General features: G+C 31.4%; 6 protein-coding genes across 6 annotated transcripts in view; 1 reads left to right on the top strand and 5 right to left on the bottom strand.

Annotated features, from left to right (window-relative positions):
• The window catches only part of LOC112092413, a 2,698-nt gene extending 2,388 nt beyond the window's left edge, over positions 1-310 (bottom strand). The window contains exon 1 of the mRNA XM_024168509.1: positions 68-310. Within this exon, the coding sequence (XP_024024277.1) occupies positions 68-310 (243 nt within the window). The remainder of the gene's footprint in view (positions 1-67) is intronic.
• Positions 311-10,933: 10,623 nt separating this feature from the next.
• Positions 10,934-11,663, top strand: LOC21392986 (protein GLUTAMINE DUMPER 6). Its single transcript, XM_010102593.2, has one exon. The coding sequence runs from the start codon at positions 11,025-11,027 to the stop codon at positions 11,478-11,480; it is 456 nt and encodes a 151-aa protein (XP_010100895.1). The 5' UTR covers positions 10,934-11,024; the 3' UTR covers positions 11,481-11,663.
• A 12,249-nt stretch (positions 11,664-23,912) lies between these two features.
• LOC21392983 (6-phosphogluconate dehydrogenase, decarboxylating 3) lies at positions 23,913-27,288 on the bottom strand. Its single transcript, XM_010102590.2, has 2 exons — positions 27,078-27,288; positions 23,913-25,710 (listed from the first exon to the last, which is right to left on the bottom strand). Exon 2 carries the CDS (start codon positions 25,690-25,692, stop codon positions 24,226-24,228), a length of 1,467 nt encoding a protein of 488 aa, XP_010100892.1. The 5' UTR covers positions 25,693-25,710; positions 27,078-27,288; the 3' UTR covers positions 23,913-24,225.
• A 3,299-nt stretch (positions 27,289-30,587) lies between these two features.
• Positions 30,588-33,186, bottom strand: LOC21392982 (probable galacturonosyltransferase 9). Its single transcript, XM_024168513.1, has 3 exons — positions 32,882-33,186; positions 31,458-32,696; positions 30,588-31,218 (listed from the first exon to the last, which is right to left on the bottom strand). Exons 1-3 carry the CDS (start codon positions 33,056-33,058, stop codon positions 30,943-30,945), a joined length of 1,692 nt encoding a protein of 563 aa, XP_024024281.1. The 5' UTR covers positions 33,059-33,186; the 3' UTR covers positions 30,588-30,942.
• A 7,807-nt stretch (positions 33,187-40,993) lies between these two features.
• LOC21392981 (basic leucine zipper 43) lies at positions 40,994-41,653 on the bottom strand. Its single transcript, XM_010102588.1, has one exon. It carries the CDS (start codon positions 41,651-41,653, stop codon positions 40,994-40,996), a length of 660 nt encoding a protein of 219 aa, XP_010100890.1.
• A 19,172-nt stretch (positions 41,654-60,825) lies between these two features.
• LOC21392980 (E3 ubiquitin-protein ligase Praja-2) lies at positions 60,826-62,402 on the bottom strand. Its single transcript, XM_010102587.2, has one exon. It carries the CDS (start codon positions 62,280-62,282, stop codon positions 61,104-61,106), a length of 1,179 nt encoding a protein of 392 aa, XP_010100889.1. The 5' UTR covers positions 62,283-62,402; the 3' UTR covers positions 60,826-61,103.
• Between the last annotated feature and the right edge of the window lie 2,995 nt (positions 62,403-65,397).

Here is a 65,397-nt window from a genome sequence, read left to right as displayed (position 1 = left end):
GAGCCGTCGGTGACTCGGCTCCCCGCGGCGGTTGGCCGTGATGGGAGAGACGTTGCTCCGTGGTCACCATGTGTTGCTCCAGTAAGGCCGAAAACTTCCCTAGCTGGTCGTCGGAGTATTGCTTGAAACTCGTCTCCATCGCCTTCATTAACTCCGTAATCTCTTCGTTCCTCATCCTCTCAATGAAAGCACCAGTGATGCAATTGGTAAAAATTGTATTGATGAGCACTCTTCGAGTCAGTGCGAAACTCCAAATTAACCAAAGGTTCTTCTTCTTACATAATCCTCCCCAAACAAAGGGAATTCCCATTTATACGAATCACTCCCAACGAGGATTCTTCCAGCACAACAAATTGGAAATAACAAAAAAAAAAAAATAGAAATAGCAAGATTCAGTTAGGAAGATCCGCTTTTCTCGCAACAGAATCACACCCTCACAAAGTCGTTGAACTTGCTGGGCACCTTGCGAACTCTAACCTCACGCGAATGGCTCTCATCAGTTCCCAGATGCTTTGATGCTTCTCCTTCCTCTTTGCTAGTGCTCCCCTCTACACGACTTGTCGTTTCAGTTGGAAGTCCTTCCCCGTCGGCCTTAGTGTCAGCCCACCTCCTCAACTGCTTTTGAACCCGAGGCCCATCAAGTACCAGGCCAGCCCAGCTATCATCCTTCAACTCAAACCAAGTGTACAATTTTCGGCATTAATTCTAGTTCTGAAATCGACTTCTCTTCTTCCTTAAAACCAAAAACTTTTTGAAACCCTAATCAGATTAGCCATGAATAATAATATTTTCAAAGACCCGTGTGGAAGATCACAACCTTGAAGAACAAGATAAGGGAAGAGGAAGCGAAGCAGATTCTTCAAAATGTCGCCAAACTGGTCCAACCCATTATGAGCAAGCACAATTGGCATGTCAACCTTCTCTCCGAATTTTGCCCTAATGATCCCTCCATTCATGGAGTGAACGAAGGAGGAGAAAGCCTCGAGGTGAAGCTCCGTCTTCGGCAGCCGAACAGCCAGGTGGATTTCTTCCCCTTCGATCAAATCCTCGACAAGATGCTCCACGAGCTTTGCCACTTCGATCACGGCTCTCATGATGAAGATTTCTACAACCTTTTGGATCAACTCAGAAAGGAGTTAATTATCGCAAACCAGCTTTCTTTTCTTTGATACCATCCAGGCGTAAGCATCTTGGTGGAAATAGAACTGTCAAGAAGAGCCTTAGGCCGGGAGAAGCCACCGCCATGGCGGTGGAAAAAAGATTGCTAGTTGATCTTTGGTGTGGTACTAATTTTGCGTCCGGTAAATCGGGGCAATATTCTCCTAATGGTACGATCACTTGGAAAGTTATTTTCAGTTATGAAGGTTTTGGTTTGGGTAGTGTTGATTCACCTCTTGTGTCAATCGTACAAATATTTATTTTGGTGAAGATGTTTGTATTTTATTTTTATCTATTTGGGATTATAGGAGCATCAACTTTTTTTTTTTGGAGCAATATGGGAGCATCAATTTGTAATTGGTTATATTTATTTTGATACGTAACGGAAAATTGATAAATTAATCCTCGTCTAAACAGCTCCACATATTTGTTTTAAATGAATTTTACAAGAAAAAAAGAAATTTTTATGTGGTCGTCGACCTATGATATACATTGATTGATGATCGTGTTCCTTTATAATTAATTCCTTGTATCACTACAAAAAAAAAAAAAAAAACAAAGCTTTTAGTACTCACAAAATTGGGACTAAAAGTGTAAAATGTTGGGACTAAAAGTATTAATCATAACATTTTGTTGTGACTATGTTGTCACTAAAGGCGCGTTTCTAAAACCATAAAGAAATATAATGGGAAACGTAATGTGATTGAAAAAAAAAATAAAGAAATAAGTATTTACTTGACTATTATATGGTATAACGGGAAACAATCTCATGCCCTTTCTTATGTTTACTATAATTAGAAATAACAATGTTATCAATATGATCACTAAAATGCCCTTTTACACAATTTGATAATTATTAATTATATGGTAATTCGTACATTCCCTTTGACAAGGAATCAATATTAAAGGAGTGTAAGGATTGACATTCTCTTTTCTCATTCTCTATATTGTGTGGAGCCCACTAAATCTTTATTACTAATTTTGTAAGTAAACACATTTAGATGGGAAAGAAAATCACTCCTCACTTTCTCTTTTCCTTTTATGCAAAATAAACATGCCCTAAGAGTGAAGTTAAGTACATTGTCAAATTATATACTACATCGCCATTAGAAAATAGTTTTCATTAAATAAAAAAGCATAATAATTCTGAAATTCATATGAAAGTTCCAATATCATAAAACAATAAATCTCAATTTTATAAATACTTTATTTACAAAGTAACAAATAATTATCCATCTATATACAATATGTAAAAGCAACTGTTTATATCCTGTCTAAACAATGGTACTACAGCTACTACTACACAACCAAAATAAGAGACTAATCACTAAACATTCATTATCCTCAACTTGATAAATTAAACAGGAAAAAAGGGCTAAAGACGTACGTGAAGAACACTAGCAATCCATTAGATCTTTCACAATCTTGAATCCTCTTGGAATCCCATATTGTTGAACCGTTTTGAATATTGCCTCGTTTCGATAGACTTGTTGAAGAGTCATCACAAGGAAAGTGTAGTTTGATCAATGAGAACCGTATACACGAGCAATCTCCTTCCTGAACCCAAACAAAATGCATGTTATTTTATACCTATCTATCATCAACAAAGATTGTGCTCTCTAACCATACAATTAGTAACATCCAACTATAATCTTGCCAAAACATTAATGACTACACAAATCCACATAGGGCAACGTAGATAAGTACACTTGGTGTTGCTGCTGTTTCTTCACTTTAACAGTCATAATACCAGTAAATTAAGAAACCCTTCTTGATGGCTTTTATACCATTGTGATGGTTGTCCTTTTCTCTTAAGACTCCTTAAAGAAGGCTACACACAAATCCACATAGGTATATCTTTGCATTAATGGTGTAAAATTTTGTCTACCAGCGGACACACACTGAAAAGATCAAGTATTGTTACTATGAAGCGTACCTTCAAAAGCAGGATATTCAATGACATGATTCCTTGTTCTCCACACCAGAACTGTCTTGAAAGCTGTCCAATATTTTTTACAAAAAAAAAAAAAAGCATCTTCATATTAGAAAAATATTGAACCACTGTGTTTTTTTAAGGCAGGAAGGGTTTTGCAAAGATCAACCTTTGATCTATTTGATATAACCAGAAACAAAGAAAGAGAGAAAAAAGGAAAAAAAAGATCAGAACAAGAAAAAAAACAGTTCATGCACAGACTAATTTTCAAAAGTTGGGGAATAGAGTGACAAAGAGACTAAAATTAAGGAGCAAATATAGAAATTTGATGATGTGGTTAGGTTTTCATCCGTTGTTACCATCAAATATATAAATTTGATGATGTGGTATGATAAGAATGCAATTTCATTAATTGTCAGTTGGATCAATATCTTACGGTTAAAATAACAAATCGATGAGTAAATAATGTGTAACCATTAAGGCTTTATTTGGCTGGAGGGATGTAGAGTAGGAAGGATGGAGGGAGTTAAATTTTTAGTAATTCTGATTTATTGGTGGGAATTTTATGAGAGAAAAAATTTTTAAATTCAAATTTTTTGTAAGATGAAAAAATACTATAGCAGAATCAGAATCATGAGTTTAAGTATATGTACCAAACAGACCATAAACCACACCTTATATATATATATATATATATATATACACACACACACACAGCGATCTACTAATAAAACGTAATAAGCCAACTAGGTTTGACAGCAGATCAATGTTCATTGGATTTATACCAAGACGTGGCGTCTCGGACATGTAAACATCTGATGAAAACTGTTACTGTTAGTGGGAGACCCAGAAAATATTATGGTCTCTTTGGTGTGGAATGAACAAACCAGGAAGCAACCAAAAGGTGGTGGTTTCTTAAATTTCTTGGCGACATTCATGGCTAATTAATTAGTCTAAAGCTAGGCAAGTGCATTTCCACGTCATTTTCCTTAGTGGGAGACATATGACATTGTTGTTTATTTGTTTCCATTTGGGTCTTTTTTTATGTATTTGTTTTCACATTTTTCTCGAGTTTGTCATTGGATCTAATGGTAGAAGTTGACCATATTATTTTTGGATGATCGGTGGTGCTTGGACAGCGCCCGCAATCTATTAATACTATATCAATATAGAGTGGTTATGCGAAGATTACCTTTTCCTTTTAATTTAATATTCAAACTCTATACATGGTGGAGTCAGTTATAAAATTACTGTTAAATTATTCCCACAATCACTTTATACGCTATCTAATTCTACATATCCATCTGTAACTTCACAAGGCTTTTCTTAATCCTCTCCTTATATATTATAGAGGGTAATATCTACAATTAAATTTATATAAGGCTAATGACCGAATCCGGATTAATCAGAGGGTTAGTATCGCGTAGCAGATAATAAAAACGGGAAAAAATAAATAAGTCCACTGTAGGGTCTTCGGCGCACTTCCACTATAATTGATAAAACTTACAATGCTTGTAGAGAGAAAAGCGGGAAGAGAAAAGAGGGGAATTTGAGAGAATATTAGAGAAAACAAGAGAAAAAAAAGCCTAGAACTCCGTTAAATATGCTCCAAGGTGCCTTGGAATGCGTGTAGGCAACTCAGAATGCAGTTTGGAGGCTAGGGCTTCAGTTTAAGCATGGAGGATCCCCTGTGAACGTGAATGAGGCCTCTATTTATAGGCTTGGTGGCTGAATCTTTATAGGATAATTTCTTCTATTTGAATTTTGTAGATAAGCCTGAAGTTTGAATATTTGAATTAGGATTGAGATAATCCCTTTTTTAGAAGAGATATCATGGTTTAAATGAGATTTTCTAAGATTTAGAGAGATAATCGCGTGCATAATTTGATCCTTATCTGGTAATTTGGGGGCCAAGCCACCCAAATAATTCGAGTAGCTTGCCAGACAAGCTGTCGGTCCGTCAGGTCGTGACCTATGAGCTGTCCGAAGCTTGCGGCTCGATTCTGATGTGCCGGAGTCGTTCTTTTTGGCCATTCCTTGATATGAAAACTCATGGACTCGATAAATGGCTTGTCATCCGCTGGAGACTAGTCTGAAGACCTGTTGGGCCGGCGAGCTATCAGAAGCTCCCGGCTGATTATATAAGTCGATTCTATGATAAAGCCTCATTTTCTGAGGAACACAATGACACATGTATGATGAGAAATGAAGTACAAAATTTGACCTCAAGCTGCGTATCATTTGTATGTATTTTACTTGAAACTACCAGACGTGTCTCTTTAAGGAAAAAAAAAATGTCTCAGTTGTTATCAGAATATGTGTGTATATATATTTGTGTGTGTGCATATATATGGAAAGAAGAATAAGGGTAAATCTTATTAACCTAGAACAATGAGAAATAAAATAATGTGTCTACTTAAAATGTACTTGTTACCAAACGTGTTCAAAATTCAAAATGTAGGGCCTTATAACATGAGTGTGGATGCATGAAATGAGGGTGAGAGCGGGAGGACCAATATTTGTTATGATATATATATATATATGTGTGTATGTATATATCGCATGTGAATATTTATATGGATCTAGTCTCTGCTGAAGTAATCACGCAGTTGTGACAGTGAGAATGCTGGTATAGGCTGAAAATAATTAGTCCAAAACAAAGGAACGTTTCAATTTTCACTTCTTTAGTAGGAGACAAATACATAAATATTTGTATAAAGTGGGAGACATATATTTATATGCAATATTGCTCTACATTTCTATATGCTTGTTTTCTTACACAGATTTCCTTGCTAGTAATTCTCTCTCTTTCTTAATTTCCGAGTTAATTTGATAATTCTCTGGTATTCTGTTATTAATCTTGGAGCCAGAGACCATCAATCATGTCAATATTAGCAAGTAATACTTTAAAAAATCATGAGAATGGCTGAATTAGCTAATACTTAAGCGGCTGGTAATTAATTACTTAATTATATGTATTGTATATGATCATATATCACATTCATTTGACGCATTATGCTTCTGAAGGTTTTGATGAAAGGATATAATGATAGGGATCACAAGTTATTTATTATATATATATATATATTTTTTACCAAGTGATAGGACAAAGTGAATTGTCATTATCTCCTATTTAGTGAATTTATCTATAAACAAAATTACTAACAACTTCATTTATTATGTCACTTGATGGGAAAGAAAAAAAAAAAGAGCTTAATTGACAAATTTGGGATACCCAGCATATTTTCCTTTCCTCAATGGATTAATAGTCTCCATATTAAAGATTTTTTTTGGATCATTTCTCGATTTGTGCACACAACTCCTTGTGTACTGACTGCACTAGTCTTCTCTATATCGTTCCAATTGCAAAAGACTACTTGGAAAATTGAAGGTTTCCCTTGAAAAAGTTGGGGAATTCGGTGATGATCAATTCCCATGTTCATTTCAAAATTTCACTCAAGATCATGAAACAGTTTTCTGATAAGTTTATTGATCAAGCAACAGTTTTCTGGTTGTTGGCAAGTGCGTTGTTTTCCACAAAAGGGGTTCTAATTATATGAACCTGTTTCCAATGGGCTTGACTTTAAAAGTGCCGCAGCAACCGGAAGCTGCAAAACTTGCGTAGCATTCTTATCCAAAAATCTCTTTTGACTTAAACGTCAATATTTTTTGGTAGCAAATATTTCCTTTTTCCTTTTTTTGTTTTCTTTGGCATTTAAATTCAAATGTGAAACCCTTTAAATTGGTCCATAATAATTATGAGATCCCCTTTTTGACAAATATGGACGATGCATATAGACGCGGCTGCTCGGAAACGTAACAGAGAATATTTCATATAATTAATGTAATAAGTATTAGAATGCTTGTAAAAGGTTGTACTGGAAAACAATGGGTATGCAAATATTCTTCTCTGCTCCTAAAATTATTCGTCCACGGGTTAGTAAAATAAAACAGTAATTTGGCACTATATGGGATTCATGTTGTTATTGGGAGGGTGAAAAGCTTTGTGAACAAGATTTATCTATTATAAGTGGAAGAGTCACTAATTAAGGCAAAGGAAAAATAATAAGAAAGAAAAAATTCAAGTTTTAGTCAATCACGGTTTATATATATATATATATATATATATATATATGTTGTAGAGGTTAATTAGTCCATATAGGAAGCAGTTCAACGTCATTTTCATAGCAGGGAGCAAGGATAGAAAGTAGATTCCATATATTTTACTCCATATATGTTTTTTAAGGTATTTTAAATTGAAGACTTAATTTATGTTAAAAATGACCATAATTTCTTAACAAAAAAATGAAATATTTTCCGTTTTATATATGTATAATATATTCCTCGAAATTAATATTCTTAACTAAATTCTAAATACCAGTACTTTCATAAATATTGATGTTCTTATCCATAGTGTAAGGGAGCTATAATTTAGCAAATCTGTCCACGTACATGATTTCGTAGAATGGGTGATATTTCAGGTTATAAATAAACAACTTTTCACTGGTACGTGTAGAGTCTCAATTCTATAATTAAATTTGTTTAGAAAGTCAATGGCCATTTTTAAGTGTCGATCGAGATGACGGATTGTTTAGCCTCAAGTCAACCGTAAGTTAAAATGAGAATGAAAAAGAGTAGAAAAGTAAATTTAAAAAAAGAAAAAAAAAAAAAGAAGTTGCCATACGAATTGTGGTTCATATTGAGACAGGAGAAGGAGATTTAGTGAGAGAATTTAAAGAGAGAATATGAGGTGAATTGCGGAGTCTAATATGTGGTATCACTATCCTATTTATAGGAGAGAATTTAACACTCTTAAATTGCATTTTTCTCAAGATGGAGTTGACTGACAGAATAGGAAGTTTCTCTTTTTTAATTCAGTTGACTTTTCTTATTGTTTGTTGTCTTCTTTAAGCTTGATTTCATTCTTACCTTTGGTTCCAGACTCAAATAATTTTGGTCTTCTTGGACTTTAAGGATGTCTCTTACTCAAGCTTGAGTTCATTCTTTGAGGATAAATGGATATATATGTGTAAGGTGAGAGATGAAATACAAATTTTCCCTCTAACACTGTGTATCTCGTTATAAAAATCATGAAATTTATTTCTCACTTGTCGAAACCTTTCAGATCCAGAAGCTAATGTTTATCTTATTAATTAGACGAGCTGGTTAACTAACAAAAACAAATAAAAAAATTGTACAAGGTGGTTGGTTAAAGAAATAGACAATACGGTGTTTTATAAATATAAGCGATAAGCGATTATGATTTATGGCAGATAGGCTGAAATAAGTGTCAGGGTCAGCAGGATGGATTGTACCCTATTGGCAGAAAAACATACAAATCTTATCCGTACTTTTGATTTTGTCCCATCATGCAATGCATGCTGCTGGCATCATCCTAATACTTCTTTTTCTTTACCTTTTTTTTTTTCAAAAGACTATTTTTTGGTAGAAAAAAGCGATTTTAATAAATTAGGTTGTTAATAAAAAAATTAATGAGATTAGATTCATATCACGTCATGTCATTAAATGTTTATATTTAATTGGTAACTATTATAGAATTACGTAACCGTTGAAAACTCATCCATATATATTAATTATCATTAATTTTTTAGTTAATTATCCAATTAATTACACAAATATAGAAATATATAGATTAATATACACCTTCAGATTAAATTTCTATATTTAACGGGTAACCACTATAAAATTAGGTGACTATTAAAAACTCGTCTATATATATTAATTATCATTAATTTTTTAGTTAATTATTCAATTAGTTACACCGTTAAATTATTACAAACTAAAATAATGATACTCATTAATAGATAATATTATATTAACTATTAAAACCACACTCACATATATATATATATATATACACACGAAATGTCTTGGTTCGTTCTCAATGTTATACATTGCCTTTTAGAGCATGTAAAAAAACATTAATTTTTTATGCAGTCTCTTTTTTTTTCTTTTTTTTTTCTTTTTGGAACAAGTGATACTTGTAGTCGTGAACCGCTAATAATTTGTATCTCAAAGAAAATCTGTACTGTTTATCACTAACCAAAGTTAAACGGGCCAATAATTTATACAAGGAGGAAAAAAAAAATTAAACGGTCCACAAGATCCAAAATTTACTCACTTTTTTAAATGAAAATAGGACTAATTAGAAAAAGAAACAGATAGAAAGTTATAGCGCAACTAGCAATAATTATCGTCTATCTGACGACTCGAAAAATATTCAAGATTTGATAGATATATCCGAAGCAATTCAAATATTCACATAAATTTGCGTATTTAGTATTCCTCACTTGTAGAATATTCACGTGAACATCCCAATTCGCAAATTTCAGTACGAAAAAGTTGGAATCAATTATATCCACCAGTAGAGTCGGCCAGTCGGGGCCTATATAAACTTAAATTGGTTAGGTCCTCCAAAACGAAAAAGATAAAAACCAATTTGAATTATTAATTAAAATAAAGATCAATATATGAAAGAATTAAAACGAACTTTTAATAATTACGTTTCTTGACATATATATATATATATATATACTGACATCAACATCTAACATTTACTTCCATATATAGTAAATTTTAAAAAAAAATCGTGAAAATATAATAATTTAAGGGCTGAGATTATTATTAAGAAATAAAAAAAAAAACATGTAGAGAAATTTTATTCAATAATTATATCGATACAGATTCTATATAACCGTAAATGACCATTAAATACAAGGTATTTGATAAAAAAAAAATGAAAAAGGGAAAAAAAAAAAAACCGACAAGATCATCGGGTTAAAGTATAGCTTGAGTCGTGACATTATCAATGGAAAGCTTTGATGGCAAGAAAGCACTTTAAGGAGAAACTTTAAGTCTAATTGGGGCCACGTGATGTGCATATTAAACCACAAAATTGTCTCCTTTTTTAAAAAAAAAAAAAAAAAAAAAAAAAAAAAAAAAAAAAAGGAGAGGAAGGCCGTCTAAACTGTGACGGCAAATCGTTGACCAATATTACACTTTTCTTGTGGACGTTAAGGGTAACAATAATAATGGTACACAGGTGTTTTCAGATGTAATACATACAACTAAAATGCCTAATACAAGAGAATTAATATCCCTTCTTTGGAGAGTATAATGGTGTGATTGGAACTACCCTAGCTAATTGGGTAAATTCGACGACTCATTTCTGATCTTTCTAGAGGATGAGAGACCATAAAATAGACAAATAAATATGTTTTGGATAAGCCTAAAAGAGTAATTACCGTAAGGATTTCCTTCTTTTTAAAGAGGCAACAGAAAGTACTTGGTCATATGTACACATTATGGGCGGAAAAAGTAAGGGAGTTTTTTTAATAGAATTAAAAAAAATAAATTATTGATAGTTTTTTTTTTATTTTTTAATTGTTAAATTTGTATAATAAATTATCTGTTTTATATATTTTTTAATCTGATTTAATTTTAACTTGATCTAATGATCAGAAATTGATGCTATCGATAAGGTAGAGAAACTCACAAAAACTAAAAGAAAAAGAAAAATATATTATGTTGAAAGAAAATCATCGAGAAAATTTTGGCACTGAATTATTATCCAAATAGTGACTTCGTGATCATCATATGCTACAGAAGAGCACTTTCCAAAACAATTCTACCCAAGTGACTACTTTTGAGTTTTGACATAGGGGCATCCCAGAAAGCAACAAAGAAGAATATTCCTCTTGAACACATCAAGGGCATTATAGTCATTTCACAAAGATTGTCCAAATCAGACGGCGCATTACTTCCCCCCTATAAAATCACCGCTCAACCAAACCCTTCCGTTTCATCCGAATATCTCATTATCAAAAATTAGTACTTCAGAAAAAAATAAAATAAAATTAGAATTAGTACAAAAATCATACAGCAAGTCATATAATTTCTTCTGATCATCAGAATGAGAGAATTGACGGCAACACTGAGCGCCACGTCATCACCATCACCGGCTATTAGAAACAGTGCCGCAGCCAATAAGCATCTATGGAAATCTCCCATTCCGTACCTCTTCGGAAGCCTAGCCGCGATGTTCTTGCTCATCTCCTTGGCCTTGGTCCTGCTCATCTGCTCCTACCATAAACGCCCTTACGGTGGACGTGATCCTGATCACGAAGATGATCATGATCAGAAGTCCCAAAAGCGGATCAACGCCGTCGATCTTCATGCAGACGAGCCCAGGATAGTGGTCATCATGGCCGGAGACGACAACCCCACGTACTTGGCCACGCCTGTGGAAGTCGTCATAACCTGCGCCAGTAGTACTAATACTACTTCGAATGTTGTTATTTGTTCTGCGATTTCTGATGATAACGATCATGATCATGGTGATCACGATCGAGATCAGCCAGATGTTTGACAAGACGCCGTAGCGGCAAAGTTTTGGCTCCTGTTAGAGAGTGAAAGATTTGGTAGTACTTACTTAGGTTTCTCTCTCTCTTAACGTTTTCTTTTTTTTGCTTATTATTCTTATTCTTCTCTTTTTGTACTCTCTGCGGGAATATTTTAGTGTAAATTTATGAGTAGAATTGTTCTGAGTTACTGGCTGAAAACAATCGCCCTCTCTCTCTCTCTCTCTCTCTCTCTCTCTCTCTCTCTCTCTCTCTCATATTTCCACATGCTCCGAACACATATACACAGATTGTGTGTGTATATATATGTATATACATATGTATACACACAAACACACACACACACATATATATATATATATATATGTGTATCTATTAATCTCTGGCTTCTGTTTATACCGAACTGATCAGAGTTTTTACCATTCTTAGGAAATATGTATAATCGGCGACGCAGTGAGAGCACAACTGTTAATTACCTTATTTAACTTTGTCTTTCTTTTTTTAAAAAAAATTTTCATGGGTTATTTTTAAATTAAGATGAGCCTTTTTTAGGTATATATATCTTAAATATGACAACAAATCACCCATGACGTGTTACCCAGACTTAATGGATTGAATTGTGAGTTGGACACAATAAATGTTTGGGTTAGTATTTTGCGAAAGTGAGAAACCAAACAACTCATATATATCTGACGTTACAATGTTGTCATGACATAACAATAACACTTATGGTTGGCTAATATATTTACCTATAAGTGACTATTATTATTTTAATCGTGTGATATTGATCTGACAAGTATAATAAATTAGATAGTTAATAAAAATAATATTTATGATAATTAATAAAATTTGATTTTTTTCGCTCTACATCAAATTTCTATATTTGAATTCTCATCCATATAAATAAATTAAAATTAGATTGAATGTCACGGCGAAAAATTGTCACATTGCAATATAGAATTTCTACATAGGGTATTTGTTCTGTCATTTTATGTTTAAGAATTAAGATAGAGAAGAAAGTCCTACATACAATTTCTTATAGGCGTCTTTGTAAAAATGTGGCGACCTGACACAGTGGTATATTGTCATATTGACAAATTATATTTGGTGAAAATGACATTAATATATTTGGGCATTAGTATGTCATATATATTTGACAAATCATTTGGCGTTTTGCACATGATCTTCCCATATAATTACAAGATATAGATATTCTCATCTCATATCCATAACCATTCAAAATTATATATACTCTACTATATTTGGTAATAACTGGTTTAAGCAATAGAATAATTAGCAAAGATGCCTCTCATATTTTAAACCTAGGCGTGACAACATATCTTATCTTGCTTTACAAGCAAAAAAAACCTTATAGAATATATTAATTAAGCTTATTATTCTTATTCCACTTAGGCGTATCTCATATTGATGTACATGGACAGCAAATGGATGAAAATTAAGGAGTGTACTGTATAATCAAACATCATTTCAATTTTAAAACTTTGGTAAATCAAACTTAATTTCATTGGACAACATAGGGCATCTTTGGGGACATGTGAATACTCATCTGTTTGCCATTGATTCGACCTATATATATATATATATACTAACACCACTTTTTCTAGGAAATTACCAAACGGCAGCTTCATATTAGCCACCGGCTGTTTCTAATTAGCTTTCAGTCCTAATCAAAAGCGCTTATCTTTTGTGCACTAAGCAGTTTTTTGTAATTGAATACAGTGCATGTTCATTGGTACTAGGCGGCGGCTCGAAAATGCAAATGTGGGATATATATGATTGTACATTTGAATAACTTTACATAAAAGGCATCTTCTCTTCCGGGCACTGTGAGTAATGGGTGCGCATTTGGGAACGCTTATTTTCAAAACCCTCTCGGATATTTTACAATATCCTAAGGATATTCCAAGTGTTATGGAATGTTTGTTTGAAGGGTTCCTTCTTGATTTTGAATCATGATTTTGATTTTTTACAGTATTTTTTTCTCATAAAAAATTTAAATTTTAAAAATTAAAATCATAAATCATGGTTGTGAACCCATGAACTAAAAATCTCATTATAGTTTCAACTTCAACTCTTTCTTCTTAAATAAATAAATAAACCTTCAACTCTGAAACATTGGTGGGAGTGGTCTCAGTTAAAGATTATGTATGGTAAATACAAGATCATTCACATTCTTTTGTAGTATTTGTATTATAGTATTGTTATAGATGATATTTCCTTTCCAAAAAAAAAAAAAGAAACATGGTGCCATGGACCATTAGTTGCCCCAAGGTCATAATGGGTCCATTGTACTTTGAAGCTTTTTTATTTCTATTTTTATGAGAGTTTACAATTAAGATATGAAAAAAGATTGGGGACAATGGAGCTAAAAAAATCCTAAAATATCTATTTTAACACTGTTTTTAATACTATGGAGTATATTTGCTGCTAATTTATTGTTAACTAGTGGCAAAATATAACTCATTAGTGTGAAGGGCAATGTTGCTCACACACCTATTTTTACTCTCCATATCCTCTTTTAAATTAAAATTCCTTATGATAAAAAGACCCCTCACATAAAATGAGAAAAAAGACAATAAAAATGACTTAATGACTTGATTAAATTTTATTATAAAAGAGAACTACTTAAATATTTTTTTCTTTCAACACAACCCACATATTATCTCTTAAATTTTATGTCTTTTTAATTATCATAATGTTTTTTTAATGGATGATCATTTCATTTTGGTCTTTTGTTTTTTATAATGTTGGATTTTCTTTTAATGTTTCATTCTCTCTTTTTTTATATACTCTTTAGAATTCGCTTTTATTTTCCTATTTTATCTTTTTGATCAATATCAATTGATGACAATTATGTTTTTGTTATGCTTATATTTTTGTGTTTTCTTTTTCTAAAAAAGATGTAATAGTAAAGTTTCGGAAACAGAGGAGAAGAAGAGAATGGAAATGAATCTTTCATTCATCAGAAAAATAATGTTATACAAACTTAGCTTTATATATAGACTAAGTAATAAGCTTGTTGAGTAAGTTTAACAAAGTAACAAATTTGCTGAGTAAGTTTAGCAGACTAATTAGTCTAACAAATTAACTGTATCCCGTTCATTTCACCGATTTGAGTTTAGAATTCGAGTTTTATTACGGTAAAAAGCTCTCAGAAACCGTCACATCTAACTTTTTTACTACAGTAAAAAGCTCTCACATAAAGTCACATCTCAAACTCGAATCAGCGAACTAAACGGGCCCTAACTCCCCCTCAAGATGGACTGTGAATGTTTTTAACAGCCATCTTGGATAACAAAGGGAATAATAACGTTGAAGGTAAAACTTTGGTGAACATGTTAGCTAATTGGTGCCATAGCATATAGATTTGCTCTGATACCATATTACGGAAACAGAGGAGAATAAGAGAATGGAAAAGAATCTTTCATTCATTAAAAAAATAATGTTACACAAACTTAGCTTTATATATAGACTAAGTAACAAGTTTCCTGAGTAAATTTAACAAAGTAACAAACTTCTTGAGTAAGTTTAACAGACTAACTAGTCTAATAAATTAACTAACTTTAAAACTTTATGTACGAGAAAAGACTTCATGTCTGCAACTTCAAAAAAATTAGGGAAATAAAGAAATGATAATATTGAAAATAACAAATTAAAATAAAATGGTGGGTGTGAAAAATCAAAATAAAGTGTTCAAGAATTAATAATCTTGTGGAAATGTTAGGGTAGTCTTGCAATAATGGGAATGTGTAAAAGTAAATTTAATCTTTTTAAAATTAATTTTAAATGAGATGCGTATTGTTAGAAGGTAGGTGTGCAGAATAAAAAAAAAAAGAAGTGTAAATAAAACCACCCTTTAATTAATCAATCATGTCACATAATAGTTTAAGGACCATTGTTATTTACACTCTACTAGTAGAAGGGCTATACTAGCACTTTTTAGAGTGATTATTCTTACACAAAGTGCAGACTTTAGGGGGCTCCAAATGATTTTAATATATATATATATATATATATTATGGTTTTCGTTATAATTTTTCCCTTGCGGCTCTACATGAGTTCTAGCTAGAGACCTAGATCAGTGGTTTTGTCGTCATCATCTTCAAGTACAAGAACTCAATACCAAGTGTTCAGTGAACCAATTTCACCTTATCCCACAATGATTCAAGTACTTAAAAGGGAGTGAAATCTCTAGTTATTTTTCTTGACAGAAGTGGTGACTCTTTTTGGTTGGACAAATTCTTTTTGGTTAGGTAAAACTCATAATATAAATATATAAGGATATCCCACGAACCATTTAGTGGCAGATCAAATTCAACTAGACAGGGAAGAAGTTGGGCATTAAACGTCGAAAATAATGCGTCAAAAAGTATTCTAGAAGGTTAAAGCACGAATGTGTTCTAAGAGGAAGAATGTAGTAAGTAGTAAATTTATAAAATTAAATTAAGTAAATAGCATATTTTAAAATTATTTGAAATAAATAACATTTTATTAGAAAAATGGTTTATTTACGACTAGTAAAAATATTTTTTTTCACGTAAATTTTCTTTTTACGATTGGTGAAAAGATTTTTTTCCACTTAAATAAAGATTTTTTTATCACATAAATTATTTTGTATCAATTATAAATAAAACTATTTATACGGTAAAATGTTATTTATTTTAAATAATTTTAAATTAGTTTTCAATATCTCTATTCTAAAGAATGGTTTTCCCTGGCCCATGCCCCTTTCTTTCGGATCAGTGCCTGAAAAAGAGGCGTAGTTGACCAACTCAGCTATGTCGACATCTTACAAATTGGACTGCATTTGGAAAATGTAACATATTTATCATTTTTTTTCTTTTTTTCATTTTTACTATTTTTCAAATGCTAGGAAGAACGAAGATGAAATTGGTTTGTAAAACTAACCGAGGAAACAAGAAAGGGAATTTTAGCTCGCAGCAAATGGGCTTAATTTGAAACCGGATTTGAAGCTTGGACTTAACTTGGGCTAGAGATCCATCATTAGTCAATCCAATAACAAATGCCCAAAGTTTTGGACGGCAATGACAATATAGCATTTTGATTTTTAACCTCTTTTTTTTTTGGATAACTTATGATAGTATTCTAGGGTCCCCCTTTAATAACTTTCTACACTGAGAATGAGTTTGTTAATTATGATAAATTGTGCAGATGTGACCGTTGAAAACTTAATTTAACAACAAAATATGGTGTTTTACAGGTGATTTTTTTAAGGGGTCTTATTGTAGAGTTCCCAATAAAATAACTCGCTTGACGTTCATTTTAAGAAGATAGAATAGGCTTTCTCTATGGTGAGATCCTTAAAAAAAATCCACTGGTGGAACACCTTGTTTTGACCGTTTGATTACTTTTTCAACGGTCAGATCTACAGAAAGAGTAGTTCTGTGCGGCGCGTTGTAAATTTTTAATAGGACTTGCATAAATCTGATTGTTGAAAACTTAATTCAACGGTAAAATAAAATGTTTCACCGGTGAGTTTTTTTAAGGGGTCTTACTATAGAGACTCCTGATAAAATAACTAGCTTGATGTTTTGTTTCGGATTATTTTTTTGTCTAGTTGGGATTATAAACATTTAAAAGCGTAAAGTTATTGAATGGAATCTAATCTTGTAAAAAACAGTTATGGGTTTTGAGTATTTTTCTCAATTTTTTTTTCCGTGTTCCATGAGTTAGAAGGGTGAAGTAGAAATAAAAATGTTAAATCTAAATGGTTTGATGAAAGTTTTCAAGAATAAAAGGTGATTTTTTTTTTTAAATACAGGGACTAATTCTATAATAATCCCTTTTCTAGTTTTCTTTTATTTGATCTTCAATTAATTTACCTACTTTTTAAAATCAAGTAAGTTTGTGACTTACCTGATTTTGTAATACATAAATTAAAAGGAAAAAAAAAAAAACGATACTTTGAAAACATAAATAAAGTATCAAAAAAACCCCTTTTTCCAATAGATGATTGTTGCCAAAAAAAAAAACAAAAAACAAAAAACAAAAAACAAAAAATAAAAAACAAAAAACAAAAAATAAAAAAACAAAAACAAAAGGGTGAACATATGCAATAACGGAATCCAACCTTTGTGCTTTGACAAATAAGTTGTATTTTATACAAACAAATGTCATTTTACACAAACGAATGTCATACATACATATATATATATATATATATATATATATATATTTTTTTTTTTTTTTTCCTTCCATACATTGTGTGTTTCTTGTTTAATCGGACACCAATGGAGTACGTTTTTAGGAGTCTGTTAGATTAGAATTTAGATTTGAAAAGACGTTGCTGTTTCAATACTATTCTTTTAAGCTTTGGTATAAGATTAAAACGTGAATTCTATTTTTGATTTTTTTTTTTCATTTGAGGAATTGCGATTTTTCTTTCCCCGATTGGAAAAGGTGGAAGCTGCATTCGCAGCAAGAAGAAGGTTCCATTCGGCGCCGCTGAGGATTCCCTGCGTGGCGGAGCAGTCGAGAATGAGCCGATTCCGGACAACAACAAGCCGAACGACATCGTAGAGAGATTCCACGGCGGGAAGTTGTCGGCCAAGGCGTTGGAACCAACTAGAAACTTTTTCTGAGGTCTTTAATGATATTGAGGCCTTGTTCATTTCACCGATTTGAGTTTTCAGTTTTAGGTTTCTATAATAAAAAACTCTCAGAAAATGTCACATCTAACTTTTTCTGCTACAGTGAAAAATTCTCAGAAAATGTCACATCTCAATTCGAATTGAAAACTCAAATCTACGAAGTGAACGAGACCTGAAACAGTCTCATTCAATTACAACCTTACGACAAATTCTTTAAGATAGCTAACGCTACAGCTTGCAACATGGCAAAAGGGTTCTAAACATCCAACGGTACAATTAAGAACATCCAACCGCCACTCCTTAGTGACACCGATTCCAAAGTTCCCCCACTCAATTTGAACTCCGGGAAGAGGCATTAGAGTGCAAAAAATCGGAAGTATATTGAAAATACTAATGTTCATTTCATGATTTAAGTCATATTGTTATAATATTTTTTTATAAAAATTTAAATTTAATTTTTTGTTACAGTATTTTTCTCTCACATATACAACTCAAGTCATAATTAAGTCGGCCTTCAAACTTTGACCCAAAATGTATTCTCATCAACTTGCAGCATCCAACTCAGTTTGTGAGTGGCGGGGCCTGGTTGTCGCGGGGGTTGGGTTGCCATCGGCAATGGTTGCGTCAAGCGAGTGGGAGTGATCATGGGAGGAGCGGCCGGTAACTTAAGCCCCGTTCATTTTATCGATTCGAGTTTAGAATTTGAGTTTTGTTACAGTAAAAAGCTCTCAGAAACAGTTACATTTAACTTTTTTGTTACAGTAAAAAGCTCTCTCATAAAGTCACATCTCAACTTAAATCAGCGAACTAAACGGCATTTAATTTAGGGCTTTTTTCATTTTTTTTTTCCGTGAGATGAAAGAAGATTTTAAATGGATGGTTGGGATTTGGTTTCTATTGATCAATGACTAATATTTGAAGGCTATTGTACATGTGGATTCATTGTATGCATAATAAGTCCTCACCTCAAACCAATAAACTACCTAATCAAACTACCATCTTACATGCTCCACCAGTGCCCCAAATTGTGGGTCGCACAGTTAGAAAAGCTTTTTCAAAAGAAAATTTCATTTGAAATTTAAAAGTTACCTACTAAAAAATAGAGACAAGTGGCATACATTATGTGTTTCTTTTACTTGCAACTAAATAAATAAAAGGATTTTTCACTTTTAAAAGAAGAAAGGAGAAAAATACATATGAAAAGTAATATAAGTGTGTTCCATAATTGTAGTAATTAACGCACAATCAAATCAGTAATTCTCATACAGCTCATTTCCAACCTAAAGATTATAATAAACATCACTAATAACGTGTCAGATGCAATTTTCACATAGATCCGGTTGGGATAGCAAAGTCAAGATTATGTGATTAAATAAAATAAAAACAAAACAAAACAAAACAAAAGGTTTTGGTAGAATATTGCAACAAAATAAGGAAATAATGGTAGTCAGAGAAGGGAGATTTGAGTGGGGAACAACTCTAATGTGGTGGGCAATTGAGGTTATTTCCTCCATTTCACTTTCTTTGATTATTTTTTAGGGAAAAAAATTGAAGATTAGCAACCTTCTCATGGTCTCAGAATTATTGTCCATTACTCCATTTACATTTGTGAAGAGAGAAAAAGGAAAAAAAAATTAAAAATAAGAAGGAATGTTATGGACCTTATATATTATCTTGCAGACTTGCACAATTTAGAAGGGAAAAAAAAAAAAAAAAAAAAAAAAAAAAAAAAAAAAAAAAAAAAAAAAAAGAGTTTTGCTGATGAAATCAATCTATTCCATGCACGTTTTGGCCTGAATTAATATAAAACTGAAAATCTGCGTGTTCAATTTATAAAAGTTTTGTGGGACGAGACATTGGAAATGATGTACAAGTTGCAACCTCCGAAATGATTATTAGCAGAAAAAAGAAGCACAACGAGTCTGTTGAATGCTTTACAAAATTGACTCCTGCTTTACAGCTTAGAGTTTTTTTTTTTTTTTAATACTTACCCATCATATTTTCTATTTATCTTAATCCTTAGTGTATATTCTTCTGAAAATGGTATACCTGACTAATTTTAGGTACCCAATCATAATAAAAAAGTTACTTTTTTTTAGGATTATTCTGATCAATGTCTCTAAACTTTAAGATTATTTTCAGTTTATCTTTTAAACGTTAAATTCTCACTTTACTCCATAAATTTTAAATTGTTCTCATTTAACTCATGTTATTAAAATTTCTACTAATGTCAAACCAAAATAGAAGAGATTAAGTGCGGTCATGTGATTTTTATCTATTTTTTTTAACAGAAAGACCACGTGACTTTATTTTTTTTATCTATTTTTAACAGAAATTACAACAGAAGGGGTTAAGTGAAAACAATTCAAAGTTCAGGAGACAAAGTGAGAATTTATAAATTTTAAGAGATAAACTGAGAATGACTCTATAATTCAGGGGACACTAGTGATAAAAATCTTTATTTTTTTTATTTCTCTTGACTTTGATTGTAACCAAATGATGTTCTCTTTCTAATGACTTTTACCTCCATTCCTCCAACAACAAAATGACATTGGCCAGATTTTTTAATACACAGACTTGAGAAAGCAAAGAAATGACATCAATTTCTCTGCAAATTTATGTCTACGAAAGCTAAGAAAATACTGGATTAGTCATTAGAGATATGAAAGATGAATATGAGATAAGAAAGACATATTCTACACATATTTTTAAAGGAGAAAGAGAAAAATATGTCAAGACTTGAGATGAATTAAAATTAATAAGCCAATAGTTTACATAAGTTAATAAATAGGCCAAATTATTATTTATGTCCATAATTTGTTTGGTTATAAATCATAACTTGACAAGTTATTAACGGTTTTTGTCCATAACTTGTCTGGTTATGAACTATAACTTGACAAGTTTATCCATAACTTATCTGGTTATGAACCATAATTTGACAAGTTATGCCCTATTAATTTCTATAACTAAAAATTGACCTATATACTTTTTTAAGTTTTTCATATTGGCATATTTTCTATTATTTTTGTATTTTTAAAGATGGTCTTGTATATTGTTACAGTTTTAAGGAATGGGCTGCCATTTGTGCCAGTGGCAAGACACAGAATTATGTGGGAAATAATTAGTGGAGAGTGAAAAAGGCCCTTTTTGCTCTGCTATATAACATATGTAAGAACATGGGATTGTTTTAGTTTTCTCCAGTTGGACTGTACTAGGCTCATCTGTATTCAGCACAAAAGCCAGTTCTTCATTTAAGTTTGGCAATGACAAAAAGTGAAAAACAACTTTTATGATTCATTTTATGGAGAGAGCAACAACCCTTTTGTTTTTTATGCCATTTCTTTTCTTTTTTCCTCCTTTAAATTGGAGAGCCATGCTGTTTAGCATGAGGTTTTGAGCCCTCAAACATCACTAGACATCTCACAATTTAAGGCACATTCGTGTCATAGTGAGCTGCTCTCTCTCTCTCTTCTCTCTCTCCTCTCTCTCTCTCTCTCTCTCTCTCTCTCTCTCTCTCTCTCTCTCTCTCTCTCAATGAGTACAGAAGGATGTAGCAGCAGTGAATCCGGGTGGACCATGTACATTGCCTCCCCCATGCAGGAGGATGATGCAGACTGCAGTAGCGACGATGATAACGACAAGAAGAAGCGTCTCGCATATCACAGATATGCTGAGAATGATGAAGACGACACTAACAGTGATGATTCAATGGCTTCTGATGCTTCGTCTGGCCCTGCTCATCATCACAACGTGCGTTCTCGCGGGAAAGACCGTCAAGATGCTTCTCGTCTTAAGCATGACAAGAAGAAGCATTCTTCTCACAATAACACAAGCAAAAAAGAGAGAAGAAATAGAGAAAAGAGTCCCAGAAGAAAATGAAATTTATGTTGCTCAATTGTGAGAAAAATACCATATTACTTAGTCATATATTCAAAGGAGGCAAGTGAGAACAAATGTATTCTGTGTATGTTCTTCTCAGATTTACTCCTTTGAGAATGGATGGATTTTCTTTCATTCACACCAAAAGCATTGTTGAAGCTTCATTCTTCACAAGTTTCAATGAAATTATTCTTATTATTTGAAAAAAAGTTAGTTCTTCAATTAAATCTATGTCAGATGAGTGAACATGTGGACATGCCAGCAGACAAATATGCCAAGAACCAGAAGAATAAAGAAATGATTTTCTCATTACTTTTGGCATAACATTAAATCTTTTGATACTCTTCCCACGTTTCTGAATGATTAAAACAAGCCACGTTGTCCATTAGTACATGAGCCAACAAAGCAAGCACAAGTTAGGCCTAGAAGATGATTTAACCACCATTCTTCTGGAGTAATGGTCATAACCAGGGTCAACTTCAGTCATCTTAATTTGAATAATATAATTCTCAAGAATTCATCTATACACCAGAGACATGATAAGTAAAAGAAAAGGGGGAAAAAAAACAATGATGTTATAAGGATGATAAATAATTTTCATTAAAAAGTTTCCAAATTATAATCACCCAAGTTTGATGTCTGTAAAATAAGCTATGAACTAACAGGGTGTCTGTTGTGCTGGAAAGAAGAAAGATCAACATAGAAAGACAAATTGCCAACTATAAGGAATTAGGCATTTTGTGGTGACGGACATTATTGACATGTATAACCTGATCTTCAATTAAGGTTTGGAATGTCAACAGCGAGGCAAATACCATGTATTGGTTGTACCTCAAGCTCTTAAGAATCTCATAGCACATTTAGCACAAAATCATATGATTAAGGAATAATAGTATTCCATCGCAAAGGGAGGCATAAACAAAATATATTATCCTGCGTTTGTATAAGACAAGACAGAAAGAGAAATCATAGAAAATGCAGAAAATGCAGAAAAGGAGCTTTAGAAATTCATCTCAATTAGAATATAATATTATTAGGAAGATTCAGCTATGTTCTGTGTATCTAAGGATATGCTATGAAAGTACACAAGAATGTGCCAGATTTTAGGCTTGTCTTATATTGGAACCTCTAAAGTGCAGTACAGCATGGCAGGTTAAGATTCTCCAAAAGATTGTTCCATTTCTCACGCCTATATGATGACAACTGAAGGAATTTTGGACGGCACTCGGAGAAAACAAAAAAACAAAAAAAAAAAAGAAAAGAAACAGCAAGTATTGTCAACGGCAGAGGTTCATTGTAGTTAAAAGTCAAACCAAGATAAGAAGAGAAGGAAAACGTGTTGAGTATTTTATAGTCTGTTCAGGCTTTCTCTAATATGATCAAGAAGTGAGATATCAACTCTAGTGAGAGTTGTAGTAAGACACATTGATTGATAAAGGGTTTTTCTTTTGCATTTTTGAGTTGAGGACTTAGTGATGATTTTAAATTGAGTTTGAGTTATAACTTGAATTGAAGTTGTAATTTGAGTTTGTGTTTGGATGTGCACATTTAAATTATGATTTGAATTGAAAATCTTTTTGAATTTGTATTTGAGTTGATCAAAACTTAAATTTGTATTTATATAGTATTTTAATAAAAACTCAATGATGATGAAAAATTTTAATAGGATATATAGGTAAAGTTTTATTCGTCTTTTCATTGTGAATGCATAAAAAAAAATCATCTCAATCAGAATTAAAACGAAAAAATTATGACATTTTTAAAAATAGAAAAAATATTGTTCATTAACTTGAGTTCGAGTTTATGAATCGAGTTGAAAGAAAAACTAACTTGAGTTTAGCTCCAAACTCGAATTCAAACTCAAATTTTACAAAAGAACATGAACTTGAATAAAATTATAACTCGAGTTCAAACTTTTTCTGAATTTCGTTACAAAAAACACCCCATAACTTTACGTAAATTTGATCCGCAAACGTTATGTTTCACAGTGCAACGCCCCAAACAAAATGGGGCTATGAACCGAATCAATATATAATGAACCAAAAGGCAAATGACAAGATATAAGAAACAAATCTGCCAAAGCACAACCACAACTAGCACATGGGAATATACAAAACTCCTAATAATTGATGAAAATCCGAATATTTTATTTGTGATAGATTATCTGCCCGCATCAAGTCAGCAGAAATTATTGCGAGAAACAAAGATTCGGTGTCAGCAGAATGCCAACCAACAAAGGGACTTAGTTATTCAACTGCTTAGCAATCTTGAACCATTCGGTGTGGAAAGATCCTTCATGGTCGGTTCTTTCGTATGTGTGGGCACCAAAATAATCTCGCTGAGCTTGGACCAAGTTAGCCGGCAACCTTTCCCTTCTGTAAGTATCGAAATAAGCAAGACTAGAGGACATGCCCGGGGTGCTAATGCCCGAGTTGATAGCAAGACACACGACTTTTCTCCAGGCAGACTGCCTCTCAATAATTTCCTTCGCAAACTCTGGGTCCACAAGAAGGTTTGCAAGGTCAGCATTCCTATCATATGCCTTCTTAATTCTATCGAGGAAAATGGCGCGGATGATGCAACCTCCCTTCCAAATCTTTGCCAAGTCCCCAAGCTTTATGCCCCATCCCTTTTCAATACTCTTTGCACGGATCAGATTCATCCCCTGTGCATAACTACAAATCTTGGACGCGTAGAGAGCTTGCCTCACATCGTCAATCAATTTTGCCTTGTCCACCTCCTGTTCAGTCAAGACATCACCAAAACCACCGGATTTAAATACTTTAGCAGCTTCAACGCGTTCCTCCTTTAGCCCGCTGAGAAATCTTGAATCCAAAGAAGCTGCAATTGTGGGAGCTGCAACAGATAGTTCAGCAGCTTGTTGTACGGTCCATTTACCGGTACCCTTCATTCCTGTCTTGTCCAAAACCTTGTCAACCAAATAACCATCCCCCTTATCGTCCTTAATGCCGAAAATATCTGCAGTGATCTCAATCAAGAAGCTGAGAAGCTCTCCCTTGTTCCATTCCGAGAAAACACTTTGCAGCTCGTCGTTCGACAGCTTTCCAACTGATTTGAGTACATCATAAGCCTCAGCTATCAGCTGCATATCACCATATTCAATCCCATTGTGAACCATCTTAACAAAGTTGCCAGACCCTCCCTTGCCAATGTAAGTTACACAGGGCCCACTGTCCGGAACTTGAGCTGCCACCTTATGAAGAATGTCTTCTATGTGTTTGTAAGCATCCTTGGATCCTCCAGGCATCAAAGACGGCCCATTTCGAGCCCCCTCCTCACCACCTGAAACTCCCATTCCAAGGTATAGAAGACCCAATTCAGTCATGGCTTTCTCCCTCCTCTCGGTGTTTTCATACCACTCATTACCACCGTCAACGATGCAGTCTCCTTTCTCCAAGTAAGCAGAGAGGGTCTTTATCGTCTCGTCAACAGGCGCCCCAGCCTTTACAAGCATGATTATAACTCGAGGCTTTTGGATTGAGTTAACAAAAGATTCAGGGTCATGGAAGCCGAACAGAGGAAGATTGCCTTCCTGTTTGGCTCGTTCAACGGTTTCATCGACTTTGGAGGGAGTTCTGTTATATACGGAAATAGGGAAACCTTTTTCAGCAATGTTAAGGGCCAAATTCTGGCCCATGACAGCCAAACCGGAAAGTCCTATTCTTGTGAGGTTCGACGGAGGCGCCATAATTTTCCCTGCCCAGCACTGAAAATAGATATTGAGCCTAGATTCATATTTCTCCCAAAAAAAAAAAAAAAAAAAAAAAATTCTAGAACACATAGAAGAAAACGTCAAAAACATAACTTGATGATATTAAACGAAAGCTACTTTTTAATGTCCATAAAGAATAAATCTTAGCAGGATCATACAAGAAAATTAAATTCCGAGTCTTTCAAGGAAGTTAATTGATAGTACATGCAAATTCCGAGTCTTTCAATGATAACACATTCAATACAGATCCCACCTTGGGTTTTCACTAAAATAAAAGATCTAAAGAACGACATGACCCTTCAAGTTAACTAGATAACCAACTTCCTTGTTAGTACACGCTCATCGGAAAGAGTGCACGGAGAAATCATCCTTGTTTTTTTAATAGAAGCAATGGTCTCACTGTTTTATATATTATATCGATCTTGGTGTTCCTACAAATGTGTAATTGTAATATTAATTCAGCTGAATCAATTGCCGTCTTTATTTTAAAAAAAAAAACCCCATTACAGTTGATTAAGAGTAAACAATCAAAGTCCCATTTCATCAAAGCGTTAGAATAGATGGACATTTTCATCACTGATGAAGGTAATCAAGCGAGACACTCATCTAATAGACCAAACAAAGTAAAAGAATACATATATACATATATAATGTGTAAATTTATACAAATTTAACCAAATCATAGGCTAGAATGGAACAAGAAACCGATTAAAAAAATAAAAAAAAAAAATCTTGCAGTTCCCAACCTCAACAACAAAAACAAACAAATTTATACAAATTAAGATAATCCCAAACTGTACGGATCGATTGATACCAGATTCGACACTCGTGCACAAACACTGAGATGAAAAACAACACGAATATTCAAAGCAATAAAAACTCATAGATGCGTAAAAAAACAAAAACAAAAACAAAAACAAAAAAACCTTCCGCTTATATTCGTCAGTATAAAATCATATAAAAATTAAAAAGTACGCAAATCTCGATTAGAAAAATCTACCCTATCAGTAGACGAGCGTCCCAAAAAATCTCCCAAAAAGCAAACACAAAAGTAGGAATATTGAAATTCAGCCTCATAATTCTCAATGCTTATATTCCATACATTACCACTGTTCAGACCATGGCAATATTAGAGGCAAAGGATTAACTTTTCCCGTCCAATATAAAATAACAAAAACAGAAAGTAGGAATATTGAAATTCAACCTCGGAATTCAATGCTTATATTCCAATTTCCATACATTACCACTTTTCAGACCATGGCAATATTAGAGGCAAAGGATCAAAATAAAATTATAAAAAAAAAAAACAAAAAGGTATAGGAACAGTTTTATGAGAACCCAGAAAGAAGGAGAAGCCAAACCTGAAAGTCCTGTTCTTGGATCGAACAAACGAACTGAAACTCAGAAGAGATGAGAAAACCCCAGGAATAAAGAAAATATGGGATCTGGGATTTCTGCGGAAAAGGAAAGGATTCAGCAATTTTTGTGTCAGAAAAGCGTTGTTTGAAAATTGTATTGAAAAAGTTGTTGAAACATGAGGGTAGGCTGGTCAAAGTTGCCCACTCTTTGTGGTTGGTTTAGGTGGACAAGGCGTCAACGATGGTTGAGGAGTGAAAGATATTTAAAGATCGTTTTCTAATTCCTATCTAAGATTTTTCTTTTTATATAATCCTATCCTGCCAAATACTTTCAACTTTAATACATATCATAAGACTGGCGATTCAAATAGCGACTCAAAATTTGTATAAAATTAACGGATTTAGGTTTATTATAAATATATATGGGTTAAAATCAAATTAAATCTGTAAAACACGATTAAATAATGTATCATTTTCAGGTTGACCCGTCAACTCGTAATTGATCCGCCATAACCCGTTTATTAAACGTGGTATATTTTGGTAACACGAATACACAACCCGTTTATTACTCATTTTATAAACATGCTTAAAATAGGTTCAGAAATAGGTTAACACGACCTATTTATCACCTTATTTATAAACAGGTTCAGAAATATATTAACACGACCCATTTATCACTCGTTTTATAAACGGGTAGACAGGTAATCAACGGGTTGACACGACACGTTTATGACCTGTTTAATAAACAGATTATTCGTGTCGTGTCGTGTTAACCCGCCAATATACATGTTGTGTAGTGTCGTGTCAACCCGCCAATATATAGGTTGTGTATTGAAGCAATTCTTGACCTGTATATTGGCAGGTTATTCGTGTCGAGTTTAGAATTTAAGTTTTGTTATAATAAAAAACTCTTAGAAATAATTACATCTAATTTTTTTGCTACAATAAAAACTCTCACATAAAGTCACATTTTAACTCAAAATAAAAAAACTCGAATCAACAAACTAAACGGACCCTATATAGAGCTGCAAATCTGGACCATAAGTCTGAAAAGAAATAATTACATAAAATACCTAATTTTAAATTTATATTTTTAAAAATATCGATTATTATTTAATATTATAAGACTAATGATTTTCTCTTTATAAGATATGTTTTTTTCAGTATTGTCCTTATTAGGTATTTTCAGTAATATTTTTTATATGGTTAGGTTTTATTTATTTATTGACTTATTTTTCTTGATTACAATTTAGGTTTTTACTTCCCTTGTTAAGTTTTAATAGAACTTTTTAATAAATCAGTATGATTTTATACTGATTTGATTTTTTTTTTTTTTTTATTCTCTGGTTATTATTTTTCCCCTTTTTTTTTCATTTTTTGAATTCTTTCGTCTGTGTTTCACGTTCATTGTTTGGGAGAGCAGCCTTTGTTCAAATTGCTGGTCGTGATTTGCGTTCATTGACCTGCTACCCTCCTTGGATTTCGTCGTTGATCATTGGCTAGTAGGTGCATTGTTTTGTGTTTATTTCAATGATGATCTTCTCTTTTTTTTTTCTTTTTTTTTTTTTTACCCCTTGCGCGTACGTATTTGTTTGTCTTTGTTATTGTTTTAATGCTTTTACTCATATTCCTTTTTGTTTTATTTGCTTTTGTTTACGTTACTGTTGTTGCTTTTCGTTTTATTTGCTTGTGTTATTAATGTATTTGTCTTTGAAATTGTTCTTTTGTTGTTGCTTTTGCTTGTGTTATTATTTTTCTTTCATTATTGTTGCTAAAGTTATTCTTTCATGATGCTTTCATCGTTTAAATAATGATTCTTTGCATATGATATATTCTAATGTTTCATATCCAATTTAAATAATGAAATTATCTATTATTCATTATGGTCTTATCATGTTTTTTCTTTATTGTAATGTTAAATGATATTATCTATTGTTTTACAATTTTCTTTCATTATGATCTGATCATTATTTTAGAAAAAATATATATTTTTTCTTTCTATTCATATTACGTGTGAGGTTTTATGTTTCTTTTTTTTTTTTTGGAATTCTTCTTTTATTATGGTCGGATCATTATTTTGGAAAAAAAAAATATTTTCTTTATGTTCATATTTTTTTTGTGAGATTTTATGTTTCTTTTTTTTACAAATTTTTTCTTTTATTATAGTCTGATGATATATCTTCTTTCTTGTAATTTTTTTTATAATTTTCTGCAAATGATATTACTATTATTTTACTTTTCATTTTTATTATGATCTAATTGTTATTTTAGTAAAAAAAAACTTATTCTTTCTGTATATATTTTTTGGCATTATGGTCTGATCATTTTTCTTCTTTATTGTGATTTTTTTATGATTTTCTGTAAATAATATTACTTTTTGCTTCGCTTCCCCTTTTCATTATGGTATGATCATTATTTTAGTGAAAATACTTATTATTTTTGTACATATTTTCATGAGTTTTGGTGTTTTAATGGCTGCCGGAGTCGATTTTAGTTTTGGGTTTTTTTATCCCTTTTTTTTATCGTGGTTGTAGAGTTTTTTGGGCTGCCTTTTTTGTGTTTTTAATGTGCACATAGTTTATTCTTTTGTTTTTTTTTTCTTTTTTTGTTTAAATAAAAGAGTTGACTTCTCATTAAACAATTTCATTAGATGCAATTGTTGTAGTTTTGACCATAGTTGAATTTTCTATATTAAAAATTTATAATGTTTAATGTTCAGATTTTGTCTCACTTTTCATACATTTTTTTATGGTTTAATTATTTCTTTCATTTTTTTCATTATACAAGGTTAAAAATGTCTTTATATATGTGATTGCCAATGGTTTTGTAAATAAATGAGAAAGTAGGCATTTGTTCAAATAAGATTCTCAAGATCAGCATTTATGTCAGTTTGAAAACTTCACAAGACATTAAAAAAAAACACCGAAAATTGTAATAAATAACATTTTTTTAAAATGTTTGAAGAGATAACAGACATATCTTGTAAATTATCTAATTACATCATTTCACTAGAAATTTTCTATTAACTATTATTTGCTTCAAATTGTTCAATCTCAAAAAAAAAAAAAAAAAAAAAAAAAAAAAATGCTAATCAACCCAACCCAAATAGACATTCGGGGTCTAGATCCTCGGGCCAGCCCAGCCCGAGTCATTATGCAAGCCGGGCCGAAACTTGCAGGCTGCAGCTCTGGATCCACAAGTCATCTGTCATCAAAACGACAAAACCATAGCGCTTGCCAAAATGACACTAGTTTCTACCCCTTCACAAATCACCAAAAGAATTTGATAAAACAAGATGTAGTTGGATGCGGCAAATCCTTGCGGCCATGCAACAATTTGAACCTGTTACTATCTACACTTAATTTGTACAAACTCATCAAAAAGTTTATCATATTTCTTATCTTATTAAACTCTCAACATTGACACAAGGAATGAATCAGGAACTGATTTATAGTATCCATCAAATGAAACAGAAACCAAGCAAGGAAAAGAAAATATGAAAGGAAAAGAAAATATGAAAATACACTGATTGGATAGAAACATAGAATCAGCCATGACAGACTGCAAAATGTAAGTATCTTACAATACTGTAAATATCTTAACCAAAAATTGATTGCCACGTGTACATTACCCGAACTCGTTGTTTACAAACCATAACTGACCTCAACAGCTGATAGAACATTAAAAGAAAGAATCATGAGACCACCATTTTCCACCAAAAACAAAGAATCACCGAGCTTCGCTCTGAGTGTTACAACTAGTAAATGATCCAAAACGTGTGAGAATGAGAATGAGTCTCATCATGCATAGTTGCTGGAAACTCGTATTTTATGTCACCTGAGTAATTCAGAGCAGGAAAGGTAGTTGTCTATAAGCCAAAATTGCACATCTGCACAAATTCCATATCATTGTCCACGTACTTGGTCCAAAGATTCTTATATTGGTTCATAGCAATGTCGAGCCAAGGTTTCATATTTCCATTATAATGAATGACTGAAGCTCGATTGATTGCATCCATGCTAATACTTGGATTGTACCCAAGTCCAAGCACATGCCACGATTTGTCCAAAGACTTTGTTGTCGAGTAGAAGGTGATCAGACCCGGAGGAAGAGTACCCAGCTTCCATAATGTCCGATCTTCATTCTGATCACAAATTCACAGAATAAGAAAGTTAACAAACTAATCATCAAAAGTATACGATCATAATCAATAGGTCAAGACTCAACCATCCGGATGCTTCTGATACACATACTAGCAATAGGGTAATGTTCAACCAATGTGTCTTTTGTTTAGCAATTTGAAAGTCTAAAGCTTTTGTAAGTGCAAATATTTTCAACAAAACGTAGTAAAATATCTAACTTTAAAAGAAAATGTACACTTACCAAGTTCTGCCAGTAATGGTATTGCTCTGTGGATTTCTCACGCCTCCAAGCATCAAGATCAAATATGTTCATCCCATAAGCCCAAGCACAAGCCTTAGGATTAAATTTCTCCTTTATCAGAGGGTGTGAGAAATTCAAATACTGGGCATATCGATGAAAGGATCCAAAGCACGTTTCAACAGCCCCGTTCACCTTACCATCCAAATCAATCTTCCACAAACCAGTCAAGTCTTTCTGAACAACAACATCATCATCCAAGAACAAAATCTTGTGCAACTTTGGATAGATCTCTGGCAAATAAAATCGCAGGTGATTCAACATTGACAAGTACTTGGGGTTCCTAAACTTCATGTTGCTTGCATCCTTGGTCGCATTCTCCTCCCGACTCTCAAAGTAAAACTTCTGCAGATTCGCTGATTCAAGTTGCCTTAAAACCGGCACATAAGAAGAGTTCAAAAAAGAAAAATCCTCCACTGCCTTCACCTCCACGTGGGCACCACCATCCGCAGGCCGCATCTTAAACCAGACTTTCATTGCTGCAAGATTCATCCTATCTGTAACCACATGGAAAACATGTTTCCAAGGTTCATTTGCATTCTTCACCACAGATCTCACTACCACCGATACGGCAATCACATTATCTGAGAAAATTGCATAATGATATAAACTCGGGTCCTCAAATTCAGGCTTCGGGCCCTCATCCCTATACTTCTCCGGGTTCGAAATCATTTCCCCTACAAGCCTCATGGCCAGACAATGCAAACTTTTCGGTGCTGATTTCGCAGCAATCAAGCTTGCAAACGCACCATTCTTTTTCGCCTTTGTCAGCAACTCATTAACTGCGAAAATAGTATCCTTCAACTTTTGAATCTTTAGCTGATTATCATAATTCTCTTTTGACTCTGCAACCATTGCCCGCGCAGTTTTCACCTTATCCTTCACCTCCTTCTCAAACTGCCTCAACACGTCCTCATCAACTGGACCGTCCGACTCGAACAACGACGTCCGGTAACCTGGTTTCATTTGAAGATCCGAGATTTCCGAAGCCAAATCATTGAACATCCTCAATTGCTTAGATATCTCAAGCTTAAGCTTCCTAGCATAGGCCGCGTAAGAATTCACCAACGTCATATGATCATTCGCTTGCTTATATATCAAATCTAATCTGGTTTTTAGCGGGTCAGATTTCAAAGCCAGAAATGTTCGGTGCACATACGCATTTCCAGTGGTCGGAAGAGCCTGCGAACAAAATCGCATTCAATTGTTGATGGAGTTTTTCTTCAAATTATTTCACTTCTAATGCCAAAAATCTCGCACAAGTTTAGATCAAGCGATCAATTTCTCGGATTTCTTAACCTAGGTTTCACTCGATTCCGAAAAGAAAACGAAAAAACAATCAAAGAACAGAGAGGATAATAACTTACAGAGTCATGGTGTGGAGTGTAGGGATTTGTGGAGAGGAGGACCGAGAGAGTGGCGATGAAGAGGAGAGAGAACATCGCGGAGACGAAGATCCGGTACGAGAAGAAGCTCCGGAGACTGGAACTGACGAGACCAAAACCTCCTCCCCCGCCGCGGCTTCCTCGGACGGCGACCGCCATTGGAGCTCAGCGAGCGATATCTGGAAAACTCGGATTCCAATAATAATCTCAGAAAATGGCGAGGAAAAAGTCTCGATCTCTGTGAAGCAGAGATTTTTTCTCTTGAACGAGTATCAGTAAAGCACAAGAACAACAAGACAGGAAAGTGCCTTTAGATCTGAGATGTGTTTATTTATTACGTGAATGCCGCGTCGGTGTTCTATAATTTATATTTTGGATTAATTTCAAAAATCGTTCCTGAAATTTGTACTCTATCCCTTTTGGCCTTTAAACTTTTTTAAAATTTTTATTTTGCTCTAGTTTCGATTCTTTATTTTAATTAAGTGTTAAAAAATTTGATGGCATTTGTATAAATTAAGGATTAAACTTAGAAATAATTAAGGCCTCGTTCATTTTATTAATTTAAATTTGTAATTTTAATTTTATTATAATTAAAAGCTTACAGAAACAGTCACATTTAACTTTTTTGTTACAGTTAAAAGCTCTCACATAAAGTCACATCTCAACTCAAATTAAAAACTCGAATCGGCGAGTTGAACGAGGCTTAAAATTTTAAAACTAAATGCATAAATTAACTTTTATTTTTTGTAATATTTTAGTCTCTAAACTTTAGATTGTATTCAATTTTTATTTCTCATTTCAACAAATTTAATTAAATATTTAAGACTTAACTGACAAAAGACTGAAATTAAAATAAAGTAAAATCTCATAGACTAATTGAAAGTGAAATATATAGAGCATTTGTGAGATCCCTTATACTTTTAGAGAATGAGGCCCACAGACATATATAAGTGTTGAAATAAAAAAATCTATTAAATACATTAATAATTGAACGTGACAAAAACTCTTTTAATAAACCACCATAATAAATAGGTAAAACTAGTCCATGGAGACAACGACGACAACAACAAAAACTCAAAACACTATCATTCATAATATTGTATAGGATAAAAAATAAAAAAATTCTCTAATACGTTTAACGTATTAATATATTATATTTTTTTAATAATTTTTAATTTTTATGTAATTTTATATATATTCGACCAATAAAAAATCTAACCTATTAATAACTTAACGCACAGAAAAAGTCCATAAAGAAAAGGGATCAGATTAGACCAACACCATCATAAAAGAATAAACTACAGTTTCAGTATTTTTTTGAAAAAATAAAATATGTGAGCTCATTTATTAGTCGAGTAAAGGGGAGATTTTTGGTAAATGGGAAGGACCATGTGTCTCTACGGTTTGCTGTAAAGTACCAAATGCTTGGAGGTTTACTTATGATGAATTATTGGTTTGGTCCTTTTCCTCAATTGATCTGGCTGGTCCCACTTACAAATTACAATTTGACATTCCATATGAATTGGGGCTGGTATTGGATAGAGTTAGTTATGGAACATGTGGTTGAGATTTTCCAAGGCCTCATTTACTCTCTCTCTTTTTTTTTTTCTTTTTTGGGGTGAGGGAAAAGGCCATTTATGCTTTTACCTGTGAGATGATCTTCTTGTTAAGGAATTATTCAGTACACCTCGTACACATGTTTAATAAAATTGTACCATTTAAATTTTTTATTTTTATTTTTTCTTTCTGAATAGGTATTTGTATTGATTATTAAGTCAAAATCACTTATTATTTTACTTAATTTTTTTATTTTAATGACTTAACTTTAAATTATTATTTTTATTCATAAAATACAATAATTAAGAGTACGTTTAGAACTCGTTCTAAAATGATTTTATTTTTTGTATGAAAATATAAATGAAAATATTTTTAATCTCAGACATAAATTATTTTTAAAAATACGTTTAGTAGTTTTATCAAGAGATTATTTTCAATATAAAAAATTTATTAACGTCTCTCTCTCTCTGTGCTCGAGAGAGGAAAAAACATAAATAAAAAATGAAAAAGAATTAAAATTCGTTTTTCATTTCTCTCACATTTTACACTAAATCAAAAAATCATTTTCATTTCCATTTTTTATCTTTAATTGTGTCAAACGTCGTTTCTCTCTCATTTTTATTTTTTATTTCTCAAAAAACGTGAAAAATAAAAACAAAACCAACTCCAAACGGGCTCAAATTTCTTTGTTTGTTCAAATTTTTGAATCATTTTCCCCCATGTTTATTCAAATTCCATTTATGTATCACAATCTTTCAGGCACTTGTGAAACAAATATCTAAACTCTGAGATTGCATTTAACTCCCCCAAATGTAATGGAGCATTTCTTCCAATGTGCCATTGACATAGGCGATGCCTTGTAGTTGGCAGTACACTAGGCATTTGACGTTGCTTGATCTTGGTCTGTAAAGAACATCGAATAAAAATAATAATTTAAAGTTAAGTCGTTAAACAGAGAAATTTGATTATCGTATTTATAAATAAAAATAATAATTTAAAGCTAAGTCATTAAAATAAAGAAATTGAGTAAAATAATTAGTGTTTTTGACTCAATAATCAATACAAATACCTATTAAGAAAGAGAAAAATAAAAGTGAAAAGCTGACATAGATAAAATGTCCAAATGGTATAATCTCATTGGACGAGTGTATTACATAAATAATATGATGTGGTACACTTAGTGTACTGAATAATTCCTCCTTTTTGTTTAGCTATAAATTATATTTTTGTTAGCTTTTTCCAATGTAGTTCATAGAGTGTTGTTTTATTATAATTTATCATTACTGATTAATTATAATACAAACTTAATGTGATATCATAACTTTTATATTTGAATATTTGTACTGCTACCTTACATTTTTAATTAAAACACCTATTATGCATTTTATAATTATTAATTTTGCACTTATATTTTTAGTCGTGTACAACTATAATTACCATTTTACAATTCAAAAGATCACATTACTATTAAGACATTTTGTAGACACTACTAAAAAATGTATTTTTTTTATTGGTTACCATACCGAATTGTGGAATATATATATATATAGTATTTTTGTAATGTGCTGCGCACCTATTGCCATGGTGAAGACACTTGAAAAGTTTATTATATTACCGAATAATGAGAAATTTATTGATACAATTATTTAAGAAATTTTTAATTTATTTTAAAAAGGAATGTATGTAAAGATAACAATTGACAAAAAAAATTAAGTAGAGACACACTTGAAAAAAAATATTTTAACTAATTAAAAATAAAATAAGAACACGTGCGAAAAATTACTCTCATAGGAGTGAAGTGAGGAACAACATATTTAAAAAACAAAAAACAAAAAAATTAAAATGTAAAAAAAAAATCCCAAAAAATAATGATAAATCATAAAAAAGGATAAAAAACACTAAGTGGATGAACTGCCACGTGACAACCCATAAAGAAGAACTTTAACTCTTTTATGTATTGTTAGATTAGATATATATTTGAAAATAATTATGAAATTTTTGTGCCCTTCTAGCTTTTACCCTTGGGAATAACATTGAAGTTCCTACTTGCTACAAAACTGCTGACAGAGATTTTGACTTCTTACTTATTCTTAAGAGAAAAAGAAAAAATAGAGAATTTACCTGTAAGAGTGTATGAGTCTAAATTTTTACTCCTTATTTTTGATAAGTACTCTTTTATTAGTGTAATTATTTAACTAAAAATGTTATAAATCAAGAATAAAAGATAAAAATCTTGACCCGTGCACTTTTAAGGGATATTTGTTAATATTACCCAAAGAAAAATAATAAACGTTTTAATCAAAATAAAAGAAAAAAAAAATGTTTGTATGCCTCATTTAACTGATTCCACCACAATATATAGTTTAAATCTCCACCTCCAATTCAAAAACTAAAAGAAGAAAATAGAGACCGTTTAGGATATGAGTTTAAGTCCGAATTCTTTATTATAACTTTTAAAATTTAAATTTTTTATTAAAAAAATAATATAACATAATTAAAATTACGAGTTTACAAAAAAAACCCATATACCAAACATACAATTATAGTAGCATATAACTTGGTTGTGATTATATTAACACTTGTTAGGGAATCCACTTTTATGTATGATTGGGACTCTAAAAGATGGATAATTGCAAATTTGCGACTGACTTTCTTTTTGGTTTTGTTATAACGACTCTTAACTTTGTTGTATATAATATCTTCTAAAACAAAATAAAATAAAATGAATAAAAAACTTAGCTGTATATGATAGAGACATGAAAAAAAGAGAACGAGTGGAAACATGTTTACTACCTCTGTCTTTGGGACCTTCTCAAGTCTTCTCGTTTATCGATTTTTACGTCGTTATGACTTCATTATTTTTTTGTTATTTTTCGCTGTTCTCATATTATTGTCGTTTTTTACTTCAAAAAAAAAAAATATTCTGGTAGTTTTCTCAATTTATGTCGTTTTTGTTTTTACGGATGTTAGTCTTATTTCTGTCGATATTTCCTTCTTGTCACTGTCTTCTAATTGATCGTCGTTTCTTATAATTTGTCAATTGTCACTCCTTTTTTTGTCTTTTCTCATCTTTTTCCCCATTATCTCCCTTTCGCTGTTTTCATTTTATTTATTGTTTTTTCCCATGTTTGTCTTCTCTTTTTTATACTATCTTTTTATTGATCATCATCTGTTGTCGTTTTTCATGTTTTGCCTCTTTCTTTATTTCTTTCATTTCTTCCTTTTAATCATTTCTCACTCATTGTTATTTATTTTGGTTGATTGAGTCAGAATTATTCTCGATTTACGTATATTTTTTTGAGAAAAAATACTGTAGTAAATCACGAATCATGGTACAAATCCACCAACCAAATGCAATTCCAAAATAATTGTATTTTGATTATGAAAATGAAAATGAGATTTTTTGGAAATAGTAGTGGGAATCTTTTTAAACTGTGTTTTGATTGTTTTTTTAGAGAGATTATTTTGAACATGGAAAAAGTGAAATTATGTTTTATTTATGAAAGTATATGTTGCGTATATAAATCTTAAACAATGAAAGGAAAAAGGGAAAATCACTATAAAGCACTCTCTATTTTTTTTTAACAAAATATGAAAATAATTTCCTTTTCCATTTCTGTTTACAGTGAAAATGGAGCCAAACACTATTTACAAACCATTTCCAAAGCACCTCATAGAGAGCGTGAAAATCATATGCCCATTTAGTTTGCTGATTTGAGTTTTTAATTCGAGTTGAGATGTGACTTTATGTGATAATTTTTTACTATAGTAAAAAAGTTAAATATGAATACTTTTAAAAACTTTTTACTACAACAAAACTCAAATTTTAAACTTAAATCAGTGAAATGAACGTGGTCATACTACTATCAAACACCCCGACCCATTTCTCATGTTTTTGTTGCTGTTTCGTTTGTGTCGTCGTTTTCAGGTGTCGTTTCCATTTTATTGTCGTTTTCAGGTTTTTGTTGTTTTGTTTCCATATCTTGTTGTTTGATTTTTTTAACCGCCGTTTTCTTCTATGATGTCGTTTTCTGTCTAACCGTTATTTCTTCTCGGTGTGCTAGATTCTCACTTATCTAGTACTATTGGTACTAGCTTGTCGCTCAATATTTGGTGCATCCGTAATTAGCAGTCAGTGTTAGAACTTGAACGGCGGCGTTTCGACTCCCCCTTTAACCTCTCCGCCGCAGACAACCACCACCCCCTTTGATTTGTGGTTGTCGTGAACTTCTCTGGAAAAGGAAAGGACTCAGAATCAATAATTTAAGTTGGATATTGGACTTTTTCATTGATGCAAAAAACATAACGCTATAACATCATTATCAATACTCTATAATAAAAAAATAAAAAATAAAATAAAAAAACCGATCAACTATACCATAAAAAACTTGGTATATATGCCTAAGACCACTTGTGGCGTTTGGGTGGAATGGAGTTTGAAGGAGGTTGCGGGTTCGATCCCTGTGTCAAAGAAAAAAAAAAAACTTGGTATACATATGACCTTGTCTAAGTTTCATAGATACTCAGACGATGATATTAACAAAATCTGTTGTCTGTGAATTCTGAAAAAGAGCTTTGAGGGCTATCTTTGGTACCGTTTTCCGTTTATATCTTTGATGACTATAAGTTTAGTGGATAAAATTGGTGAGATCTACTAATTATAAGCATTGCTCATTTCACCAATTTAAATTTTCAATTCCAGTTTTACTACAGTTAAAAACTTTCACAAAAAATCACATCTAACTTTTTTTATTACAGTAAAAATCACTCAAATAAAATTACATCTCAACTCGAATTAAAAACTCAAATCTAAACAGGCCTTAGAATTCAGTAGCATGATCTGTTTATGTGGAAAAAAAAATGGGGTAGTGAATTTTAACTCATTGCATAAAATATGATCAGCATATGTTTTATCAGGCGCATGATCATTAGGGGCTGTTACATGACTTGCCAAAATCAGACCAAGGTGTTTAGAAATTATAGCGTTCCCATTAGGCAGCTAAAAATGTTTCTGTTTCTTGTTTTATTATTTTATTCCGCCTTTAAAGCAAAAGATCTTCTTCTATGGTGAAATTCAAATAGAAGTTTGTTTGTTTTTTTTTTTTTTTTTTTTTTTTTTAATATGGTGCAGGCCTTATGACTCCTAATATATTAAGAAAAACCGAAACTATTAGAATTCGAATCATAAATCACACACTTACACATCCAACCACAAGAGCTAGTTTCAAGTGGCAAAATTAATTGGAACTCAAAACAAAGAATCATACATAGAACCTAATTAATAAATGGAAGTTCATAATTAACAAAGGGTGTTTTTGGCCATGTTTTCAAGGTGCATGTGTGCTCAACTGAAGTGGCCACATAATGCTCAAGTGTTTCTTGTCCTTTTGCGATTCTCTTGGGAAAGAAACAGTAACTTTTATGTTTTTTTTTAAGCAAAAAAAAAAAAAAAAGCATTATATCCTAACATACAAAGAAGGAGAAATATTGTTAGTTGTAACAGCATCCATGCATGTATGAGGCGCAAACCTCCACACCTCTTACAATAATCATATAATAACAGGCTTAATTAGTCTTTTTTCTGATGGATTTTTCTCAAGAAAATTTCCTTACCATATATGTATATACACTAAAAATATTGGCCTAGATAAGTCACAAAAGTAACGTAATATATATAAGTGCGTTGGAACAAAACAAAATAGACTCATAAGGTTGTCCAATTATTTTCAGTCAAGGCAGCTCTCAAAAGCCAAGAACAATACTACTTGGGATTTTAGTGGATAACTTTCCCAAATTCTTTATTTATTTATTTATATCTATTTATTGTTATTCTTTTTATGGTAGTTTTGGCTCAAGAACCTGTATCACCCACTCCACCACCACTTTTTATTTCTGCGTCATGTCCAACTCTTCTCCACCCATTGCCACTCATTTTCTTATTCTTTTCTAGTACACCTGATATAATAGTTACTTCTTTTAACATTCTTGCTTAAATATCTCTTTTCGATTATATCTTGTTCTGGTGCTTTCTCCATGATCAAACGTTTTCCCGTTTACTAACTACTTATTTTGAACCTATGGCACTAATTTTTCCACATGGAGGAACAATTGACGCTATCTAAATAATTGCTTTTAATCCTTTTAGTTTATAGATTTCAACATAAAGTTTGAACGAAATTTAACTCTTTTTTTTTTTTTTATAGAGAAAACACTAGCAAAAAGGTTTGAATTGTGTTCAAACGGGCGAAACAAACGGCTCATAGCTAACTTATGTTCAAGTGATAGAGGAGAATTAAGACTAACAGAAACATGTTTGAACATGATATATAGACTAAAGAGATGACATAGCATAGTATGTGAGCAAAAACATTCAGACAAAAATTGCTCACAATATATGTTATTGCCAATATATAACTTGGCATCTCATACAACTTTAGCCAAGGAGAGAGTCAAACCTGGGAAATGGGAAAGTAGCCAAAAAAGAAAAAAAAAGGAAAAAAAAAAGGATAACTTTTGCCTCTCTCAATCTTTATAAATTTAACCAAGCAAATCCATGGAAGTTGTGATGGACTGGGTTGAGGACTCAGCTCTGAGATAGGCTGTGTTGCAAGGCACGTGATCCTCCAAGTCTCTCAAGCTAGGGAAAGGGCTGTTGAGCTGGATATCGGAGAGCATTTGCCGGAGCTCGGAGGCTTCCTCTTTGAGCTGAGCATTCTCTTGGACAACCTTTTCATGGCTCTCGGAGACATGGTTCAGCTTGTCTATGAGCTGGTGGTTCTCATTGCGCAGCCACACCACCTGAGACCACAGCTCGTCGAGGTGCTTCTGCTTGCGCATGCGCGATCTCCGCGCAGACTCTCGGTTCGATATCATCCGCCTCTGCTTCCTCTCATTGATGAGACTCAGTTGGTGCTCATCAGCTTCATCCGAGGTTGAGTTACTGCTGAAGCATGAAGGCTGTTGATGATGATTATTATTATTATTACTGTTCATGTCTTGGACTTGTTGAGATATTGGGAATTGGAAGTTGTACAATGGGGTACTGGAGATCAATCTGTTGTTGAACTGAAAGTTTGGACTAGTATTGATGTTGTTTTGGAGATTGTTCATGTTGTAGTAATGGTCTTGGAAAGGAGATATCGGGTTTGGAGGGACAAGAAAATGGAGCCCTGCAGAAACATCGCTAGGTTGTTGCATGGTTGGTTTTTCGAAGTTTGAACCTCTTTTTAGTAAAAGGGCTTTTGTTTTTCTCTTGTTTGTATTGGCGTTTTGGTTTTTTGGTGTGGATTATGTTTTGGTTTTGGAACGGGAGAGACGCTTGAGGGAACTGAGGTTTTTTATAGGAGGGGAAAAGTTTGATTTGGCCCCACTATTAGGCAATTTTTTGTGCAACAGTGGAGTTTATGGTTAAGTGCCTTGAGCTTTCAGAGCATTGGAATATCTTGTATCAGATCATGTTTCCGTTTTCCTGTGGCATCATATATGAAAAAAAAAAAAAAAAAAAAAAAAGTTAAATAGCCCGATCTGGCTAAAAATAATACCGGCACTCGTTTAGCCTTGATTTACCTAGTGTAAAATGTGGAATATACTTTTATACGTATTTTTTATTATTCTTGAAAAGGAAAAGCATAGTAATATCAATGTGGTACGTCACTGAATTGACACTAAAAAACGAAATGGAGGCTTGAACCTTATATATCATACTCTCACTAAATAAAAAAATAACCTCAAAAGTTAAGCGTCTTAACGTCAATAAAAATTAGACAATAGTAGGCAACTTATATAGGAGCTATATTGATCATGCGGTGCTTGTGAAGGAGGTGTAACGATGTTGCTCAACATATACATGTGAATCAATTGGTGCCTTTTCTTCTATTCATGATCTGCTTGATCATGGGATCTCCATATAATGTGAGCATGCACGCATGCTATCATTTTCTAATATGCATAGACAAGTACAAGTTGCGGTTGTGGGTAATCATTTTTCAGCACAAAAACTTCTGCTTACATCACAGAGAAGGAGGGAGTGAGAGAGAGAGAGTTCATATTGTGGGGAGTATAATTATTTTAATGAGGGTTGTTTTGATTAGAAAGAAAAGAGTGGAAGAAAATGCCAACAAGTCAATCTTAAAAATTTTGGTGTGCCATTGTCAAGTCCATCTTGAAATGGAGTTTTACTTTTTAATTTTCACTTGGATGCTCCCTGGCCAATAAGGCCTTGTGACGTAACCAAATTGAAAGTTGGAAGGAAAAAAAAACAAAAACAAAAGGTTCATCATAAAGGCACAACCTTTCTTCTAAATAGACCTAAAACATTTGTTTAAGGAGTTAATGACTCATCAACCACTTCCAATTAGACCCTTCATCACATAAAAGGATTCTACAGTACTTGACCTTCATTATTTGGAGTTTTGGATTATTACCATCACTTGGGAGTCTTTCTAGCCACCAATCACATTTCACTACTTTGCCACGTGTGAAGGCCTGAAATTGTGATTTGCCCATAGAGGAGAAGCTTGAGTAAACTACTGTAAAATCCTCACTCTAGAGATGGAAGAATGGCCAATCAGCCATGAAGCCTTATCTGTTTTGGAAGAGCTAAGAGAACTTTTTATTAATATTAAAAGGTGTGGTTTGTATGATTCTTTAACAAATTAAAGGGCAATTTGCTTACCATGTGCACAAATTTACACCAAGAGAATCATTACAAAATATTAAAAAAAACAAAGAAGGTAAAAAAATTTACAAGGTTGCGTATTCGAAATAGAAAGGAACCATCAAAGGAAAATAATGGAAGCTTTGTCAATTGTCAATTCTTTTTGAGAAAAAAAAAGGCTTAAGTCCACCAGACATCATATTCTTCCTATGTGTAAATTATGTGTCTCAGATGCCAACTTCAACGGATGTATCAAGTTAAAACATCCTTATTTTATTCATTCTATGAACTGGATATAGACATTAGAAAAACAACATTTGCACAAAAAGTAATTAAACTCTACGTGGTGCCTCTTTTGTAGTGGTCCAAACTATTTGTACATATTTATTAGCAGCGTCGAGTAGCTTCTCTTTTCCACTTACTTTGATCATTTTGCACTTTATTTGGTTGAGCAAGACAAATGTTGTGAGAGTGAAATTAAAAACTTGGTTCCATTAGGAAAATGGTGTACGACCACTGAACTGAGCAAGGTGAGTGTAATTAGAAACTTGGTTCTATACGGAAAATGGTGTACAACCACTGAACTGATCTCAAGTCGACAGTTGAGTTCATATTGTTAGGTGAATTTTCACCGTCAACAAAGAACACTCACAATATATTTTATAAATTCCTCGTGTGGGAGAATATTTCATCTCTTATTACTAGTATTTGAATGACCTAAATCTCATACCGAGTATATACTAGAACGATCATAGGTATTTAAAAAGGTTACTTAATAAAATTTGATTGTAATCTCATTAAGAAAAAAATAAAATAGAACACTAGAACAGTGTAACACAAGCACTAGGTGATGGTGCATTTTGTTCACCTATATATGCTCTATAGGTGTGATCCTAGACAGCACAATGTCCAGGAACCAAAACCCAAGTGGTGCAACTCAATTATTCATAAATATTCTGAAATCCAAAATTCAGTCTCTGCACTAGAAATAGAGCATGAAGAATATGATAGCTTGTCCCTAAGAAATGGTGGTCTGCTTGGAGGGCTAAATACTAAGCATAATGGTGCATTTGGGGTCAATTTTTGTCATCTCTATTACAAACATGGAGAAGATTGACATATGGTTTCAACCACTCAATTCAGCAGGTGTTGCTCAGTGGAGAAATCTTGTTGTGTTGTGGTGGGAATGCATTTCAGGGAATTTATGGATGTACTTTGAATTGCAGTCTCCCACTAGTTAATTATAAAACATATATATCGGTTATATATATATATATAGGTACAGATTCTTATTGGGAGTGCAAGTTTTAACAGTTGAATTTTGTCCAAATAATTACATCAAAACGAAAAAAAATATGTACATAAGATAGTTTCTAATACAAATTTGATATTTATCAATGGTTTATTTTTTCAAGTTTTACTGTAAAAATCTCGTGTATATATATTATATATATGTATATATATAGATTATATATATATATATATATACATATCAGGCCAAAAAACTTGATGAGGAAAATGGATCTCTCTGCAATACTTCGGGGGTTGGATCATCTGGTGGGAGTGGAATGTAAAAGTCAACAATGTCATTAGACAGGTTTGGACCTTTATTTCTATTCTTGTCGTGTGATTGTTCTTCTTTTGTTTCATTTCTCTTTCTTTCTTGAGTTTTCTTATTATTTCTTCATTTATTTTTTGTGTGCCAGTGAGAGTATAAAGAGATGGATGAGCAGTTGAAAAACAGTTCAGTATGTCTTTTTGTCTAAACTGTACTTGTAACGTACATATGTATATAATAAGTTAGCATTTTGGCTGGTCAATGTTGCTCAACCAGGAAAATTTTAGACTTTCCTTTGAAGAAAGAAAGGAAGAAAGAGTTAAATTGCTAGATTAAAATTAAAATCTCAAATGGTGCCTTAGTCTGGCTCTAACGTAATTTGCAAGTGTGTGTGTGTATGTATGTGTATATATATTATATGTAAAGAAATCATATTTTCTAAACTTCTACTTTAATATATTTTTAGCTGTTATATATATGTACTGATCTTTCTCGGCTTGTTATATATGTTTGTCAAGAGTTGCAAAGTTTGGCTAAAAGCATAACTTAGGAGTTGTTTGGTTGGGAGATTCGTACCCCGATTCAAATAATGATTCGTGATTCGCTACAGTATTTTTTCTCATAAAAAATACACGTAAATTGAAAATAATTTTAATCTCATGATTCTAATCCATGAACCAAACGTCTTTTTAATTAAATAGGTACGCAAACTTGGAAGTTCTACCATGAGGATTTGTTTTGGAAACTATAGTATGTCATCTTCTTTTCTTTATATTATTTTTTTGTTGAAGAAAATGAACTCCAACTTGTATGCTCCATTAATCTGAGAATAGATGACAGGTCAATATGGAATGTATATTACACCTTTCTTGCTTGTAATATATATATATATATTATTACTTTCAGTCCACTGTCTTTGTTTATAGCTAAATCCAAAGATACACTAACAGAACGGAAAAAAAGTTATCCAATTCTATTAAAAAAAATTTAACTCAGTGTTACTCAGACCACTAAGAATCAAACGATGCATAGTCTATTGTTAAGACACCAGCTTTAAAATAAAAAAATTTAGAGGGATAAAATCATTTTAATACTCCATGTTATAATAAAATATACTTTTAATATTCTGTATTTTTGATAATATTACAACAGTATTTTAACATTTTTAAAAACTTTTTGTTGGTACCCTAAAGCTCATAAAATGCATCTGATCAATTGTTGCAGCACCCAATAAAAACTTACTGTGACCAGCTATTATTTTTGGAAGAAAAATATATAATTCTCCCTTTCTCCTCGTTACATATCTTATCTATTTCCTACAAATTATTCTTCGTATCTATCCATCTTTCCCGAACTATCCATACATTTCGATCCACAGTTGCTACATTCCAAAATAGCAGCAAGGGTGTTTTGGGAAAAGGGTGTTTCAAGAAGGAACATTGCCCTAGAATAACGGTCAAGGTACATTTAACTATTGTACTTTTCGTACCAAAACACTTCCAATACTGAAATAAAAATAAGGATTTTTTTTTTTTTTACAATTCCTGTCCTTTTTCTTTTGTTTTAGCTATTAAATTAGGGAAGTTTTCTAGTAGGTTTACAAAAAATAAACTACATATAATTTTTGTCGTAAAATTTATATTATAAATTATTTATTTTGTATATTTTTTTATTATAATATGATTTTGATCTAATTTAACCGTAAAAAATTAATAATACCGATAGGTCAGGTCTACAAAAAAACTCGTGTTAAATTAACTTCTTAATGGTTTAATTTAGATTACTGATTGGAATATTTTTGCATCGAGTAATATAAATTTTTAACATGTACACTCACAAATAACATCTTAAAAAACTAATCCAACAACTAAAATAACAGTTTTCACTAAAAGGAGAAAAAACAATTTCTAATGTAAAAATTCCCTAAAAATCAATGGTGAATTTTGTGTATAAAATATGTAAAACTACTCTATCGAGTTGCCATAAGTTTTTACCATTACATTTTCATTATTTTTTGTTAAATCATTATATATATTTTTAATTTAACATGATTTTACTGTAATTTAAGATCAGTTTGATTCATAAGTTCAAACTATAATTTATAATTCTTATATTTAAAATTTAATTTAAAAAAATACTTAAAAATTATAATTTGAACTATACAAAACTCATAAAATAAATACATTCTTTAATAGTTCAAAACTACACCCCACCAACGACCACAAATAGTAAGAGGAAGGTTATAAATATGAGGATATGAATAGAACCGGCAATATAGGTCATAATACGACTAAAAAATGACATGAATTTTACGGGTTAAGGTTGATAAAAAAGATGTTCGAGTCAAAATTGGGTCGACCTGAAATTAACACGAAAAATACGGGTCAATTTCATGTTGAACCCACCTAACACGAATACAACACGAAACTCGTAAAAAACTAAAAAATACATATATTTTTCATTACATATTTTTTATTTTATTATGAACTTGTGATATCATGAAAGTTATACTCAAAATCTTATACTATTATATGCTTAATTTATGTTATTCTATTATAGTGTGTTATTAATTTTAAATTATTTTTAATATGTAAAAAACTAAATAAAAATATATAATTTTCGTATTAATTTTAAGTTTACAAATCATTTTCGTACCATATCATGTTAAACTGTAAAATAATTGTATCATGTTCGTATTATAATTTTTAAAAAATTTAAATTGTATTTAAATTGACCGTAAATTTAAAAATATAATAAAAGTACGGTAAATAATACGAATTGCCAGACATGAATATCAGAGGTGGACAGACGAGAAAAACGCGGGCGCATGATAGATGTCACCTGCGGGCCCTTTGCTAACAAGCGCGCGTGCACCATCGCTTTTCCCTATTGCTTAGCATGTCAACTCACCCGACCCAATCACACACTCTCTCTCTCTCTCTCTCTCTCTCTCTAGACTCTAGGATTTCTGTGTCTAGGCTTCTCTTGTTCTTTAAAGACTTTTTCAGGTTCTCCACCCATCACGGGGTCTGGCAAATTTTTGGGTGTTGTCATTTGGTACCCATATGTGCACCCCACTTAGGCAACCCATTTAATAAATTCACAATTTTTATTTTCAACACTGAAAATGATACTATTTCTAACATGGGGCATGAAAAATCCATCCAACAAGACTCATTTATGGCATATATGAGTATAAAATTGAAATTCCTTAGGGAAAAAAAAAAAAGAAAGTAAAAAGCGATTATGAATATGACTCATCAATTGAGAAAATCCACAAATAACGAGTCTTTTTTTTTATGATTGTTTTTATATGTACGTCTTCATGAGCATTATTTCTCATATAAAAAACGCCACGTAATTCAATCATCTTGAAAACTCGGTATTTGTCAATTTTAGCTTATTAATATGAAGTAATGCATGACCTTTATGTAAGTCTCTTATATCACAATTGAAAAAGTGTACGACTCAATTTTATTTGTATAAGTAGTTAGAAACAATACTGAATAGCGGTTATAGGTTTAATTAACTAAAAATTTATAAATATATCTAATATTAAAATTAAAAGTTCGAATTCATCACTGAAATTCAAGTAAAAAAAAAAAGGCGTAAATATTTGATTGTACATTTGTCAGTTTTTTAGACCGGTAGCATGGATCTTCCGTGGTCTCCCCAAAAAATCAAAACATTTTTAATTTTCCTGTTATTTTTCATTAATGAGGTCATGAGATTATAAAGAGATTGGTTAATACAGGATAAGTCCATCATCAACTAAAAGCACCCTCTTCACTATTCGTCCTCTTTAATCCACTTTTGATTAGGTAATTAGTTAATTGTATAGTATATGTTGTTTTGCCAATGATCATTCAATAAAGTTTGTCATCTTTGGTGCAAATGCAATGCATATACGCATATATATAATATTGTTGGGTGGTGCATTTTGAGTAAGACTGACATACACACATATTACATATCGCTGCATTTGCTTACGTACTTGTAATAAGGTTTTAATTTGGTCCACTAGCTATGTGGATAACAAAGGTGTAGGTTTTAACAAAACGATATTTAATTGTCTCTAATCATTTTTTTATTAGAGGGTTAACTTAATGACCTTGTTGTCATCAATATTGTCGTTATTATTTGTAACATCAATTACAACATTATTGATGTTTACTGCTATTACTGCTGCTGATCATCCATCGTCTTAGGTTATCCAAAAGCTGTTATTAACCTATTTCTACAATTGTGATTTATATAATTATGCTGCTTCAATTGCTTCTTGATGAAAATTCTCGAAAAAATAAAATTAAAATAAAACAAAACTATCAATAGTTTTTGCCGAGAATATTTATATCTAGCTATGAGACAAAGGCCAAAAATAAAAATAAAAATAAAAAAGATTTGATATTTCATATCTCAATGATTTGAATGGATGTCTTCCCCTGAAAATCTTTCATGTCCGGACAAAATTTGATTGAGTAGAGAGCAGAGTACTCGATGAGGATATCTAATAGTTCAATAGCTACCCTATAAATTAAGATTACTAGGCATATGTTTGTGGTGGGGATAGTATATATATACACACATATATATTATATATTTAAAAAAAAAAGTATGGGAAGAACAATTAGCCACCTATGACAATTGAGATACCCACTGCTAAGCCATGTTTGTATTGAATTCTAACTACTTATGTTAGGAGATACTTATGTTAGGAGATAAAACGTGCCATTGATTTTTTTAAATCCTTATAGAATTTAAATTTGAGATCTCTCATCTATTAAACTACATATGAGTAAGCTTAAAATCACTAAATTATCTGTCTATAAGCTATAAATTTTTTAGTTATAGGTTTTTTTATGAATATTTTGGTTCTAGTTTAAGAATAACATAAAATCTTAAAAAATAAAATCACAACTGAAATCATCAAAATAATCATGAAGAAAAGCCTTATTATTATGATGTCATATATGTTCCGATATGTACCCCTTTGCATAGACAATATTTCTCTACTTGTTGCTTGTCTTATTTATTTATTTTTTTCGCTGTCCCTATTTTTGCTGCTTTTTCTGAATTTATTTATATATATCTATATATATATTTTATCCCTTTAGCCTCAAACACAAACTATGATGTTTTTCCCCCCTCAATATCTTACCAAGTTGTTCCTATCATCAAATGCGCAATTGACCTGAATTTCTCATCAAACAACAAACATAATCTTCTTCGGTACAAGAGAATGTCGGAAGAATCTGGGAGAAAGCAAATTAGGACGGTTGATTTGGTTAATTTCCGAGAAAAAGCCAAAGCTCTTGCCTAGCTTTTCATGGTAAAAGTTTGGAATGGCCCAATGGTTATATTGGGGTCTTTTATACTTCCTATTTTTGGGCCATAAATTCCTCATGAATCTAATACATTTTTTACTAAGTGGTGCAAAAAGTGGTGCCCTTGAGGTTTCATCTTAATTTCTACTTGAAAATCACAAAAAGGATATTCAAGACTGGCCGGGGAACAACATAAAGTTGAGCACTATAACTTGCTTACGGTAAAGATGAGAAAGCAAAGTGGGCGAGCTTTGCAAAAACAAATGGTTTTTCTTATCTAAACAAAAAATAAATAATAATAAAAATAAAACAAAGAGTGAATATTTCAAGCATTATCCATAAAAACACAAACATAGAATTAGGGGGTAGCACTGCAATTACGTATCCTCAAATGCCATCATTTTCAAACCCAAAATGATTCAAGTAATAATTCAAAGTAGCCACTTCTTAAAAAATATCCTCTCATGAAGTATTCAGCAGGGGGGGTATTTGCAAAAATAAAAATAAAAATGATGAACCAAGGCCACTGCCACCCCCAAGGGCCACATCCATAATAAAGTTTCTAGAGGGTGCTTTTCTTCGTTGCCCCTGTGGACACCAGGACAGCCATAGAGTTAACTTCACCCCATTGCTGAAAATGACAAATTTGTTTCCTTCTATTTTTGTTATTCATACATACATACATACATACATATATTAGGTGAATAAGCAATACATATATGTATAGCATTATTCACCTAGCTATATATATATATATATATATATATATTATTAGGTGATCATGCAATTAACCTTAATTGATCATAGTTAAAACAAATCTAAAAGTGGGGTTTAGGGACTTAATTATCACGGTTTAAATTGGCTGTGAATAAGCAAAACAATATGATTTGGAGCACAATAACTCTAGCTAACAGAAGCATTTTTTTTTTCCGGATCCAAAGTGAGGCATATCATACTAATGAAGTGCGAGCGTCAGCAGTATTAAATATAAAGAATGTGGAGTTCTAAAAACGACAGCCATTAGTCTGCTATAATCTTTGTTGATTATAACTGATCATATTATAATGCTACAAACTATATGTCTTACATGAGATTCGTATCTTTTAAATGTGGTTAAGAATCCCTCAAAAAAATATATATATTGTTAAGATGGACAAATAGGGAATACAAAGTTCAAGATCTTTCTAGAAAGTAATAATCACTAGCCCCACTTTTGTCCCTTAAATCTTGCAGCAAATCTTAATTAACATGGTGAGAAAGATCATTATTAGCAAAGTACAACTTCTTGCTGTTAGTGTCATCATCTCTAGGTCGTATGTGTTTTTTTTTTTTTTAATAGAAAAGCATTTATTAGATCAACATATACAACACAGAGGATGTTTGGTACCTAGATTCGTTCCTTGATTTGAATTATGGTTTGTGGTTCGTTACAGTATTTTTTCTCATAAAAAATACACGTAAATTGAAAATAGTTCTAAGGTTCTAATCCATGAACAAAACGTTAGTGAGAATCATGATTTATGATTTTAATTTTTAAAATTTAAATTTTTTATGAAAAAAATACTATAAAAAATTAAAAATTATAATTCAAAATTAAGAATAAACTCTTAAAATAAACATGGCATAATAATCGTGTATATAAAAATTTATATATATATATATACACGTATTTATAGCCACACGCTCATATGCAGCAAACTGCCAAATCGGCAGGCAATAGGTATTTTCATTTTAAGGTAAATTGTATTATAACATGAATTCCTAAGATAAAACTCAGTTTGTAGCATGTTTTTCATTACAAGTTTAGAATTTTTTCCTTTTTGATTACTTTTTCTTTTAACTATTATCAAATATGAATACATACAGTTGCATATATATGATCAACATTATAGTCCTCAGACGGACCAGTGCCTTAGATAATCATAAATATATCTAACCAATTAGATGGAACAAAAGCTAATCGTACGGTTATAGGATGTTTAGCGGGCAAAGAAAAACAAGCAAGACCTTTGTTCTACACAAAACTTAATAGTTTGTTACTTTTTTTTTTATAGATATTATTATATATAAGGATAAAATCATTTTGGTACTCTGTATTATAGCGAAACATGCTCTTAGTATCATATATTTTTGATAATATTAAAACGACAACTTGACGTTTTTAAAAACAACTTCTTAGTATCATGAAGCTAATTTTTGAGACATATAATGTCCAAACTACTGTTCTTATTGATTAAATAAATATCAGTATTTCTTAAAAAATATGAAAATATTTTAAAACATTGAAATATTTAAAAAAATAATAAAATAAAAAAGTTTATAATTTTTTCTACATCTATTAGATTTTGATTAATTAAATAGAAGGGTACTAATGTCAATTTACATCTCAAAAATCAGCTTAAAGGTTCAAAGAAGATGTTTGCAAAAACGTTGAGGTGCCACTTTAATATTATAAAAAACACAATGTACTAAGAGTATATTTCACTATGACATAAGATACCAAAATAATTTTATCACTTATATATAAGAGATTTTTCTCATAGTCACTGAAAAAATAAACTACAAAAAATGCTCTATTTTCAACCATCTATTTGTATAAAAAGCTATAATTATCCATATTTTTTTAATATGATATGATTTCTATCAAATTTAACGACTAATATAAAAACCCATTATATATATATATCTTCTAAATATACACGTTCTCTCAAATAATTTATGGTCAGATACAGACATGCTAATTTTTCTGTTGACTCTGACGCTGAAATGCGACGTCTTGAATTTTGGATCACCTCCTTAAGGAGTAATGTAGTAGATCATAAGAAAAGTTGCCCAAATCAAAAAAAATGAGTGGTTGTTTTCTTCTCTCACACTATTTTTTCTTCGGCCCGTTTAATAACGTTTTTAAAAATAATTTTATTTTTAGTATAAAAGTAAAAATAAAATTATTTTGAGAAGCATTTTAATATTAATTTTGAAATTACGTTTAGTTAATTTTTTAAGAGATTATTTTGAGTATAATAAAAATGTGAAATCATGTTTAATTATAATTATTAATTAATATATTATAACATTATTAATAAGTACTAAAAAATGAAAACATAAAAAAAATAACTTTTAACAGTTTTTTAATTCCTTTACAAAAATTATTCTCACTGTTTTTTATTTTCATTTTTATTTTAAAAATATTTACTAAATAAACATGATTTGCAGACTGTTTTCATTTTCGTGTCTTAAAAAACGTGTAAAAATATTTTCAAAATCCTGTTTGGTTGGAGGATTCGTTTTCTGATTCGAATCATAGTTCATGATTCGCTACAATATTTTCTCTCATAAAAAACACACGTAAATCAAAAATAATTTTAATCCATGAATCAAACGGGCTCACGTGACATTTCTTTTTCTTCCTTCCTTTTCATTTTGTTTCTAATCTTTGAATTAGTCGGCCGGTAGGTGTTGAACCATAATGCGGACGGGTGAATTAGAACCACAACTGAATATGGAGAACTTCATGACAACTAACAAGTAAGAAGATACATAGAACTAAGAAAAAGAGCATCTGGTAATAACTTTCTTTTAAAACTCTAACTCAAAAGTTAAGTAAGTAAATAAATAAATAAATAAAAATGATTATGTAACTCTAAAGAGAAATTAACAGAATTTACTCCTTAACACGTGCTGTATTATAAATAAATAATTATTGTACCAAACATGGTAATATTACAGATTCTCATTCTCATTCTTAAGATTACTGCATACCAAACGCCCCCTTAATAGTTTGTTACATTTTTTGTTTGAGATATTATTATATATAAGGATAAAATCATTTTGGTACTCTGTATTATAGCGAAACATACTCTTAGTATCATGTATTTTTGATAATATTAAAACGACAACTTGACGTTTTTAAAAACAACTTCTTAGTATCCTGAAGCTAATTTTTGAGACATATAATGTCCAAACTACTGTTCTTATTGATTAAATAAAAATCAGTATTTCTTAAAAAATATGAATATATTTTAAAACATTGAAATATTTAAAAAAATAATAAAATAAAAAAGTTTATAATTTTTTCTACATCTATTAGATTTTGATTAATTAAATAGAAGGGTACTAAGGTCATTTTACATCTCAAAAATCAGCTTAAAGGTTCAAAGAAGATGTTTGTAAAAACGTTGAGGTACCACTTTAATATTATAAAAAACACAATGTAGTAAGAGTATATTTCACTATGACATAATATACCAAAATAATTTTATCACTTATATATAAGAGATTTCTCTCATAGTCACTGGAAAAATAAACTACAAAAAATGCTCTATTTTCAACCATCTATTTGTATAAAAAGCTATAATTATCCATATTTTTTTAATACGATATGATTTTTATCTAATTTAACGACTAATATAAAAACCCATTATATATATATATATATATTCTAAATATACACGTTCTCTCAAATAATTTATGGTCAGATACAGACATGCTAATTTTTCTGTTGACTCTGACGCTGAAATGCGACGTCTTGAATTTTGGATCGCCTCCTTAAGGAGTAATGTAGTAGATCATAAGAAAAGTTGCCCAAATCAAACAAAATGAGTGGTTGTTTTCTTCTCTCACACTATTTTTTCTTCGGCCCGTTTAATAACGTTTTTAAAAATAATTTTATTTTTAGTATAAAAGTAAAAATAAAATTATTTTGAGAAGCATTTTAATATTAATTTTGAAATTACGTTTAGTTAATTTTTTAAGAGATTATTTTGAGTATAATAAAAATGTGAAATCATGTTTAATTATAATTATTAATTAAGATATTATAACATTATTAATAAGTACTAAAAAATGAAAACATAAAAAAAATAACTTTTAACAGTTTTTTAATTCCTTTACAAAAATTATTCTCACTGTTTTTTATTTTCATTTTTATTTTAAAAATATTTACTAAATAAACATGATTTGCAGACTGTTTTCATTTTCGTGTCTTAAAAAACGTGTAAAAATATTTTCAAAATCCTGTTTGGTTGGAGGATTCGTTTTCTGATTCGAATCATAGTTCATGATTCGCTACAATATTTTCTCTCATAAAAAACACACGTAAATCAAAAATAATTTTAATCCATGAATCAAACGGGCTCACGTGACATTTCTTTTTCTTCCTTCCTTTTCATTTTGTTTCTAATCTTTGAATTAGTCGGCCGGTAGGTGTTGAACCATAATGCGGACGGGTGAATTAGAACCACAACTGAATATGGAGAACTTCATGACAACTAACAAGTAAGAAGATACATAGAACTAAGAAAAAGAGCATCTGGTAATAACTTTCTTTTAAAACTCTAACTCAAAAGTTAAGTAAGTAAATAAATAAATAAATAAAAATGATTATGTAACTCTAAAGAGAAATTAACAGAATTTACTCCTTAACACGTGCTGTATTATAAATAAATAATTATTGTACCAAACATGGTAATATTACAGATTCTCATTCTCATTCTTAAGATTACTGCATACCAAACGCCCCCTTAATAGTTTGTTACATTTTTTGTTTGAGATATTATTATATATAAGGATAAAATCATTTTGGTACTCTGTATTATAGCGAAACATACTCTTAGTATCATGTATTTTTGATAATATTAAAACGACAACTTGACGTTTTTAAAAACAACTTCTTAGTATCCTGAAGCTAATTTTTGAGACATATAATGTCCAAACTACTGTTCTTATTGATTAAATAAAAATCAGTATTTCTTAAAAAATATGAATATATTTTAAAACATTGAAATATTTAAAAAAATAATAAAATAAAAAAGTTTATAATTTTTTCTACATCTATTAGATTTTGATTAATTAAATAGAAGGGTACTAAGGTCATTTTACATCTCAAAAATCAGCTTAAAGGTTCAAAGAAGATGTTTGTAAAAACGTTGAGGTACCACTTTAATATTATAAAAAACACAATGTAGTAAGAGTATATTTCACTATGACATAATATACCAAAATAATTTTATCACTTATATATAAGAGATTTCTCTCATAGTCACTGGAAAAATAAACTACAAAAAATGCTCTATTTTCAACCATCTATTTGTATAAAAAGCTATAATTATCCATATTTTTTTAATACGATATGATTTTTATCTAATTTAACGACTAATAAAAACCCATTATATATATATATATATTCTAAATATACACGTTCTCTCAAATAATTTATGGTCAGATACAGACATGCTAATTTTTCTGTTGACTCTGACGCTGAAATGCGACGTCTTGAATTTTGGATCGCCTCCTTAAGGAGTAATGTAGTAGATCATAAGAAAAGTTGCCCAAATCAAACAAAATGAGTGGTTGTTTTCTTCTCTCACACTATTTTTTCTTCGGCCCGTTTAATAACGTTTTTAAAAATAATTTTATTTTTAGTATAAAAGTAAAAATAAAATTATTTTGAGAAGCATTTTAATATTAATTTCCTTTTCATTTTGTTTCTAATCTTTGAATTAGTCGGCCGGTAGGTGTTGAACCATAATGCGGACGGGTGAATTAGAACCACAACTGAATATGGAGAACTTCATGACAACTAACAAGTAAGAAGATACATAGAACTAAGAAAAAGAGCATCTGGTAATAACTTTCTTTTAAAACTCTAACTCAAAAGTTAAGTAAGTAAATAAATAAATAAATAAAAATGATTATGTAACTCTAAAGAGAAATTAACAGAATTTACTCCTTAACACGTGCTGTATTATAAATAAATAATTATTGTACCAAACATGGTAATATTACAGATTCTCATTCTCATTCTTAAGATTACTGCATACCAAACGCCCCCTTAATAGTTTGTTACATTTTTTGTTTGAGATATTATTATATATAAGGATAAAATCATTTTGGTACTCTGTATTATAGCGAAACATACTCTTAGTATCATGTATTTTTGATAATATTAAAACGACAACTTGACGTTTTTAAAAACAACTTCTTAGTATCCTGAAGCTAATTTTTGAGACATATAATGTCCAAACTACTGTTCTTATTGATTAAATAAAAATCAGTATTTCTTAAAAAATATGAATATATTTTAAAACATTGAAATATTTAAAAAAATAATAAAATAAAAAAGTTTATAATTTTTTCTACATCTATTAGATTTTGATTAATTAAATAGAAGGGTACTAAGGTCATTTTACATCTCAAAAATCAGCTTAAAGGTTCAAAGAAGATGTTTGTAAAAACGTTGAGGTACCACTTTAATATTATAAAAAACACAATGTAGTAAGAGTATATTTCACTATGACATAATATACCAAAATAATTTTATCACTTATATATAAGAGATTTCTCTCATAGTCACTGGAAAAATAAACTACAAAAAATGCTCTATTTTCAACCATCTATTTGTATAAAAAGCTATAATTATCCATATTTTTTTAATACGATATGATTTTTATCTAATTTAACGACTAATATAAAAACCCATTATATATATATATCTTCTAAATATACACGTTCTCTCAAATAATTTATGGTCAGATACAGACATGCTAATTTTTCTGTTGACTCTGACGCTGAAATGCGACGTCTTGAATTTTGGATCGCCTCCTTAAGGAGTAATGTAGTAGATCATAAGAAAAGTTGCCCAAATCAAACAAAATGAGTGGTTGTTTTCTTCTCTCACACTATTTTTTCTTCGGCCCGTTTAATAACGTTTTTAAAAATAATTTTATTTTTAGTATAAAAGTAAAAATAAAATTATTTTGAGAAGCATTTTAATATTAATTTTGAAATTACGTTTAGTTAATTTTTTAAGAGATTATTTTGAGTATAATAAAAATGTGAAATCATGTTTAATTATAATTATTAATTAAGATATTATAACATTATTAATAAGTACTAAAAAATGAAAACATAAAAAAAATAACTTTTAACAGTTTTTTAATTCCTTTACAAAAATTATTCTCACTGTTTTTTATTTTCATTTTTGTTTTAAAAATATTTACTAAATAAACATGATTTGCAGACTGTTTTCATTTTCGTGTCTTAAAAAATGTGTAAAAATATTTTCAAAATCCTGTTTGGTTGGAGGATTCGTTTTCTGATTCGAATCATAGTTCATGATTCGCTATAATATTTTCTCTCATAAAAAACACACGTAAATCGAAAATAATTTTAATCCATGAATCAAACGGGCTCACGTGACATTTCTTTTTCTTCCTTCCTTTTCATTTTGTTTCTAATCTTTGAATTAGTCGGCCGGTAGGTGTTGAACCATAATGCGGACGGGTGAATTAGAACCACAACTGAATATGGAGAACTTCATGACAACTAACAAGTAAGAAGATACATAGAACTAAGAAAAAGAGCATCTGGTAATAACTTTCTTTTAAAACTCTACCTCAAAAGTTAAGTAAATAAATAAATAAATAAAAATGATTATGTAACTCTAAAGAGAAATTAACAGAATTTACTCCTTAACACGTGCTGTATTATAATTTTCGCACTTAAACTTTTATTTGTGGACAAAGTTCGAGATTTTTTTTTTCTTCTTTCGAAAGGAGTTCTCGAATGGTTTTGGGTCTTCTCATTGAAAAAAAAAAAAAAAAAGAAGAAAAGAAGAAGAAGAACTCGTATTGGGTAGTAGGTTTGAGCAAAGCAATTTTGCGTACGTGCATATTATTGTGTACCAAATAAGTCCATGGCCTTTTCAACTATCTACTTTCCAAACCAAAGACTTCCATACAACTAAAAAGCGACCCGTCAAAAGTGATGATTTAATTGATTGCAATACAAAGTAATGACAAAACAAAAAATTTCGTCGTTGGTTTGGTTAATCTCAAAAGTGATGATATAATTGTTAAAATTTTACAGTTCTGCACCAATTGAACAAAAAATGTTGTGTTCTAGAGCCTTGACAAGTACGTCATTCGTCTAACCTTTGGATGAACGTCCGGTGATTGTACTCAAATTGCCTTCAAACTCGTTACGTCTGCAATGTTTTGATTTTCTTATTGCTCTGGCTTTTGTGTGCCTAGCAAGACAAACCCAGAGGAAAGTGCCGAGAATATTCACGGTACACGAAAACAGACATATTTGACCATAGACGGAGCGATTAAGGCCTCAGCTGGGAGGCTTAACTTTTAATTTTTAAAAATTTTATATATGAAAGTGTGTATTATATTACATTCATATATGATAAACCCCCACTAAAATTAATTTTACAGTCCTCGTCAGAGATATTACATCATGGCCTACTCAAGTAAATATGGGTCCTTAAGCACAAAACTCTAAAAGTGGTCTTTTAGAAAAATATATATATATATATATATATATATATATATATTTTCTCTGGTGTTTTATATTTTTTAAAAATATAAGTGTTCTCTAGTTATTAGTCGTTAGATGTGTATTAAATATAATTAAAAATTAAATTAAATTAAAAAAATAATACAGATTTGACGGTTAATAAATAGGGAACACGGCGTTCTTAAAGTTTATTAAAATTCCATCATCTTGGCTTAAAACATATTTTTTGCCTTTTAAGATGTAAACTTATTAGTTAAATCTTTATATTTTGCCAGTCACATTTGTTAAAAACTTATATTTAAATTAAAAATCAAATAATTACTAGTAAAACAGAAAAATAACAAGAAATAAAAAATAAAAAAAAAAAACTAGTGTGAAGCTAAAACAATGATAATAAAAAAATTGACAAGAAAGAAGTAAGGAAAAAAAAATGATATAGCCTTTTTAAAGGGAAGGTTGAGAACTTGTAAAACTCTTGAAATGACGTTGATGAGCAGGGAAAGTAGGCAGAGCTAAAGGCAGGAGAGGTTAGGTTCTGTTCTTTTTTTATTTTATTTTATTTTATTTTATGTCTTTGCAATGTTGTAAAATCGACACATATACATAGATATACTTATATATAGGTGTGTATATATAGATATATTCATAAGGAAATAGTTGAGTCTTTTTTGAGATATAGTCAAAGAAAAAAAAGGCGATTAGTTGGTTATCAATTAAAAGCAGTTGACGTATTAAAGAAAATCGTTGTTGTGTCTAAACGGAGAAAATCCTTTTATGTGCCTCTGAGCTCTTAAGATGTTGTGGTGATAGAAATCTTTTTTTAAACGAAACTAATGGAAACCGTTAATTCATATCGAAGAACAAGTCTTGACTATTAATCTCTCCTATAAAAAGAGGTTAATCGTGTGCGTGTAATTTTCAGATTCTAAGTACACGATCTCCAAAAAATGGTTCCACAAAATGCAGTTACTTTCAGTTTTAATGTAAAATAAATTTGTTATATAGATATAATTAATGAGGAATTTTAATTCATTAGAGGCCTCAGGCAATTGTCTAACTTGGCTAGGCATAGAGCCGGCACTGCATCACATTCTCCAAAAAACCCAATACAAGTAAAAACAATGAACTCAATCTTTAATGGCCTTGATAATAAAATTTATAAACAATATTTTTCAAGGCATGAAAAGTCATTGGGGTTAAGTATAGTGCATTAATAGATATTTATTAATCACATTTGGATGACCAGATCTAGCATTCACCCAAAATAGATCACCACTATCTACAGCCTAGCACATGATCACTTAACAAGGATCAAAACTTTAAAAATTCAGCTCAAGACATTAACTAACCCATGAAGCAGATTCATTTGTAATTTGGTTAGCTTACAGTTTATAGAAATATGACCACAGATTCATTAAAAATCACTAACAAGCTACATTTGACTTTCTGACTGCAATGGAAATCATATTTAATTCTAACAATAATTCATCAGAAAAAGTTGATCATAAAGCAATTGGTCTGTATAAGCCTGTAATGGTTATAATTAGTTAAAAGTAATCATTTTATGACTGTTAAAATAACTTTGTAACCAATCCCTCGTTACAGAACTGACATAGGACAAGACCAAGAAATTGAAAACAAGGATGCATTTCTTCAATCTAGTGATCAGTACTACCACCAAGAATTAAATTTGCCATCAAAGGCAATTTATTCAGCATAAAAATTTCAAGAAAATAGTACACTCCAAGTCCATAATATGGTTCATTCTTAATACTGAAAAGAACCAGAGACTGTCTCCAAAAGGGCTATTTACATGGCCTCCGAATTCGTCGACGGGCTACGCCGACAAGCCCTTTCGCCCCTCCTCCGCTCGTAATCTGGATCATCCGTCGGCAACTCGAACCTACAGATGGGGCACGTGTTACGAATTCCCAACCATGGCGCAATGCAGTCCCCGTGATAACAGTGACAACAAGGCAACTTCTGCACCTTCTCCCCAACCAAAAACTCATCTTTGCAGACAGCACAAGCCGCAACCTCTCCCCGCAATTCCTCCATTGTCAACTCAACAAAAGGGAGATTCTCCACGACGCTTTTCGCGGCCGGGGGGCTGCCCCTCAGAGCACTCTCGCTCTCCATGAATCGCTCGAAAAGGGCATCGGATTCAGGGCCGACGGCGTACATGTAATCTTCATAGGCATCCTCAGCGGCCAGATAGGAAGCGGCGCCAGTATCAGCCGTTGTGTTATTGCGTTCTAAGCTGGCGTTCGCCGCTAGACCGTTGATCGCCATGAGAACTTCCCAAACTGGCGTCCCCTCATCTTCATCTTCATCTTCATCTTCATCTTCCACGGCGAATTCAGACGCCGCCGGTGGTACCTCTTCAACTTCTCCGTCGTCGATCACAGTGCTCACATTCTCCTCCTTATTGGTCGTTCTTTCCTTTACTTCTTCCCAATCAAACACTTCTCCGTATACAGACCCCTCACCATCGTTCAATGCATCGAAATCCGAAAGCTTAACAACGCAATTTTCTTCGCAATCCGATTGGGAGTCGGATTCATCAACCCTAAGCCCATCGCCGCGAGAATCAACCGAAAGCCCACCTTTTTCAGGCTCAACCTTAAAACCCCCAATTACCGAACCCGAACCTCGATCACCGCCGTCGTCGCGACGGCGATCAAAGAGATCGGTGACGAAGCAGCTGATGTCACGGCCGGAGTCGGAGTCGGAGTCGGTCTCCGAGAGCCAGAATGAGCCGCCACTCCCGGAGCCAGCGGTGACGGCGAGGGTGGTTGTCGGAGACGGAACGAAGGCGGCGGAAGCAAATGGGTTGCAGTTATACTCGTCGGCCGCGCAGTTAATAGAGGCGCACCACTGGTTTAGGGGATCTTTTTGGAGGTCTGGGACTTGTTGATTAGGCTCTTCTGGTTCTAGTTCTTCGAGCAAAATGACAATGGGGTTCATTTTGTCTATACTATCCGCCATGGCTGGAGCTTGGAAGAATTGGAATTTGGAGATTTGGGTTAGGTTGGGGAGCTAAGGGGCTTATAGTATGGTGGAAATCGTTGGATTCTCATTCTGGTATTGATTGGGTTATATATTTGTATTTGAAGCTCGTCTGGTAGTGTTGGAAGTGTCAACCTCATAGATTGGAAAGAGATCCTCGTTGTCAACCTCGTATCTAACACGCCTTAATCTAATCCTGATTATTTGTGTTGATTAATACAAAAAATGTTTGGTAGAAAATTAGTTGGGAATAGAAAATAAGAGAAGCGTAATGCACGATCCTTCTAGAAAAAAGTGAAAATAAAAGGGTTGTTCTTTTGTCTAAAAAACTCAAAAAAAGACGATTCGAGTTTTAATTTTATTCAAATTTATGTTCTTTTAAGTTTTAATTTTATTCAATTTTACGTAACTTTATTCAAGTTACAACTTCAACTCAAGTTATAACTCAAATTCAACTCAAAAACTACACTCAAATTACACTCTAAAAAAATAACCCAAAAAATTTCAAAAAATCAGGAATGATTGGTTGCCCAAAGCCTTCACAATCCGTAGAGCAACATTGTCACATTTAAATTTTTAATTTGAGTTGAGATTATAATAAAAAAATTAAATATAATTATTTTTAAAAGTTTTTTATTAATAAGAAAAACTTAAATCTTAACTAGGTAAAATATTTAGGACTTCGAAGTTTCTTGTCGTTTTAAGAGAAAAAGACATTAACTTAGGCTTGAAAACGACACGTCGTTCCATTTTTTAAATTGCGCTTCCTCTGACAGACGAAATTTACTTTATAGTTCACGGTTCGTGTCGTTAATCTAACAATACATGAAGAACGAAGGCTCTGAGAATGCCACGCGCAGCCACTCTACTTTTTTTTTTTTTTTTTTTTTTTTCTTTTTTAACGTTATTTTAAAATTCTTTTTACATTTTGATTTTTGTGTGTTTTTAAAAATATATATTATTTGTCACTTTATTTATATGAAAGTAATTTTTTCATGCATATTTTTATTTTATTTTTAATTAATTAAAATAATTTTTTAAATGTATTTTTATTTAATTTTTTTATCAACTGTCATTTTTACATATATTTCTTTTGAATATAAATTTAAAAATTCTTAAATGCTCGTATACATGAATTTCTTATTAGGTGAATAATAGGTGTCTTCGTACAAAAATAGTATCATAAAACGACACATATATCGTCGCTTTAATGTTGCTGTGATGTTGTAATTAATGTGAAAACAACATGTCATTTAGAGTTTATTGTGTTTAATTTTGAGAAACGACGTATTTATGTGTAAAAGAAGCTCTCTCTTAGTTTCACGAATGGCATATCGTTTCTCATGAATGGTATGTCTTTCATAAGTCTTCGTCGTCTCCATTTTTTATCTTTTTTTTTATTATTTTTGCAATGTATTTCCCATTTTTGTAATCTCTCTTTTTTTGACAATTCACAAAACTTGAAAGCTATTTGAAGTTGATTAAATTCATATTATTCTATTATACGTCATCTCCATTTTTTATTTGTTTTATTTTTGCAATGTATTTTCCCTTTAATCTCTCTCTCTCGTTGGAATTTTCATTGATGAATTTGTTGCCATTATTTTGGGCATGATTTGGAAAGGATTTGATGATGATCTTATTGAAATTTTAATGGTAGCAGGAAATGTCTTTTTAGAAACGGTTAAAATCAATCAATTTGATTTGATTTGGTAAAAATCAAAATTTTTTTTTTGGTGAATTTGGTAAGTTACAAATAGATGAGTTGATTCATTTGCTGCAGAATATTTGTTTTGAAAATTGATTTGTTGCAGGAAACGTATTTTGGAGTTGATTTTGATCTGATTTGGTGAAGATCAACTTTTAGGCCATTGCTTGGTTATACAAAAAGGTCTAAGTTCATGGTGCATTCTGTAAAGATCATACTGCATTTATACAGGGGAGGCTAAGAATTTGCTGAAGTTGACTTTAAATATGCAATAAACTTTGTGCAGCGGATGACATTGAAGTTTTTGATAGCTAGTCGATTAGCTATTTAATTAAAGTTCCATAATGATCTCAGCATGCTTTTTAGTCCTAGAATTTCATAGAGTCGGATCATTTGTGAGCGATTGGTTTTTTTTTCATATTTATTTGGGAGAGGAAATTTAGATTTTTAGGAGAAAATTATTTTGTTGAAGGGATTTCAATATTGTAAGTTGATAGGAGTTTATTGAGCAAATCTATTGAGTAGTTTCAAGCTCATAGACGTCATATTTAGAGAAAAAGTCTCAGGGTGATTAAGTCCATTTAAATTATAATATTATTTACTTAGTTGATTGGTCATCATCTAAACGCGACCTTATAAATATAGGTGGTTACCGAACTGCAATACAAACTTTATATTTTTTTTTTTTACGTTTATTTTCAAGTTTTGCTAAATTGTTAATTTATCTTATAACAAAACTTGGTAAAAAAAAAAAAAAAGTGAACCTTTACCAACAGACAATTCACAAAACTCGAAAGCTATTTGAAGTTGATTAAATTCATATTAATTTATACTCCGACAAAATTTTTGTTTTCGTTTCCAAATAAGTAAAAGATTCATTAAACATAAATTTAATATAAGTCCCTTATACTCCGATAAACTTTTTGTTTTCGTCTCCAAATAAGTAAAAGATTCATTAAACATAAATCCCTTTAAAGAATAGAAAGAAAATCAAGTAGCCAGCTAAGACTACGACACAGCTACCACGTCTTATTATGACTATGATGAGCCACGAGGGACGTGCCTCAGGCACGTTCCCTGTACCCGTGTTTGCGAAAATATTTTTTATTTTATATGTTTTCTTTTGCCAAAATTTCGTCTAATGTTTAAAGAATTATTCTTTTCCTTTTTTTCTTGTTACAAAAGTATATATTTAAATATTCTAATTTAACTTATAATGTGAGTTAAACTCTAACATGCAAAAATGAATAAATATAACAAACCAATATAAACAAAAATCAACAAAATAATAAAAAGATATTATGACGAAGCCATAAATTTTTCTTAGGGGCCTAATTCTAACTACAATAAAATAGTTAGAATCAATTCGGCACACACTACACATCG

This window comes from Morus notabilis, unplaced genomic scaffold, assembly GCF_000414095.1.
Source record: "Morus notabilis unplaced genomic scaffold, ASM41409v2 Scaffold85, whole genome shotgun sequence".
NCBI classification, from domain to species: domain Eukaryota; kingdom Viridiplantae; phylum Streptophyta; class Magnoliopsida; order Rosales; family Moraceae; genus Morus; species Morus notabilis.
Note: the sequence above shows the minus strand (reverse complement) of the source record. Positions and strands in the feature narration are given on the sequence as shown.

Coding starts and splice junctions, on each gene's coding strand:
- LOC21392983 (XM_010102590.2), bottom strand. CDS start 25,692: ATGGCGCCTCCGTCGAACCTCACAAGAATAGGACTTTCCGGTTTGGCT.
- LOC21392981 (XM_010102588.1), bottom strand. CDS start 41,653: ATGCAACAACCTAGCGATGTTTCTGCAGGGCTCCATTTTCTTGTCCCT.
- LOC21392986 (XM_010102593.2), top strand. CDS start 11,025: ATGAGAGAATTGACGGCAACACTGAGCGCCACGTCATCACCATCACCG.
- LOC21392980 (XM_010102587.2), bottom strand. CDS start 62,282: ATGGCGGATAGTATAGACAAAATGAACCCCATTGTCATTTTGCTCGAA.
- LOC21392982 (XM_024168513.1), bottom strand. CDS start 33,058: ATGGCGGTCGCCGTCCGAGGAAGCCGCGGCGGGGGAGGAGGTTTTGGT. Junction 32,697..32,881: donor ACACTCCACACCATGACTCT/GTAAGTTATTAT, acceptor TTTTGTTCGCAG/GCTCTTCCGACCACTGGAAA. Junction 31,219..31,457: donor ACCATTACTGGCAGAACTTG/GTAAGTGTACAT, acceptor ATTTGTGATCAG/AATGAAGATCGGACATTATG.